This window comes from Salvia miltiorrhiza, chromosome 4 (assembly GCF_028751815.1).
Source record: "Salvia miltiorrhiza cultivar Shanhuang (shh) chromosome 4, IMPLAD_Smil_shh, whole genome shotgun sequence".
NCBI classification, from domain to species: Eukaryota; Viridiplantae; Streptophyta; class Magnoliopsida; order Lamiales; family Lamiaceae; genus Salvia; species Salvia miltiorrhiza.
In genome coordinates, this window is record NC_080390.1 from 16543977 (window position 1) to 16616065 (window position 72089).

The following is a 72089-nucleotide window of genomic DNA, read 5'->3' on the forward strand; positions in this document are numbered from 1 at the left end:
AGCCCTTTAAACTAATGGGCTGCGAAAAATAACAACACTGAAATAAATAAATGAAGTCTTCAAAATAAATCAAATCTTCAAGCTTCGGCCCACTCGCATGTAATGAGATTAATTAGACTTGGACCGACTCCACCATCTCCAATGGGTTTCTTCATCAACTCTTGAGCCCACACTTCTTGAACTAAGCTCATCAAGCTCTCCTTGAACTTCTTGGCTCGTGCTCTTGTAACCAGACCAACAGGAACATGCACCGGATCTTGCACCAACGAACCTTGGGCTGCATCAAAAGGAGCAGCGAAATAACAGCAATCTAATCAGATGCCATGTTGCAAATAAAGTAGGGATGATCTTGTTAAAGTAACCTAAGCTGCAGTGGAAGAATGATATTGGAGATACTGATGCAGCCCAAGGTTCGTTGGTGCAAGACCCGGTGCATGTTCCTGTTGGTCCGGTTACAAGAGCACGAGCCAAGAAGTTCAAGGAGAGCTTGATGAGCTTAGTTCAAGAAGTGTGGGCTCAAGAGTTGATGAAGAAACCCATTGGAGATGGTGGAGTCGGCCCAAGTCTAATTAATATCATTACATGCGAGTGGGCCGAAGCTTGAAGATGTGATTTATTTTGAAGACTTCTTTTATTTAGTTTAACTTTGTTATTTTCGCAGCCCATGAGTTATAGGGCCTTGTTATTTTCGGATTTATTTAGTAAGGGCCTTGTTTGGCTTATTAGGGCTTGTTTTTAAGTTGTTTCCTTATTAGATAAGGCTTCTATGTGTTGGACGAATTTTCAGCCTACCTATAATCAAATTGTGAGTTTTTATTCTCTATTGAGAGTTTCGAATTCTTCTTGATTTTTTCCAAGACGAATTCAATTTATCGACGTAACGGCGAGATCAACCAACCCTCGTCGGGTGTCATTCAGCGTCCCCGAGTTGCTGCGTCAACTGCACGTTGGGGTTTAGGGATCCGTTCGCCTAAATCATTCCGTGGGTTAGATTCAGAGGTTTTGAGATTTCCATCCTTTCCGTTCCAATTCAGTCTTCCGCGTGCGTTGTGTTCGATCGATCGGCAAGGATCGTATCATTTGGCACCAGAGCCGCGTTTCGTATCCAGGTTTCGTTTTCGTTTCTGTGTCAAGGGTAGAATTTTAGGGTTTCCGTTTTCTGCGTTTTTAGGGTTCTCTACGTCCGAGTTTTCTGTTCCGTTTTCTGCGTCTGATTTTCTTCTGCTGTGATTTCAATACCATAATATCTTTTGAATTCAGTTATCTGCGTGGTCTGATTTACTCATAAACATACACGCTTATACACATCCATCATCATACGACTTACACACGTCCATATAAAATCCATACGTCATAATTTTCGTTTGGTTCTTGAATTTTCTTTTTTTTTCAGAACCTAGTCTGTTAGGGTCCGAAAAAAAAAAAATTCCGAAAATTTTCTTACAGCATTTTGTTCCTATAGTTCACTGGCATCGTATAGATCCTTTTGGGGCAGTTTCTGCGTATTTTTTTCCCGGTTTTTGCTTATTTCTCGTTGTGTTTTCTGGAGTCCTTGGGTAGTATAGAGCCTTTCGGGACAGTTTCGACGTACACTTTTTTTCCAGTTTTCGATTATTTCTTGTTGTGTTTTCTGAAATCCTTGGGTAGAATAGAGCGTTTTGAGCCTGTTTCTGTGCAGTACTTTTTGGGTTGTTCAGTCTGCGTTTCTGGTAGTTTTCATTTTCGTTGGGGTTTCCCACCTTTTCGTATCCGTTTAGTGTTGTTGGTGTGGTCTCTTGTGGGACGTTTCATTTAGTGCTCTCGTTGAGACAGTTTGGCAATCTCGTTGGTGCAGTTGGTTTTTGAGTTCAGTTGGTAGATTGAGGGAATTTGATTCCTTGAGAGAGAAATTGAGTGGAAAAAGGCACGAGAGAGTGAGATTATTAGAGTGAAAAAAGCCGTTGAATTGTGTGACACACGAGTGCTGAGTGATTTCATCTTGAGTGATACACGAGTGTTTGTGAGGTGGTGAGGTCCTTTTATTTTGTTTCACTAACCGTTTCTTGTTTTCTTTGTCACTATGTCTAAGAAAGATGAACAGGGTGCGGATGTGAGCGATGGCCCTGTTATGGATCCACAGTTGAAACTCGTAGTGGAGGCACTTCGCTCAGAATTTGGCAAGATGTTACACTCAGAAATCGAGGGAGTGTACGACAAGATCGAGCTGATGGAGCAGTCTCATTCTCGAGAGACCACTTTCACACGAGGAGGTCGCCGCGGGCGAGGAGGCCGTGGTGGTGGCGGAGGTCGATTCCACCGTCAGTATGAGGAGCATGTAGATGATACAGGATTTGACGAAGAGGATGATGGCGGCAGAACGTGGCAAGATAACAATCTGGGCAACATCAAGATGAACGTTCCTCCCTTCCAAGGGAAGAATGACCCAGAATTGTATCTTGATTGGGAGAGAAAGGTGGAGCTTATGTTCGATTGCCACAACTATTCAGAGCTCAAGAAGGTGAAGTTGGCAGCCATTGAGTTCTCAGATTATGCACTTGTTTGGTGGGATCAGATGGTGACGAGTAGAAGGAGAAACAATGAGCCGCCTATTCAGACTTGGCAAGAGATGAAGGCTGTGATGAGGAAGCGTTTTGTGCCGAATCATTACTACCGCGAGCTTTTCAACAAGTTGCAGACTTTGAGGCAAGGCAGTCGGAGTGTGGATGAGTATTATAAGGAGATGGAGGTTGCCATGATTCGAGCGAATGTGGTGGAGGAGCGAGAGGCGACCATGGCGAGATTCTTGACTGGTCTGCATTGGGATATTCGTGATAAGGTGGAGTTGCAGCACTACGTTGAGTTGGAGGACATGGTTCACATGGCCATCAAGATCGAGAATCAACTCAAGAGGAGGGGCAACAACAGCAGCAACCAGCGCCAGAATCAGGGCAATTGGAGGCAATCGCAACCAGTTTCTAATGGTTCCTCGTCAAAAGGGAATCAATGGAAAAAGGAGGCACCGCCGAGAGAGGAGAAGAAGCCGTTCGTTAGGTCCCGACCCGAGGGATCCGGTGCAGCAAATCAGGGCAGTCCGGCCGTTTCTGATGGTCGAAATCGAGATAAGAAGTGCTTCAAGTGCCAAGGCTTCGGGCATATTATGAGTGACTGCCCGAACAGGAGAATTATGATCTTGAGAGATGACGGCGAAGTCGTGACGGATGGTGATGAGACCGATCCTGATATGCCGAAATTGGAGGATGGAGATGGTACCGATGATGAGGAGGAGTGTGAGGAGATTTTCGCGCCCAATGGACAGCTTTTTGTAGCTAGGAGAGCTTTGAGTGTCCAAACTCAACCCAATGAGCGAGAGCAGCGGGAGAACCTCTTTCACACGAGATGTCTTGTTCAAGACAAGGTATGTAGTGTGATCATTGATGGCGGGAGTTGCACGAATGTGGCTAGTAGAGCCATGGTTGAGAGATTGGGGCTGACCACGGAGAAGCATTCCAAGCCATATTGTTTGCAGTGGCTGAATGAGACAGGCGTCATCAAAGTGACGAAGCAAGTGAAGGCTCCGTTTCGCATTGGGAAGTATGAGGATGAGGTTGTGTGTGATGTGATCCCTATGCAAGCGAGCCACATCCTGTTGGGGCGACCGTGGCAGTTTGATCGCCGTGTTATTCATGATGGCTTCACCAACAAATACTCATTTGAATACAAGCAGAAAAAGGTGTCACTTGTTCCTCTTACTCCTAAACAAGTTTATGAGGATCAAGTGCAATTGCAAAAGGAGGCGGACAAGGTGAAGTCAAAGGACCAGCCCGTGGAGAAGAAGGAGAATGGATTGATTCATAAGTCCTTTCTTGCTAGGGCTAGTGATTTGAAGTGGTGTGTACAGGAGGAGAGGCCGAACATGCTGTTGCGATATCAGGAGAACTTGGTTATTACTAATGATCTCTCTTCTCTACCCCCTTCTATTCGTTCTGTTTTGCAGGAGTTTGATGATGTTTTTCCCGACGATACACCTGCCGGTTTACCACCAATTCGAGGGATTGAGCATCAGATTGACTTTGTGCCCGGCGCTACACTGCCGAACCGACCAGCTTACCGAACCAATCCGGAGGAGACAAAGGAGTTGGAGAGGCAAATTGGCGAGTTATTGGCCAAAGGGCATGTGAGGGAGAGTTTGAGTCCTTGTGCGGTACCCGTTCTACTTGTACCGAAGAAGGACTCGTCTTTGAGGATGTGCTGTGATTGCCGAGCCATCAATAACATCACGGTAAAGTATCGCCATCCTATCCCTCGTTTAGATGATATGCTAGATGAGTTGCATGGTTCTTGTGTCTTTTCTAAGATCGATTTGCGTAGTGGATACCATCAGATTAGGATTAAGGAAGGTGATGAATGGAAAACTGCTTTTAAGACAAAACTTGGTTTGTATGAGTGGTTAGTTATGCCTTTTCGTTTGACTAATGCGTCTAGTACGTTCATGCGTCTTATGAATCATGTTTTGCGTGCTTTCATTGGCAGATTTGTTGTTGTCTACTTTGATAATATCCTCATTTATAGCCAGAATCATGATGAGCATGTTGAACATTTGAGGTCTGTTATGGATGTGCTTCGCAAGGAAAAGTTGTTTGCTAACCTTAAGAAGTGCATTTTCGGTACGGACAAGCTTGTGTTTCTTGGTTTTGTTGTTAGTGCGCAGGGTGTACAGGTTGATGACGAGAAGATACGAGCTATCCAAGAGTGGCCAACGCCGACGAACGTTGCAGCAGTTCGAAGCTTTCATGGACTTGATAGTTTCTACAGGCGATTCGTGCCTCATTTTAGCAGTGTTGCAGCACCATTGACGGAAGTCATCAAGAAGAATGTGGAGTTTAAGTGGGGCAAGGCGCAAGAGGAGGCATTTCAACAGTTGAAATACAAATTGACCCACGCCCCGGTATTATCTCTTCCTAATTTCTCCAAATCTTTTGAGATTGAATGTGATGCTTCTGGTGTTGGTATTGGTGCAGTGTTGATGCAAGAGAGACGACCCATTGCGTATTTCAGCGAGAAGCTAAACGGGGCGACATTGAGTTATCCCACGTATGATAAGGAGCTGTACGCATTGGTGAGAGCTTTGCAAACGTGGCAGCACTACTTGTGGCCCAATGAGTTCGTCATTCACACGGATCACGAGTCGTTGAAACACTTGAAGGGGCAGCACAAGTTGAACAAGCGGCATGCAAGGTGGATGGAGTTCATTGAGACGTTTCCCTACGTCATCAAATACAAGCAAGGTAAAGAGAATGTGGTGGCTGACGCACTTTCTCGGAGGTATGCCTTGATCTCTACCTTAGATGCTAAGTTGCTTGGTTTTGAGTGTATCAAGAGTTTGTATGAGCATGATGCTGATTTTGGTGAGATTTATCTAGCATGTGCGAGAGCTGCGTGATGCAGCCCAAGGTTCGTTGGTGCAAGACCCGGTGCATGTTCCTGTTGGTCCGGTTACAAGAGCACGAGCCAAGAAGTTCAAGGAGAGCTTGATGAGCTTAGTTCAAGAAGTGTGGGCTCAAGAGTTGATGAAGAGACCCATTGGAGTTGGCGAATTGAGCCCGTGCTCAATTAATCTCATTACATGCGAGTGGGCCGAAGCTTGAAGATTTTAATTATTTTGAAGACTTCATTTATTTATTTCAGTCTTGTTATTTTCGCAGCCCATTAGTTTAAAGGGCTTTGTTATTTTTGAATTAATAAGGGCCTTGTTTGGCAGCCTTGTGAATTTCGAAATTAGGGCTTCTTTTTGCTTGTTAGTCAAGTTAGTCTCTCTTGTCCATCAATCATCTTGCCGGGATCAAAAACCATATGCGTCGGCTCAAACGCTGAATTTTCTTGAACTTGGATCATGCCGAAATTGTTGTTGAAAATACCTCCATGCCTCTTCTCTCTTCCGAACAGCCATGTAGTTAGCATCGGCGTTGCCTCACCAAAGATTTCCCTTTCATATTGATCGATGTGGAACGGACCCTTCACCAACTTCATCAGCTTGGTGTCGGGTCCGTTCCACATCGATCAATATGAAAGGGAAATCTTTGGTGAGGCAACGCCGATGCTAACTACATGGCTGTTCGGAAGAGAGAAGAGGCATGGAGGTATTTTCAACAACAATTTCGGCATGATCCAAGTTCAAGAAAATTCAGCGTTTGAGCCGACGCATATGGTTTTTGATCCCGGCAAGATGATTGATGGACAAGAGAGACCAGCTAGGGTTCATCAATTGTTTCTTGTAACTACCGAAGATCTGATTTTTGATCCCGGCATTGGCACTCAGCACGGGCTCAATTCGCCAACTCCAATGGGTCTCTTCATCAACTCTTGAGCCCACACTTCTTGAACTAAGCTCATCAAGCTCTCCTTGAACTTCTTGGCTCGTGCTCTTGTAACCGGACCAACAGGAACATGCACCGGGTCTTGCACCAACGAACCTTGGGCTGCATCACTTTAGCTGTTCTGCATGAGCATTTCTTTTGGCCTCATATGAAACGTGATGTTGAGAGAATTTGTGGTCGATGTGTTACGTGTAAACAAGCTAAGTCTAGGGTGAGTTCCCATGGATTGTATACACCATTGCCTATTCCTACAGCACCTTGGATTGATATTTCTATGGATTTTGTGTTAGGTTTGCCTAGGACTAAGCGTGGTCGAGATTCCATCTTTGTGGTTGTTGATCGATTTTCTAAGATGGCACATTTCATTCCATGTCATAAATCTGATGATGCATCTCATGTAGCTGATCTATTCTTTAGAGAGATTGTTAGATTGCATGGCATGCCTAGGACTATTGTTTCTGATAGGGATTCGAAGTTCTTGAGCAACTTTTGGAAGACTTTGTGGTGTAAGTTGGGTACTAAACTTTTGTTTTCTACTACTTGTCATCCACAAACTGATGGTCAAACAGAGGTAGTGAATCGGACTTTGTCTACTTTGCTTAGAGCTATTATCAAGAAGAACATTAAGTCTTGGGAAGATTGTTTGCCTCATGTTGAGTTTGCTTATAATCGTTCTGTTCATTCTGCTACTCAATTTTCGCCATTTGAGATTGTGTATGGATTTAATCCTTTGACTCCATTGGATTTATCTCCCTTCAGGCATGAGTATACTAACCTTGATGGCAAGAAAAAGGCTGATTTTGTGAAGCAGATTCATGAGAAGGCAAGGCTGAATATTGAGAGGCGCACGAAGCAGTATGCCGAGCAAGCCAACAAAGGACGTCGCAAAGTAGTGTTTGAGCCCGGTGATTGGGTATGGCTGCACATGCGCAAGGAAAGGTTTCCATTGCAGCGGAGATCCAAGTTACTTCCTAGAGGCGACGGGCCATTTCAAGTGTTGGAGCGCATCAATGACAATGCCTATAAGTTGGACTTACCAGGTGAGTATAATGTGAGTGCTTCTTTTAATGTGACTGATTTGAGTCCTTTTGATGTAGGTGATGCTTTGGATTTGAGGACAAATCCTCTTCAAGAGGAGGGGAATGATGCAGCCCAAGGTTCGTTGGTGCAAGACCCGGTGCATGTTCCTGTTGGTCCGGTTACAAGAGCACGAGCCAAGAAGTTCAAGGAGAGCTTGATGAGCTTAGTTCAAGAAGTGTGGGCTCAAGAGTTGATGAAGAAACCCATTGGAGATGGTGGAGTCGGCCCAAGTCTAATTAATATCATTACATGCGAGTGGGCCGAAGCTTGAAGATGTGATTTATTTTGAAGACTTCTTTTATTTAGTTTAACTTTGTTATTTTCGCAGCCCATGAGTTATAGGGCCTTGTTATTTTCGGATTTATTTAGTAAGGGCCTTGTTTGGCTTATTAGGGCTTGTTTTTAAGTTGTTTCCTTATTAGATTAGGTTTAGCCTTTGCCTATATAAGGCTTCTATGTGTTGGACGAATTTTCAGCCTACCTATAATCAAATTGTGAGTTTTTATTCTCTCTTGAGAGTTTCGAATTCTTCTTGATTTTTTCCAAGACGAATTCAATTTATCGACGTAACGGCGAGATCAACCAACCCTCGTCGGGTGTCATTCAGCGTCCCCGAGTTGCTGCGTCAACTGCACGTTGGGGTTTACGGATCCGTTCGCCTAAATCATTCCGTGGGTTAGATTCAGAGGTTTTGGGATATCCATCCTTTCCGTTCCAATTCAGTCTTCCGCGTGCGTTGTGTTCGATCGATCGGCAAGGATCGTATCAGATACCAAGCTTATGAAGTTGGTGAAGGTTCCGTTTCACATCGACAAGTATGAAAGTGAAGCCTTTCGTGATGAAGCGCCGATGCAACCTACATATAAATGGTTGGAGCAACCATGGCTGTTCGGAAAAGAAGTGATGAAGCATGTCGTTAGTTTCAACAAGAACTCCTTCATGTTCAAGGTTCAAGAGACGTCAGAGTTAGAGCTGAAGAAGAAGAATGTTGGACAAGGGAGTAAATCTATCCAACAGTCGTTTCTTGCAAGAAACGAAGATTTGATTTTGATCCCGGCATTTGAATTGACAACTTTAATTTGAGGGCAAATCCCTTTCAAGTGGAGAGGAACATTCCATGGAGGCCTAAGTTACGTTGCATATGTGGGCTGATTTAATGTAGTCTTTTATTTCTTTTTATTTTATTATTTTCGTGGATTATATTAGGGTGGCTGAAATTAAGCCTTTAGAGTCAGTTTTGTTGTTGTGGTGATCTTGTGGGACATTTCTTTTGGTGATTCGTTAGTTATTGTTGGTGTTGAGTTCAGCTGGTAGTTTGAGAGAGTTCATTTACTTGAGGGAGAACTTGAGTGGTAAATGGCAAGAGAGAGTGAGACTATTAGAGGGTGATGTGAATCTTGCCGACCAATCGAACACTACGCAAACGGAAGACTTGAAAACACGAACAGAAGATGGAATCCCAAAACCTCTGAATCTAACCCACGGAATGATTTAGGCGAACGAATCCCTAAACCCCAACGTGAAGTTGACGCAGCAACTCGGGGACGATGAATGACAAGCGACGAGGGATGGTTGACTCGCCGTTACGCCGGATAAATGAACTCTCTTGGAATATACAAGAGAAAATTCAAAACTCTCAAGGAGAAGTGATAACTCACGAAATTTGATATAAAATTGGTTGATCATTCATTCATAACAAGAGGCCTATATATAGGCAACAATAAAGAGACCTAGTCTAATAAGGAAACAACTAAACCTAATCTAAACCCTAATTTTCGTCCATCATAAAGACTACAAATAAGGTATGGGAAAACCTAACCAAACTAGGAGAATAAACATGGAAAATAACTCCTAATCTAATAAGGAAACATATCCTTAGTCAAAACAAGGTATAAAACTCAAAATTGACTCAACTAAGGCCTAATTTCAGCCACCCTAACATAACCCACGAAAATTATAAGATAAAACAAAATAAAAGACTCTATTAAATCAGCCCACATATGCAACGTAAGTTGGGCCTCCATGGCATGCATCATTCCCCTCCTCTTGAAAGGGATTTGTCCTCAAATCCAAGTCGTGAGTGCCAATGCCGGGATCAAAAATCAGATCTTCGGTTATTACAAGAAACAATTGATGAACCCTAGCTGGTCTCTCTTGTCCATCAATCATCTTGCCGGGATCAAAAACCATATGCGTCGGCTCAAACGCTGAATTTTCTTGAACTTGGATCATGCCGAAATTGTTGTTGAAAATACCTCCATGCCTCTTCTCTCTTCCGAACAGCCATGTAGTTAGCATCGGCGTTGCCTCACCAAAGATTTCCCTTTCATATTGATCGATGTGGAACGGACCCTTCACCAACTTCATCAGCTTGGTGTCGCCAATATGAGTCTGCCATTGCAGCTGATGTTGCGTGAACAAGGTCAGCTCGAACTTATTTGCATCATCACATCGCTGCTCCTGTTCAATACCCATAGCTTGCGGCAAAGCCTTTGCTTCCAAAATAGATGAAGTAGACTTCTCAAGCACTTCCTCACGTGAGTCCTCATCCTTGATAGCTACCACAACTTCCACTGCAACCTTCATCTCCTTTTTCTCCACCGGCTGCTCCGTAGACTTCACTTTATCCGCCTCCTTGTGCCGTTGCTGCAGTTGCAAGTGATCCTCATAAATTTGTTGAGGACTAAGGGAAACCAGTGCCACCTTCCTGTGCTTATACGCGAAGGAGTACTTGTTGGTGATTGCATCATGAGTAGCTCGTCTATCAACCTGCCATGGTCTACCCAACAAAATGTGGAGCGCCTGCATGGGAATAACATCGCACAAAACCTCATCTTCATACCTCCCAATGCGAAAAGGCACTTTCACTTGCTTGGTGACCTCGACAACGCCGGTCTCATTCAGCCATGGCAAATGATACGGTTCGGGGTGATTGAACTCGGGCAGCCCCAATCTCGTCACCATGAACCTACTCGCCAGATTCGTACAACTTTCTCCATCAATGATCACACTGCACAACTTGTCGTGGACAAGAACTCTCGTGTGAAAGAGAGTCTCCCACTGCTCGCTCTCATGGGGTCCGAATCCCTGACATGTACGACACTTCGTATCTCGATTGCAACCATCAAAAACTGCCGGATGGCCGTGAGTTGCTGAACTCACACTCATACTCTCTCAAGAACGTAAAGACCCAAACAGAAAAGACAAAACCCTGGATAATTTCGACCCATACGAAACCTGGAAAACTGATACAAGATGATATGATCCTTGCTGATCGATCGAACACAACGCACGCGGAAGACTGAACTGGAACGGAAAGGGTGGAAATCCCAAAACCTCTGAATCTAACCCACGGAATGATTTAGGCGAACGGATCCCTAAACCCCAACGTGCAGTTGACGCAGCAACTCGGGGACGCTGAATGACACCCGACGAGGGTTGGTTGTTCTCGCCGTTACGTCGATAAATTGAATTCGTCTTGGAAAAATTCAAGAAGAATTCGAAACTCTCAAGAGAGAATAAAAACTCACAATTTGATTAAAGGTTCGGCTACCAATTTCGTCCATATGGTGGCCTATATATAGGCAAAGGCTAAACCTAATATAATAAGGAAACAACTTAACTACCAAGCAAAGAAGCCCTAATTCGAAAATTAACTGGGCTGCCAAACAAGGCCCTTATTTTCGAAATACCAAGCTGAAAACTATGGGCTAAAAATCCGAAAATAAATAAAAACATAAGTCTTCAAAACATATAAAGTCTTCACGCTTCGGCCCACTCGCACTTGATGATATTAATTAAACTTGGGCCGACTCCACCATCTCCAATGGGTTGATCATTGCCGACCAATCGAACACTACGCAAACGGAAGACTTGAAAACACGAACAGAAGATGGAATCCCAAAACCTCTGAATCTAACCCACGGAATGATTTAGGCGAACGAATCCCTAAACCCCAACGTGAAGTTGACGCAGCAACTCGGGGACGATGAATGACAAGCGACGAGGGATGGTTGACTCGCCGTTACGCCGGATAAATGAACTCTCTTGGAATATACAAGAGAAAATTCAAAACTCTCAAGGAGAAGTGATAACTCACGAAATTTGATATAAAATTGGTTGATCATTCATTCATAACAAGAGGCCTATATATAGGCAACAATAAAGAGACCTAGTCTAATAAGGAAACAACTAAACCTAATCTAAACCCTAATTTTCGTCCATCATAAAGACTACAAATAAGGTATGGGGAAAACCTAACCAAACTAGGAGAATAAACATGGAAAATAACTCCTAATCTAATAAGGAAACATATCCTTAGTCAAAACAAGGTATAAAACTCAAAATTGACTCAACTAAGGCCTAATTTCAGCCACCCTAACATAACCCACGAAAATTATAAGATAAAACAAAATAAAAGACTCTATTAAATCAGCCCACATATGCAACGTAAGTTGGGCCTCCATGGCATGCATCAGAGGGGAAAAAAGGCATTGATTGAGGGACATACACGAGTGGTCAGTGATTCATTATTTGAGTGATACATGAGTTCTTGTGAGGCGGTGAGGTCCTTTTGTTTTACTAACCGTTTATTGTTTCTGTGTCAATATGTCAAAGAAAGATGAACAGGGTTCCAATTTTGGAGTCAGAACCTATCTTTAAATCAAACTGTGAGTTTTTATTCTCTCTTGAAAGTTTCGAATTCTTCTTGATTTTTCCAAAACGAATTCAATTTATCGACGTAACGGCGAGTTCAACCAACCCTCGTCGGGTGTCATTCAGCGTCCCCGAGTTGTTGCGTCAACGTCACGTTAGGGTTTAGGGATTCGTTCGTCTAAATCATTCTGTGGGTGAGATTCACGGTTCTAAACTACCCAACGACGGCGAAAGACATGAAAAGAACGAAAACTGAAGCTCAAAAAATGAGTTGCGCAGAAACTGCCTCAACACGCTCTAAACTACCCACGGAATCCAGAAAGCAAAACTGCACACAATAAAATTTTGGAAAAGTGCACACAGAAACTGCCCCAAAAGACTCTACACGACCCAAGGAAGCAATGAGAACGAAATTGCAAAAGATGAATTTTCAAAATTCTATACTTTTTTTCAACCCTTACTGAATGTAGATTCTGAAAAACTCAAGAACCACACGAAATTATGAACTCTGGATGTGTATATATGTATGGGCGTGTAAAAAGTATTATGATATATGGTAGAATACGGAAACCCTATGGACTGCGCTAAAACAAATTTGAAAAGCGATATGGCAGAATATGGGAACCCTAATTCGAATAATATGGAAAACACAGACGATATATAGGATATATGACAGGACGAAAACACGACCGAAATATATGGAAAACACGGAAATAGCAGATTATATATGTAGGACAGAACGAAAAAAAAACACAGAAAACCCTAGAAAACGTCTACCCTTGACACGAAGACAGAACATGAAACTTCGATACGAAATGTGGCTCTGGTGCCAAATGATACGATCCTTGATGCCAGATCGATTGAATGCGAACGGATGACTGTAACAAACGAACTATGGAATCCCAAAATCTCTGATTTTAACCCACATAATGATTTAGGCGAATTGAATTCCCTAAACCCCAACGTGACGTTGAAGCAGCAACTCGGGGACGTTGAATGATTCAGGAATTTCAGGAACAAAAACAAAGCGGGTATAGTTAAATATTCACAAGAAGTCATAATATGCAGAGTATCCCAGCAAAAGGCGAACCGATTATATGTATGAAGACACATAACCGAGAGTAAATTGCTTGATTCAAAATCAAAGTGACTCCACATCAAGACTATCAGCAAGAAGGAATACGGTAATGTAAACACATCGATTGAAATGTTTTCCCACCAGCAGCAAACCAATCTCACTCCTCGCTTATCCTGCACATTTAGAAATACATGCAGGGCGTGAGTACAGAATACTCAGGGGGCAAACGCCGGAAAAACAAGAAAAGCTGTCCTTAGAGCTATAGATTGAACTTGCCCATTTCTCAGCAACACACATGAGTTAAGTGTAAAAGAACCTGTGTATGCAGTTAAGAATCATAACATCATAATTAAACAAATGAACGAACGAACGACAGCTGTCAAAAACTCAGCAAGTATGTACCACATCTACAACTCATCATCATCTCATCAAAGGTACTGAGAAGTAGGCCTCTTTCTCAAGCACCGTGACCGGCCGACCTGAAAGACGGCTCGCGGTCACCTCTGTGTACACAAACCCAGCTTTTCACAGGATCCGAATTCATCTCATCTCATCAGTAGAGGGTAGTCATACAAGCTCAACATCATTCAAAAATTGGCAAGTCAATTAGTTTAAAACACCATTTAACTCAAATCATTTGTCAACTCATAATATCATCGAAACAGTTTAGAAAGCTTGTATGATATATGTATACTCAAAATATTGTCCACCTGAAGGTCTTTGCTCAAGCTCTGGATAGAAAGAAGACAACTTACTTCTTCACTCCGCTCGTGTCTTCAGGTATCATCATCCGAAACAAAGGTTCATGCGATAAAATAACCCTCAGTTAGTAATTCGCGTACTTAAGACTCCACTCCTATCTCAAAGGTGCATGCCAATCATCCTAAGTATACAAAGGTGCATGCCAATCATCTTCTATACACTTCACTCATCTTAATCTCCTAAGTATATACTTATATCACAAATCCTACTCTCGACTTAACATTCAAATAGGACTAGACTAATAGCAATCAAGCACATAGACATGCATAAGCACAATAAGCATACAAGTTCACACATAGACATGTCACAAATAAACATCATTCTGCATTTTCACAAATTAAAGACTTCACCAGATTCACTCCAGAACTCTGCTGGGGTCGAAACTCATACCATGTGAAACCTCTTTGAGTCTAGTTTCATTTAAAAAAAAAGTAGGATGAAGAAATTCAAGTGGTTTAAGAGATATGGCCGTTTTCCTACGGTCTACCATATTCGGCAGTTTTGAGCAATCGCACGTTTAGATTTTTGAAAAATAGTAACCGTTGTTGAAAAGGCTTGAAATTTGGTGGGTAGTTGGCTAACACACTAAGGTATTTACCACAAAAATTTGGAAATCAAAATATTAGGGAAAGCTACTGAAAAAGGTGACTCTCAGGGCTACCCTTCGAAACTTTTGGCAGAATGTGGGGTTTTACATTTTAGAAAAATAGTGAACAAGGTCCAAAAGACTTAAAATTTTATCAGTATGCTCACGACTCTCATATATACTTGTCATAAAATTTTCATGGTGTTTGGGTAACAATAACCCATCGAAAAAAGTAGGTCAGTGGCGTCTCAAAATAACTCCCAACTTTATCATAAAAGCAAAAATATCAACTCCAAACTCCTTCAATGAAAAATTCTCAAAAATTTTAAAATAAACTCTTATAACACCCAAGAACATAAATACATAATCATTTGACTCATTATAACTCAAACTCGACTTTTCTCTTTCACATCATACTAAAATCTGAAACGAAAGTTTCAAAGAACATTTCATCTCTCATGTATGACATAACTCAACACATTAGCATAGATACCTTTTTATCATGCAAACTAAACTCAAGTAAAATCTCAAATAGGTAACAATTGGTTAATTAAATCTTTCTTAGCCACTATTAGCATCCTCAATATAATTTATTCTAAGCCAATTCACATAGTTATCACATAGGCATGAAAGTCCTATTTTTTTTTAAACTAAACTTTTTGAAATTCCACAAATGCATGTGAAACATTAATCCAACCTTAGATCTATCAATTTAAGCCACTTAATCACACATATAAACCATCAATTAACAATTTAGGGCATAGATACACATATTGATGCAGCCCAAAGTTCGTTGGTGCAAGACCCGGTGCATGTTCCTGTTGGTCCAGTTACAAGAGCTCGAGCCAAGAAGTTCAAGGAGAGCTTGATGATCTTAGTTGAAGAAGTTTGGAAGCAAGAGTTGATCAAGAAGCCAATTGGAGATTGTGGAGTTGGCGAATTGAGCCCGTGTTTGATTAATCTTATTACGTGCGAGTGGGCCGAAGTGTGAAAGACTTCAATTTTTATTTACTTAGCTTTATTTCGCAGTCCATTAGTTAGGGCCTTGTTAATTTTCGGATTTTTAAAGTAAGGGCCTTGTTTGGCCTATTAGGGCTTGTTTTTAAGTTGTTTCCTTATTAGACTAGGTTTAGTTGTGCCTATATACTACTATGTGTTGGACGAATTTGGCAGCTACCTTTAATCAAATTGTGAGTTTTTATTCTCTCTTGAGAGTTTCGAATTCTTCTTGATTTTTCCAAGACGAATTCAATTTATCGACGTAACGGCGAGATCAACCAACCCTCGTCGGGTGTCATTCAGCGTCCCCGAGTTGCTGCGTCAACTGCACGTTGGGGTTTAGGGATCCGTTCGCCTAAATCATTCCGTGGGTTAGATTCAGAGGTTTTGGGATTTCCATCCTTTCCGTTCCAGTTCAGTCTTCCGCGTGCGTTGTGTTCGATCGATCGGCAAGGATCGTATCACATATACCTAATTATTCATCAAACTAACTCACATCAAAGTTATCAATTAACATCACATCCACAATCTACTTCATCAATCATCATCTTATACATCTCATAATCTCATACTCATCATCAATTTATCATTCAAACCTTAAACTCAAGATCTCCCAATTTTAGGTAAACTAAACTAAGTAAAAATTTGCATCTCATGACAAAGCTTTTCAACACACATAGCAATCATCTCAAAACACCTTAGTAAACATATTTCTCATGATATGGGTAGAAGTGGACGAAGGACCCATTGGATATAATGACCCAAGAACCCGACGTATGTGAGTAGGTAGCGGACTCCCTAGATCGAGAATCTAGTTTGATCAACCCCTAAGAGCGTAGAAACCTCGACCCATTGGCTATATAATCAGCCAAGAACCTCGGTATGGATGAACGCCACAAGACCTTGCTCAAGTGTCTTGATAAGTTCTAAAACAAGTGAAAAACTCAACAAAGAGAATTCAACTCACTAAGCATAAGCAATTTTCATTTATTTCAATGGTGTCTCTAATACAAGTGATTACATGCCTATTTATAGGCTCAAAAAGTCTCTTGAGAGCTCCACTCCCTTACCACTACTTAAAACCATTAAAAATGCACATAAAATCACAAATGTTACTCCAAAACACTTGGTATGTCTCTTGGACACCAAAAGTCACTTATTAAACATAAAAAAGTAACTTAAAATGAGCGTTTTGTGGGCTGCACCCATTTGGACGAAAATTCAACTTATTCTTTAATTTGGGCCTCCAAAATATGATAGCTTAATGAGCCCAAACTTCAAGTAGCATCAAGCCCACCAACTTGAATAATATTCACCGTTTGGCCCAATGTAGAATTGTCTTGGACTTGGGCTTTAATTTCACCAACTAAAAGCATCATGGACTCCTTTATTCTTTTGGCTCTAGCTCTTGTGATTGGCCCACTTTGAACAATCAAAGGATCCATCTTGTCCTTGGCCAGCTTGGATGCGTCTCCATCATTCCCTTCTTCTTCAAGTGGATTCGTCCTCGAATCTAATTCACCAAAATAAGGAGACAAATCAGCAACATTGAAAGTAGCACTTACATTATACTCACCTGCAAGGTCTAGTTTGTAAGTGTTATCATTTACTCTTGCAACCACTTGGAATGGTCCATCTCCTCTTGGCTGCAACTTAGATTTTCTTTTTGAAGGAAATCTCTCCTTTCTCAAATGTAGCCACGCCCAATCTCCCGGCTCAAATATGACTTGCTTTCAGCCCTTGTTGGCTTGCTTGATGTGCTCCGTTCTTTTCTCAATATTGAGTCTCACATTTTCATGCAACTTTTTCACCATTTCAGCTTTGGCTTTCCCGTCAAGACTTGCACGCTCCTCAATTGGTATTGGAATTAGATCAAGTAGACTCAATGGATTAAAACCATAAACAACTTCAAACGGAGAAAAGTTAGTAGCAGAATGAACACTTCGATTGTAAGCAAATTCAGCAAAAGATAAGCAATCTTCCCAAGTTTTCAAGTTCTTTTGAATCAAAATTCTAAGTAATTGAGACAAAGTTCTATTAACTACTTCAGTTTGACCATCAGTTTGAGGATGATGATAACACTCATATTTCCATGGTTTTTAATATTCATATGATGTTAATTTTATAGGAAATTGAGTGTTGGATGATTGTTTTGTGCTTAATTTGCTTTATCTTGTGAAACATGATTCTTACTCGAACTTTGAAGGAATTTGCAGATTTATTGAGTTCGAATTTGGAACAATGTTCTGACATAGAAGTTGTAGATCGTCTCGATACGAGTTCGTGAGCGCAAACAGATCATAAATCGGAGTTCGGACGAGAAAGTTATGGCCGAAACAAAAACGTCGTGCGCAGCAGTCAAAATTCGGCGCCCTAAACGGCGACTGCCGAAAATTGGCATTTTAAAGAAGAAATTCGCCGAAATCCCTGGATTGAAATTGGCTTTGAGGAGAAAATTCGGCGATCGCCGAATTTCAGCTGTTTTCAGGCCAAATTCGGCGACCTGTTCGGCGAACGCCGAACGGATCGCCGTTTTTGACGCGTGTTTTTATATCTTCCGCGTTTTTACGTTTTTCCAAGTTATTTTCGAGCTCAAACTCTGTATTTTACCCTGTTACTATGAATAGGTCCTCTTTTGACCTATCTAGGGTTCCCAGCTTTAGTTTTTCAGTTCCCAATATTCATATTTCAGTTTTATAGCTTTAGAATATTTTAGCTTTCCAGTTTTCAAGGCTTGGATCAAGATTGAAGATTCAAGCCGCTACAATCGTTTTAATTCGGTTTTTATACAATTTGTTTTTACAATTGCGTTCAATTTAATTATGTTTATGTTTGATTTAATTATGTCTGGCTAGTTCTTTTATTCTGAACCTAGGGTTTGTATATAGCTGATTGATTATGTGTTTTTGATTTATTGATATCAATTTGCCCTCCAACTTGTGATTCATGATTCCTGGTGCTTAATTTCTTGTGAATTATCTGATCAATGATTTACATGTTTAGCGGTTCAGTTTGAGTTTTAAATGCGATAATTGTTCAGCCGATTCAGGAATGCATGATATAGTGTTAGCCTTGAGTCTTGAATGCGATAGGTGAAGCTATAGGAAGCTATTCTTTATGTGCTATTTGGAGTTAATTTATTCCTTGGAGTCTTGAATGCGAAAAGGGATTAATTAATCTACGTTCATAGGTGGTCGTTAGAGACGCTTGTGAATAATATAGTGATCTTTCATCAGGGTTGGATTAAAATTGGTAATTGAATCAATAGGTTGAATACATGTAGTTGATTAGTGAAAGTACATCCCTAGGGTCAGAGCTTTCCTTATATTTGAGTTAATTATCATAGTTTACATGCTCTTTAGTTTTTATTTAGTTAATCTTAGTTCGTAATTCACCTTCAAATTCGTTTTACCTGCATATTGTGAGAGTCTGTTTAGGAAGTTGATAGAGTAATTTCGTTTTACAGTCTCTGTGGATACGATACTCTGCTTGCTGTTTTCGTACTACAATTACACTGTTTAGTTGCAGTTATTGTTGCTATAAAAATAGTGATCAACTTTTTGGCGCCGTTGCCGGGGACTGTTTTAGAAATTGCTTTAATGAACAGTAAACGCCTGAAGTACTACTAAGTCCTATCGAAAATATTAAAGCAATTTCTAAAACAGTCCCCGGCAACGGCGCCAAAAAGTTGATCACTAATTTCTTAGCAACAAAAACTGCAACTAAACAGTGTAATTGTAGCACAGAAATAGCAAGTCGAGTATCGTATCCACAGGGACTGAAAATTGAAATCATACAGAGCAGCGGAATCCAGAGCAGCGGGATCATCCAGAGCAGCGAGACGACAGGAATGGCAAGGGAAAAGGTGTCGAGATTGTTGAGGAGGATGATTTGGAGACGATTTTATGCGATACCCCACCTACTTCTAAGGCGTCGAGTTCCTCTGCTGTTAAGAAGCCTATTCCTACTCCTATGTTTCCCAGGCCAGAGTACAAGCTTGTAGCACCCTTCCCGAATAGCCTAGCAAAGCCAAAGATGGATCAGAAGTTAGCCAAGTTCATGGAGATGTTTTCAAAGCTTCACATCAACATTCCTTTACTTGATGCTTTGAGAGATATGCCAGGCTATGCCAAGTTCCTCAAGGATGCAGTCTCCAACAAGAAGAAGTTGGGGAAATATGAGACGATTAATCTTTCCGAGGAATGCAGTGCAGTGCTACAAAGGAAGCTACCATTGAAGCAAAAGGATCCTGGCAACTTTACCATCGCTTGTATGATGGGAGGATAGAATTTCTCTCGTGCTCTTTGTGATTTAGGGGCTAGCATCAATTTGATGCCTCTCTCTATTTTCAACCGGTTGGAGATTGGAGATATCAAGCCTACCTCTATTGCATTGCAGATGGCAGATCGTTCCATCACATATCCCAAGGGAATTGTGGAGGATGTCCTAGTGCAGGTGGAGCAGTTTATTTTTCCTGCAGATTTCGTAGTCTTGGACATGCCGGAGGACAAGAATACTCCATTGATCTTAGGACGTCCGTTCCTAGCTACCGGCCGTGCTCTTATTGATGTGCAGGATGGAGATCTCACATTTAGAGTCAATGATGAAAAATTGACTCTATCTATCTATGATGCTATGAGAAAACCAGCCGAGCCGCCGCTGGATGAGTGCAACATGATCGACTCTCTGATAGCTTTTCCTGCAGCTGTAGAGGATCCTTTGGAGGAGTGTATCACACAGAAACCTCCACCAAAGGAAGTTCCCCAGAATGAAGTGATTAATTTGGCTGACAGTTTTCTAGCAAATTTGGAGGATGAAGAGGTTGAGAAGAATGAGCCCTCCAAGTTTGAAGCCAAGAAAAAAACTCCAAAACCAAAAGAAGTTCTGACTTTTGAGAAGTGTTTGTTTTTGGAGTATGATGGGGGGTCTTTGAAAATCCATACCCCCAAGAAGAAGAAAGTGAAATTCTGGATTTTTCGGAATAAGAATGAAAAAAGGGGGCAATGCTTGTGGAGGATGTCCGAGCCAAGAGAAGTGTTTTGGTGGAGAGGGCACCCAAGAGTAGAAAAACCTTCCAATGGTTAGAATGCTATTTCCGACCTCCATGAGTTTTTGAGGTATCGTCGAGCTCTAGACGTTAAATTAAGCACTTGTTGGGAGGTAACCCAACCTTTTTCTTTGTTTTGTTTTCCTTTCGTTTAGTTTCTTTTTGTTTCTTTGTTTTCTTTGTTTAGTGCAGTGTTGAGCTTGGAAGATGCGGGAACTCGCGCCTTGTTCATACCACCACCATGGAGCATGTGTTTCTGTGAGTAGTGACACACATATCATCATCCCTCCAAGCTTATTTTCGAACTTATGTTCTGTAATAAGTTTGGGGGAGGGGGGTGAGAGTAGATATGTGTATCACTTTTATTATTTTTGTTGGCTTTATTGTTTCATCTTGCTTGGTTGGTGGTGTGTGTTTGTGATTGTTTTTTAGATGATTATTGCTCCATTAGATTTTTTGGTGAGATGCCAATGATGATTTCTGTGAAAAAAATATTGAATTTGATTTTCTTTGATGATTTGAGCATAATTGGAACTAATTTGCATAATTCTAGAGTGATTTTAACCTTGACTTTTGGACGCTGAATAAACCTGTGAGATTTTGAGCCATAACTGTTTATAATACACAGTTTATTCTTTGTTGTGAGTTTTGTCATGCATGTGGTGATCTTCTAGAACTTGCCATGGTTTCTGTGTCGAGGTTGCTGTTGTGCCCAGGATTAGGAGATGATTTTAGGACATCTTTTGTTAGCCACTTTATTACCCCAAACACTGTCTTTAACGAAAAATTATCCTTTGTTATCCACTTTGAGCCTATTTAGCTTTTATTCTTTAGCCGGATGATAGGGGGTGATGAAGTATATGGGGATCTTTGTGTGGTGAATATTCATAGTGGGTTGTGAAAAAAGAAGGGATGATTTTGTGTTACTATTTACTCTTATGAGCTCTAGAAAAGTTGTGGAAAGAAAAGAGAAATAAAAGTTGTTGAAAAAAAAGAGAAAAAAAAGAAGAAAAAAAAAGAAAAAAAAAAGAAAAAAAAAGTGTAAAGTCGAGTGTTTATTGAGAAATTTGTTAGAAAATCGACTTTGTTTGTTGGAAATAAATGGAGAGCATAAAAGAGTGTTTAGTTTTGTATGGTGATGATTAAATCCCTTGAGTAGTGTTGATTATGGTGATATAGTTGGGTGGAAGATGGAATTCCATACTTGATTAGTGAAGTCATATGGTGTTCTTGATTTATTTGAGTCACTTAGCCTATATTTCCCTACCTTAACCAATGTCCCTACATTATAACCCAAAGAAAAAGACCTTTTTGATCTTAGTCCTGTCACACTTTTAGCGATGGAGATTGTAGACGATTGGCAAGCTAATGGTAAGTGATCTATATTGCATTGAATTCGATGAGAGTATACACGTCCCGTTCCATCAAATTGAGAGTTGAGTGATACACATACCTTGTGAGATTCAATTGTTTGGAATGTGAAGGTTGATTTTGCTATAGGTTGTGTTTATTGGTGAATTTTGTGCTTAATTGTTGAGGATTTGAGAATTCTATCATTCTTTATCTTTCGGAGGCATTGATGAGCTAGATTTATTACCCATTCGTGTTATTGATTTTATTCTTCCCATTATTCGAGGACGAACAATGGCTTAAGTTTGGGGGAGTTCATAACACTCATATTTCCATGGTTTTTAATATTCATATGATGTTAATTTTATAGGAAATTGAGTGTTGGATGAGATTGTTTTGTGCTTAATTTGCTTTATCTTGTGAAACATGATTCTTACTCGAACTTTGAAGGAATTTGCAGATTTATTGAGTTCGAATTTTGATACGATCCTTGCCGATCAATCGAACACCACGCAAACGGAAGACTTGAAAACACGAACAGAAGATGGAATCCCAAAACCTCTGAATCTAACCCACGGAATGATTTAGGCGAACGGATCCCTAAACCCCAACGTGAAGTTGACGCAGCAACTCGGGGACGCTGAATGACACGTCGATAATTGAATTCGTCTTGGAATAATCAAGAGGAATTCGGAATTCTCTAGAGAGAAATAAAACTCACAAGTTTATTGATAAAAATAGGTTAATTTTCGTCCAACATGTAGCAGCCATATATATAGGCAAAACTAAACCTAGTCTAATAAGGAAACAACTTAAAAACAAGCCCTAATAGGCCAAACAAGGCCCTTACTTTAAAAATCCGAAAATAACAAGCCCTTTAAACTAATGGGCTGCGAAAAATAACAATACTGAAATAAATAAATGAAGTCTTCAAAATAAATCAAATCTTCAAGCTTCGGCCCACTCGCATGTAATGAGATTAATTAGACTTGGACCGACTCCACCACCACACTTCTTGAACTAAGCTCATCAAGCTCTCCTTGAACTTCTTGGCTCGTGTTCTTGTAACCGGACCAACAGGAACATGCACCGGGTCTTGCACCAACGAACCTTGGGCTGCATCATTCCCCTCCTCTTGAAGAGGATTTGTCCTCAAATCCAAAGCATCACCTACATCATAAGGACTCAAATCAGTCACATTAAAAGAAGCACTCACATTATACTCACCTGGTGATATGAAATTAAAAAGATCGAACAGATCTTTAGAACGATGCAGATCTGAAATAACGATAAAGGGAGGAATACCTCAAAACCCCTGGATCTAATCTACGAAATGATCTAGAGAACGGATCCCTAAACCCCAACGTACGATTGATACAGTAACTCGGAGGCGCTGAATGACACACGGCGAGGGATGATGAACTCGTCGATTCGTCGATAGGTGGAATGAGAAGATGGAAATCCCAAAACCTCTGAATCTAAACCACGAAATGATCTAGGCGAACGAATCCCTAGACCCCAACGCGCATTTGACACAGCAACTCGGAGACGCTGAATGACACACGACGAGGGATGATGAACCCGCCGATACGCCGATAGGTTGAATTCTTGTTTGATTCAAGAAGAATTCAAAACTTGAGGGAGAATAAACTCACACATTTCATATATCATCAAAGTTATTGTCCTTTTGTTCCATACAACCGCCATATATATAGGCAAAATAAAACCCTAATTTAAAGGACATAATTTAAAGGAAACTAGAGAAACTTGATCAGCAAGCTAAAATAAACCCTAGTGAGAAAACCAGCTCCGTACGCTCTGCTCTGCACGTCCGCTACTCTGCTCTGGAAAGCCGGGATTCCTCTGGCGGAAGGTTTCCTCTGGCGGGAGGTTTCCTCTGGCGGAAGGACTCCTCTGGCGGAAGGAATCCTCTGGCGGGAAGATTCCTCTGGCGGAAGGACTCCTCTGGCGGAAGGAATCCTCTGGCGGAAGGAATCCTCTGGCGGGAGGATTCCTCTGGCGCTTCGATTCCTCTGGCGCCTTGATTCCTCTGGCGCTTCGATTCCTCTGACGCCTGGATTCCTCTGGCGCCTTGATTCCTCTGGCGCCTTGGCTCTGGTCTGGCGCGGGATTCAACTCTGTTTTGGCGCGAGCTTGGCTCTGTTCGGGCTGCATCATTCCCCTCTTCTTGAAGAGGATTTGTCCTCAAATCCAATTCGTGAATGCTAATACCTGGATCAAAAACAAAATCTTCATTGGCTGCTAGAAACAATGTAAGGACCTTAGCTTCTCTCTCTTGTCCATCATTCATCTTGCCGGGATCAAAAACCATATGCGTCGGCTCAAACTCTGCCAAAATATATGGAACAGATTCCTCACGCACTTTCTCACGTGAATCCTTCAATATCAGCAACGTAAGATCGGGCTCTACTTGTTCAACAACAACAACCTCTCGATCGATGTCCACCACAACTGCCATTGCTTCGTCGGTCTCCTCCAATTGTGGAACAACCTCTCTATCAATCGCCACCTCAACCTGCATCTCCTTGTTCTCGACCGGCTGCGCCCTAAACTTCACCTCATCCGCTTCCTTGTGCAGTTGCTGCAGTATCACATGATCTTCATAAATTTGTTTATGATACGATCCTTGCTGATCGATCGAACACAACGCACGCGGAAGACTGAACTGGAACGGAAAGGGTGGAAATCCCAAAACCTCTGAATCTAACCCACGGAATGATTTAGGCGAACGGATCCCTAAACCCCAACGTGCAGTTGACGCAGCAACTCGGGGACGCTGAATGACACCCGATGAGGGTTGGTTGTTCTCGCCGTTACGTCGATAAATTGAATTCGTCTTGGAAAAATCAAGAAGAATTCGAAACTCTCAAGAGAGAATAAAAACTCACAATTTGATTAAAGGTAGGCTGCAAATTTCGTCCAACACAAAGCCTTATATATAGGCAAAGTAAAGACTAAACCTAACTTGACTAACAAGCAAAAAGAAGCCCTAATTTCGAAATTCACAAGGCTGCCAAACAAGGCCCTTATTAATTCGAAAATAACAAAGCCCTTTAAACTAATGGGCTGCGAAAATAACAAGACTGAAATAAATAAATGAAGTCTTCAAAATAATTAAAATCTTCAAGCTTCGGCCCACTCGCATGTAATGAGATTAATTAAGCACGGGCTCAATTCGCCAACTCCAATGGGTCTCTTCATCAACTCTTGAGCCCACACTTCTTGAACTAAGCTCATCAAGCTCTCCTTGAACTTCTTGGCTCGTGCTCTTGTAACCGGACCAACAGCAACATGCACCGGGTCTTGCACCAACGAACCTTGGGCTGCATCATTCCCCTCCTCTTGAAGAGGATTTGTCCTCAAATCCAAAGCATCACCTACATCAAAAGGACTCAAATCAGTCACATTAAAAGAAGCACTCACATTATACTCACCTGGTAAGTCCAACTTGTAGGCATTGTCATTGATGCGCTCCAACACTTGAAATGGCCCGTCGCCTCTAGGAAGTAACTTGGATCTCCGCTGCAATGGAAACCTTTCCTTGCGCATGTGCAGCCATACCCAATCACCGGGCTCAAACACTACTTTGCGACGTCCTTTGTTGGCTTGCTCGGCATACTGCTTCGTGCGCCTCTCAATATTCAGCCTTGCCTTCTCATGAATCTGCTTCACAAAATCAGCCTTTTTTCTTGCCATCAAGGTTAGTATACTCATGCTCAGGTAAGGGAGATAAATCCAATGGAGTCAAAGGATTAAATCCATACACAATCTCAAATGGTGAAAATTGAGTAGCAGAATGAACAGAACGATTATAAGCAAACTCAACATGAGGCAAACAATCTTCCCAAGACTTAATGTTTTTCTTGATAATAGCTCTAAGCAAAGTAGACAAAGTCCTATTCACTACCTCTGTTTGACCATCAGTTTGTGGATGACAAGTAGTAGAAAACAAAAGTTTAGTACCCAACTTACACCACAAAGTCTTCCAAAAGTATCTCAAGAACTTCGAATCCCTATCAGAAACAATAGTCCTAGGCATGCCATGCAATCTAACAATCTCTCTAAAGAATAGATCAGCTACATGAGATGCATCATCAGATTTATGACATGGAATAAAATGTGCCATCTTAGAAAATCGATCAACAACCACAAAGATGGAATCTCGACCACGCTTAGTCCTAGGCAAACCTAACACAAAATCCATAGAAATATCAATCCAAGGTGCTGTAGGAATAGGCAATGGTGTATACAATCCATGGGAACTCACCCTAGACTTAGCTTGTTTACATGTAACACATCGACCACAAATTCTCTCAACATCACGTTTCATATGAGGCCAAAAGAAATGCTCATGCAGAACAGCTAAAGTCTTAGCAATGCCAAAATGTCCCATCAAACCCCCACCATGAGACTCAAGCAATAACAACTCACGTAAAGAACATTTAGGAACTGATGCATGCCATGGAGGCCCAAGTAACGTTGCATATGTGGGCTGATTTAATAGAGTCTTTTATTTTGTTTTATCTTATAATTTTCGTGGGTTATGTTAGGGTGGCTGAATTTAGGCCTTAGTTGAGTCAATTTTGAGTTTTATACCTTGTTTTGACTAAGGATATGTTTCCTTATTAGATTAGGAGTTATTTTCCATGTTTATTCTCCTAGTTTGGTTAGGTTTTCGCATACCTTATTTGTAGTCTTTATGATGGACGAAAATTAGGGTTTCTTTTGCTTGTTAGTCAAGTTAGGTTTAGTCTTTACTTTGCCTATATATAAGGCTTTGTGTTGGACGAAATATCAACATACTTTTATCAATAAACTTGTGAGTTTTATTTCTCTCTTGAGATTTCCGAATTCCTCTTGATTATTCCAAGACGAATTCAATTTATCCGGCGTAACGGCGAGTCAACCATCCCTCGTCGCGTGTCATTCATCGTCCCCGAGTTGCTGCGTCAACTTCACGTTGGGGTTTAGGGATCCGTTCGCCTAAATCATTCCGTGGGTTAGATTCAGAGGTTTTGGGATTCCATATTTTATCTATCTTTAATTTTATTCGTTCGTTTTTCAGTCTTCCGCTTGCGTATTCGATTTGATCGGCAAGGATCATATCAGGAACACATAACTTATTCTTCCTAAAAAGATAGTCATCATGGCTAAAATACTCTCCACTCGCAGCTCTCGCACATGCTAGATAAATCTCACCAAAATCAGCATCATGCTCATACAAACTCTTGATACACTCAAAACCAAGCAACTTAGCATCTAAGGTAGAGATCAAGGCATACCTCCGAGAAAGTGCGTCAGCCATCACATTCTCTTTACCTTGCTTGTATTTGATGATGTAGGGAAACGTCTCAATGAACTCCATCCACCTTGCATGCCGCTTGTTCAACTTGTGCTGCCCCTTCAAGTGTTTCAACGACTCGTGATCCGTGTGAATGACGAACTCATTGGGCCACAAGTAGTGCTGCCACGTTTGCAAAGCTCTCACCAATGCGTACAGCTCCTTATCATACGTGGGATAACTCAATGTCACCCCGTTTAGCTTCTCGCTGAAATACGCAATGGGTCGTCTCTCTTGCATCAACACTGCACCAATACCAACACCAGAAGCATCACATTCAATCTCAAAAGATTTGGAGAAATTAGGAAGAGATAATACCGGGGCGTGGGTCAATTTGTATTTCAACTGTTGAAATGCCTCCTCTTGCGCCTTGCCCCACTTAAACTCCACATTCTTCTTGATGACTTCCGTCAATGGTGCTGCAACACTGCTAAAATGAGGCACGAATCGCCTGTAGAAACTAGCAAGTCCATGAAAGCTTCGAACTGCTGCAACGTTCGTCGGCGTTGGCCACTCTTGGATAGCTCGTATCTTCTCGTCATCAACCTGTACACCCTGCGCACTAACAACAAAACCAAGAAACACAAGCTTGTCCGTACCGAAAATGCACTTCTTAAGGTTAGCAAACAACTTTTCCTTGCGAAGCACATCCATAACAGACCTCAAATGTTCAACATGCTCATCATGATTCTGGCTATAAATGAGGATATCATCAAAGTAGACAACAACAAATCTGCCAATGAAAACACGCAAAACATGATTCATAAGACGCATGAACGTACTAGGCGCATTAGTCAAACCAAAAGGCATAACTAACCACTCATACAAACCAAGTTTTGTCTTAAAAGCAGTTTTCCATTCATCACCTTCCTTAATCCTAATCTGATGGTATCCACTACGCAAATCGATCTTAGAAAAGACACAAGAACCATGCAACTCATCTAGCATATCATCTAAACGAGGGATAGGATGGCGATACTTTACCGTGATGTTATTGATGGCTCGGCAATCACAGCACATCCTCAAAGACGAGTCCTTCTTCGGTACAAGTAGAACGAGTACCGCACAAGGACTCAAACTCTCCCTCACATGCCCTTTGGCCAATAACTCGCCAATTTGCCTCTCCAACTCCTTTGTCTCCTCCGGATTGGTTCGGTAAGCTGGTCGGTTCGGCAGTGTAGCGCCGGGCACAAAGTCAATCTGATGCTCAATCCCTCGAATTGGTGGTAAACCGGCAGGTGTATCGTCGGGAAAAACATCATCAAACTCCTGCAAAACAGAACGAATAGAAGGGGGTAGAGAAGAGAGATCATTAGTAATAACCAAGTTCTCCTGATATCGCAACAGCATGATCGGCCTCTCCTCCTGTACACACCACTTCAAATCACTAGCCCTAGCAAGAAAGGACTTATGAATCAATCCATTCTCCTTCTTCTCCACGGGCTGGTCCTTTGACTTCACCTTGTCCGCCTCCTTTTGCAATTGCACTTGATCCTCATAAACTTGTTTAGGAGTAAGAGGAACAAGTGACACCTTTTTCTGCTTGTATTCAAATGAGTATTTGTTGGTGAAGCCATCATGAATAACACGGCGATCAAACTGCCACGGTCGCCCCAACAGGATGTGGCTCGCTTGCATAGGGATCACATCACACACAACCTCATCCTCATACTTCCCAATGCGAAAGGGAACCTTCACTTGCTTCGTCACTTTGATGACGCCTGTCTCATTCAGCCACTGCAAACGATATGGCTTGGAATGCTTCTCCGTGGTCAGCCCCAATCTCTCAACCATGGCTCTTCTAGCCACATTCGTGCAACTCCCGCCATCAATGATCACACTACATACCTTGTCTTGAACAAGACATCTCGTGTGAAAGAGGTTCTCCCGCTGCTCTCGCTCATTGGGTTGAGTTTGGACACTCAAAGCTCTCCTAGCTACAAAAAGCTGTCCATTGGGCGCGAAAATCTCCTCACACTCCTCCTCATCATCGGTACCATCTCTATCCTCCAATTTCGGCATATCAGGATCGGTCTCATCACCATCCGTCACGACTTCGCCGTCATCTCTCAAGATCATAATTCTCCTGTTCGGGCAGTCACTCATAATATGCCCGAAGCCTTGGCACTTGAAGCACTTCTTATCTCGATTTCGACCATCAGAAACGGCCGGACTGCCCTGATTTGCTGCACCGGATCCCTCGGGTCGGGACCTAACGAACGGCTTCTTCTCCTCTCTCGGCGGTGCCTCCTTTTTCCATTGATTCCCTTTTGACGAGGAACCATTAGAAACTGGTTGCGATTGCCTCCAATTGCCCTGATTCTGGCGCTGGTTGCTGCTGTTGTTGCCCCTCCTCTTGAGTTGATTCTCGATCTTGATGGCCATGTGAACCATGTCCTCCAACTCAACGTAGTGCTGCAACTCCACCTTATCACGAATATCCCAATGCAGACCAGTCAAGAATCTCGCCATGGTCGCCTCTCGCTCCTCCACCACATTGGCTCGAATCATGGCAACCTCCATCTCCTTATAATACTCATCCACACTCCGACTGCCTTGCCTCAAAGTCTGCAACTTGTTGAAAAGCTCGCGGTAGTAATGATTCGGCACAAAACGCTTCCTCATCACAGCCTTCATCTCTTGCCAAGTCTGAATAGGCGGCTCATTGTTTCTCCTTCTACTCGTCACCATCTGATCCCACCAAACAAGTGCATAATCTGAGAACTCAATGGCTGCCAACTTCACCTTCTTGAGCTCTGAATAGTTGTGGCAATCGAACATAAGCTCCACCTTTCTCTCCCAATCAAGATACAATTCTGGGTCATTCTTCCCTTGGAAGGGAGGAACGTTCATCTTGATGTTGCCCAGATTGTTATCTTGCCACGTTCTGCCGCCATCATCCTCTTCGTCAAATCCTGTATCATCTACATGCTCCTCATACTGACGGTGGAATCGACCTCCGCCACCACCACGGCCTCCTCGCCCGCGGCAACCTCCTCGTGTGAAAGTGGTCTCTCGAGAATGAGACTGCTCCATCAGCTCGATCTTGTCGTACACTCCCTCGATTTCTGAGTGTAACATCTTGCCAAATTCTGAGCGAAGTGCCTCCACTACTGATATGATCCTTGCCGATCAAATCGAACACCACGCAAACGGAAGACTTGAACAACGAACAGTAGATGGAATCCCAAAACCTCTGAATCTAACCCACGGAATGATTTAGGCGAACGAATCCCTAAACCCCAACGTGCAGTTGACGCAGCAACTCCGGGACGCTGAATGACACCCGACGAGGGATGGTTGACTCGCCGTTACGTCGATAAATGAATTCGTCTTGGAACAATCAAGAGGAATTCGGAATTCTCAAGAGAGAAATAAAACTCACAAGTTTATTGATAAAAGTATGCTAATTTTCGTCCAACATAAGAAGGCCTATATATAGGCAAAGACTAACCCTAATCTAAGAAGGAAACAACTTAACTACCAAGCAAAGAAGCCCTAATTTTCGTCCATCATAAGGACTACAAATAAGGTATGCGAAAACCTAACCAAACTAGGAGAATAAACATGGAAAATAACTCCTAATCTAATAAGGAAACATATCCTTAGTCAAAACAAGGTATAAAACTCAAAATTGACTCAACTAAGGCCTAATTTCAGCCACCCTAACATAACCCACGAAAATTATAAGATAAAACAAAATAAAAGACTCTATTAAATCATCCCACATATGCAACGTAAGTTGGGCCTCCATGGCATGCATCATTCCCCTCCTCTTGAAAGGGATTTGTCCTCAAATCCAAGTTGTCAATCCAAATGCCGGGATCAAAAACCAAATGCTTTGGCTCTAACTTTGAGTTTGCTTGAAACGTGAACATGACAAATTTATTGTTGAAAATACTGCCATGCTTCACTTTTCTTCCGAACAGCCATGTAGCATGCATCGGCGCTTCAGCACAAAAGAATTCACTTGCATACGTGATCAGCAAAACCTTTGCTTCCAAAGAAATTGGAACATATTCCTCAAGTACTTTCTCACGTGAATCCTGCAATGGCAGCAACGTAAGATTGGGCTCCTCTTCTTCAACAGCAACAACCTCTTGATCGATGTCCACCACAACTGCCATTGCTTTGTCGGTCTCCTCCAATTGTGGCCTATCGGGATCGGTCGCCTCATCTTGGAGAGCAACAACCTCTCTATCAATCTCCACTTCAACCTTCATCTCTGTTTGCTCGACCGGCTGCTCCGTAGACTGCACCTTATCCACCTCCTTGTGTCGTTGCTGCAGTTGCACGTGATCCTCATAAATTTGTTGAGGACTAAGGGAAACAATTGCCAACTTCTTTTGCTTATATGCGAAGGAGTACTTATTGGTGACTTCATCATGAATAGCTCGTCTATCGACCTGCCACGGTCTACCCAACAAAATGTGGGTCGCCTGCATGGGAATAACATCGCACAAAACCTCATCTTCATACCTGCCAAGGCGAATAGGCACTTTCACTTGCGTGGTAACCTCGACGATGCCGGTCTCATTCAGCCATTGCAAACGATACGGCTTGGGGTGTTGCACCTCGGTCAGCCCCGATTTCTCCACCATGTATCTACTCGCCACATTCGTGCAACTTTCTCCATCAATGATCACACTGCACAACTTGTCGTGGACAAGAACTCTCGTGTGAAAGAAATTTGCCCACTGCTCACTCTCATGGGATCTGAACCCTTGACACGAACGACACGTCTTATCTCGATTGCATCCATCAAAAATTGTCGGATGGCCGTGATTTGCTTAACTGACTCTCATACTCTCTCAAGAACGTAAAGACCCAAACAGAAAGACAAAACACTGGATAATTTCGACCCTTACGAAACCTGGATACTGATACCAGATGATATGATCCTTGCCGATCAAATCGAACACCACGCAAACGGAAGACTTGAACAACGAACAGTAGATGGAATCCCAAAACCTCTGAATCTAACCCACGGAATGATTTAGGCGAACGAATCCCTAAACCCCAACGTGCAGTTGACGCAGCAACTCCGGGACGCTGAATGACACCCGACGAGGGATGGTTGACTCGCCGTTACGTCGATAAATGAATTCGTCTTGGAACAATCAAGAGGAATTCGGAATTCTCAAGAGAGAAATAAAACTCACAAGTTTATTGATAAAAGTATGCTAATTTTCGTCCAACATAAGAAGGCCTATATATAGGCAAAGACTAACCCTAATCTAAGAAGGAAACAACTTAACTACCAAGCAAAGAAGCCCTAATTTTCGTCCATCATAAGGACTACAAATAAGGTATGCGAAAACCTAACCAAACTAGGAGAATAAACATGGAAAATAACTCCTAATCTAATAAGGAAACATATCCTTAGTCAAAACAAGGTATAAAACTCAAAATTGACTCAACTAAGGCCTAATTTCAGCCACCCTAACATAACCCACGAAAATTATAAGATAAAACAAAATAAAAGACTCTATTAAATCATCCCACATATGCAACGTAAGTTGGGCCTCCATGGCATGCATCAACTACGAGTTTCAACTGTGGATCCATAACAGGGCCATCGCTCACATCCGCACCCTGTTCATCTTTCTTAGACATAGTGACAAAGAAAACAAGAAACGGTTAGTGAAACAAAATAAAAGGACCTCACCACCTCACAAACACTCGTGTATCACTCAAGATGAAATCACTCAGCGCTCGTGTATCACACAATTCAACGGCTTTTTTCACTCTAATAATCTCACTCTCTCGTGCCTTTTTCCACTCAATTTCTCTCTCAAGGAATCAAATTCCCTCAATCTACCAACGGAACTCAAAGACCAACTGTACCAACGAGATCGCCCAAACTGTCTCAGCGAGAGCACTCAATGAAACGTCCCACAAGAGACCACACCAACAACACTAAACGGATACGAAAAGATGGGAAAACCCCCAAACAGAAAGAAGACAATCAGAAACGCAGACTGAACAACCCAAAAAGTACTGCGCAGAAATAGGCTCAAAACGCTCTATACTACCCAAGGACTCCAGAAAACACAATGAGAAGTAAACGAAAACCGGAAAAAAGTGTACGCAGAAACTGTCCCAAAAGGCTCTATACTACCCAAGGACTCCAGAAAACACAACGAGAAATAATCAAAAATCGGAAAAAATGTACGCAGAAACTGCCCCAAAAGGCTCTATACGATCCTTGCTGATCGATCGAACACAACGCACGCGGAAGACTGAACTGGAACGGAAAGGGTGGAAATCCCAAAACCTCTGAATCTAACTCACGGAATGATTTAGGCGAACGGATCCCTAAACCCCAACGTGCAGTTGACGCAGCAACTCGGGGACGCTGAATGACACCCGACGAGGGTTGGTTGTTCTCGCCGTTACGTCGATAAATTGAATTCGTCTTGGAAAAATCAAGAAGAATTCGAAACTCTCAAGAGAGAATAAAAACTCACAATTTGATTAAAGGTAGGCTGCAAATTTCGTCCAACACAAAGCCTTATATAGGCAAAGTAAAGACTAAACCTAACTTGACTAACAAGCAAAAAGAAGCCCTAATTTCGAAATTCACAAGGCTGCCAAACAAGGCCCTTATTAATTCGAAAATAACAAAGCCCTTTAAACTAATGGGCTGCGAAAATAACAAGACTGAAATAAATAAATGAAGTCTTCAAAATAATTAAAATCTTCAAGCTTCGGCCCACTCGCATGTAATGAGATTAATTAAGCACGGGCTCAATTCGCCAACTCCAATGGGTCTCTTCATCAACTCTTGAGCCCACACTTCTTGAACTAAGCTCATCAAGCTCTCCTTGAACTTCTTGGCTCGTGCTCTTGTAACCGGACCAACAGGAACATGCACCGGGTCTTGCACCAACGAACCTTGGGCTGCATCAGTTTAGGACAAAGGGAAACCAGTGCCACCTTCCTGCGCTGATACGTGAAGGAGTACTTGTTGGTGACTGCATCATGGGTAGCTCGTCGATCAACCTGCCACGGTCTACCCAACAAAATATGGGTCGCCTGCATAGGAATAACATCGCACAAAGCCTCGTCTTCATACTTCCCAATGCGAAAAGGCACTTTCACTTGCGTGGTAACCTCGACGACGCCGGTTTCATTCAACCATTGCAAACGATATGGTTTGGGGTGATTCAACTCGGTCAGCCCCGATTTCTCCACCATGTACCTACTCGCCACATTCGTGCAACTTTCTCTATCAATGATCACACTGCACAACTTGTCGTGGACAAGACATCGCGTGTGAAAGAAATTTGCCCACCGCTCACTCTCATGGGATCGGAACCCTTGACACGAACGACACGGTTTATCTTGATTGCAACCATCAAAACTGACCAGATGGCTGTGATTTGCTGAACTCATACTCATACTCTGTTCAGAACATAAAGACCCAAACAGAAAAGACCAAACCCTGGACAATTTCTTCCCGTACGAAATCTGGAAACGCGAGCACAAAACCCAACAGAACACCCTAAAAAATTTTGAACAGAAACCAACAGAACACCCTAGAAAACGTCTACCCAAACTGAAATTCGGAATAGGACCCAACAAAAACCAAATGATAAAACCCTAGAAATTTCGCCCTTTCGAAACCTGGAAACTGATACCAGATGATATGAAATTAAAAAGATCGAACAGATCTTTAGAACGATGCAGATCTGAAATAACGATAAAGGGTGGAATACCTCAAAACCCCTGGATCTAATCTACGAAATGATCTAGAGAACGGATCCCTAAACCCCAACGTACGATTGATACAGTAACTCGGAGGCGCTGAATGACACACGGCGAGGGATGATGAACTCGTCGATTCGTCGATAGGTGGAATGAGAAGATGGAAATCCCAAAACCTCTGAATCTAAACCACGAAATGATCTAGGCGAACGAATCCCTAGACTCCAACGCGCATTTGACACAGCAACTCGGAGACGCTGAATGACACACGACGAGGGATGATGAACCCGCCGATACGCCGGTAGGTTGAATTCTTGTTTGATTCAAGAAGAATTCGAAACTTGAGGGAGAATAAACTCACACATTTCATATATCATCAAAGTTATTGTCCTTTTGTTCCATACAGCCGCCATATATATAGGCAAAATAAAACCCTAATTTAAAGGACATAATCGTAAAAACAAGGAAACTAGAGAAACTTGATCAGCAAGCTAAAATAAACCCTAGTGAGAAAACCAGCTCCGTACGCCACACGTCCGCTACTCTGCTCTGGAAAGCCGGGTGTTGCAGCCCAAGGTTCGTTGGTGCAAGACCCGGTGCATGTTCCTGTTGGTCCAGTTACAAGAGCTGGAGCCAAGAAGTTCAAGGAGAGCTTGATGGTCTTAGTTGAAGAAGTTTGGAAGCAAGAGTTGATCAAGAAGCCAATTGGAGATTGTGGAGTTGGCGAATTGAGCCCGTGTTTGATTAATCTTATTACGTGCGAGTGGGCCGAAGTGTGAAAGACTTCAAATTTATTTATTTAGCTTTATTTCGCAGCCCATTAGTTAAGGGCCTTTTAATTTTCGAATTTTTAAAAGTAAGGGCCTTGTTTGGCCTATTAGGGCTTGTTTTTAAGTTGTTTCCTTATTAGACTAGGTTTAGTTTTGCCTATATATATGGCTGCTACATGTTGGACGAATTTTTAGCCTACTTTTATCAATAAACTTGTGAGTTTTATTTCTCTCTTGAGAATTCCGAATTCCTCTTGATTATTCCAAGACGAATTCAATTATCGACGTAACGGCGAGTCAACCAACCCTCGTCGGGTGTCATTCAGCGTCCCCGAGTTGCTGCGTCAACTTCACGTTGGGGTATAGGGCATTCAGTCGCCTATATCATTCCGTGGTTAGATTCAGAGGTTTTGGGATTTCCATCCTTTTCGTTCAAGTTCAGTCTTCCGCGTGCGTAGTGTTCGATCGATCGGCAAGGATCGTATCATTTGGCACCAGAGCCGCGTTTCGTATCCAGGTTTCGTTTTCATTTCTGTGTCAAGGGTAGAATTTTAGGGTTTCCGTTTTCTGCGTTTTTAGGGTTCTCTACGTCCGAGTTTTCTGTTCCGTTTTCTGCGTCTGATTTTCTTCTGCTGTGATTTCAATACCATAATATCTTTTGAATTCAGTTATCTGCGTGGTCTGATTTACTCATAAACATACACGATTATACACATCCATCATCATACACGACTTACACACGTCCATATAAATCCATACGTCATAATTTTCGTTTGGTTCTTGAATTTTCTTTTTTTTTCAGAACCTAGTCTGTTAGGGTCCGGAAAAAAAAAATTCCGAAAATTTTCTTACAGCATTTTGTTCCTATAGTTCACTGGCATCGTATAGATCCTTTTGGGGCAGTTTCTGCGTATTTTTTTTCCCAGTTTTTGCTTATTTCTCGTTGTGTTTTCTGGAGTCCTTGGGTAGTATAGAGCCTTTCGGGACAGTTTCGACGTACACTTTTTTTCCAGTTTTTGATTATTTCTTGTTGTGTTTTCTGAAATCCTTGGGTAGAATAGAGCGTTTTGAGCCTGTTTCTGCGCAGTACTTTTTGGGTTGTTCAGTCTGCGTTTCTGGTAGTTTTCGTTTTCGTTGGGGGTTTCCCACCTTTTCGTATCCGTTTAGTGTTGTTGGTGTGGTCTCTTGTGGGACGTTTCCTTGAGTGCTCTCGTTGAGACAGTTTGGCAATCTCGTTGGTGCAGTTGGTTTTTGAGTTCAGTTGGTAGATTGAGGGAATTTGATTCCTTGAGAGAGAAATTGAGTGGAAAAAGGCACGAGAGAGTGAGATTATTAGAGTGAAAAAAGCCGTTGAATTGTGTGATACACGAGTGCTGAGTGATTTCATCTTGAGTGATACACGAGTGTTTGTGAGGTGGTGAGGTCCTTTTATTTTGTTTCACTAACCGTTTCTTGTTTTCTTTGTCACTATGTCTAAGAAAGATGAACAGGGTGCGGATGTGAGCGATGGCCCTGTTATGGATCCACAGTTGAAACTCGTAGTGGAGGCACTTCGCTCAGAATTTGGCAAGATGTTACACTCAGAAATCGAGGGAGTGTACTACAAGATCGAGCTGATGGAGCAGTCTCATTCTCGAGAAACCACTTTCACACGAGGAGGTCGCCGCGGGCGAGGAGGCCGTGGTGGTGGCGGAGGTCGATTCCACCGTCAGTATGAGGAGCATGTAGATGATACAGGATTTGACGAAGAGGATGATGGCGGCAGAACGTGGCAAGATAACAATCTGGGCAACATCAAGATGAACGTTCCTCCCTTCCAAGGGAAGAATGACCCAGAATTGTATCTTGATTGGGAGAGAAAGGTGGAGCTTATGTTCGATTGCCACAACTATTCAGAGCTCAAGAAGGTGAAGTTGGCAGCAATTGAGTTCTCCGATTATGCACTTGTTTGGTGGGATCAGATGGTGACGAGTAGGAGGAGAAACAGTGAGCCACCTATTCAGACTTGGCAGGAGATGAAGGCTGTGATGAGGAAGCGTTTTGTGCCGAATCATTACTACCGCGAGCTTTTCAACAAGTTGCAGACTTTGAGGCAAGGCAGTCGGAGTGTGGATGAGTATTATAAGGAGATGGAGGTTGCCATGATTCGAGCGAATGTGGTGGAGGAGCGAGAGGCGACCATGGCTAGATTCTTGACTGGTTTGCATTGGGATATTCGTGATAAGGTGGAGTTGCAGCACTACGTTGAGTTGGAGGACATGGTTCACATGGCCATCAAGATCGAGAATCAACTCAAGAGGAGGGGCAACAACAGCAGCAGCCAGCGCCAGAATCAGGGCAATTGGAGGCAATCGCAACCAGCTTCTAATGGTTCCTCGTCAAAAGGGAATCAAAGGAAAAAGGAGGCACCGCCGAGAGAGGAGAAGAAGCCGTTCGTTAGGTCCCGACCCGAGGGATCCGGTGCAGCAAATCAGGGCAGTCCGACCGTTTCTGATGGTTGAAATCGAGATAAGAAGTGCTTCAAGTGCCAAGGCTTCGGGCATATTATGAGTGACTGCCCGAACAGGAGAATTATGATCATGAGAGATGACGGCGAAGTCGTGACAGATGGTGATGAGACCGATCCTGATATGCCGAAATTGGAGGATGGAGATGGTACCGATGATGAGGAGGAGTGTGAGGAGATTTTCGCGCCCAATGGACAGCTTTTTGTAGCTAGGAGAGCCTTGAGTGTCCAAACTCAACCCAATGAGCGAGAGCAGCGGGAGAACCTCTTTCACACGAGATGTCTTGTTCAAGACAAGGTATGTAGTGTGATCATTGATGGAGGGAGTTGCACGAATGTGGCTAGTAGAGCCATGGTTGAGAGATTGGGGCTGACCACGGAGAAGCATTCCAAGCCATATCGTTTGCAGTGGCTGAATGAGACAGGCGTCATCAAAGTGACGAAGCAAGTGAAGGTTCCATTTCGCATTGGGAAGTATGAGGATGAGGTTGTGTGTGATGTGATCCCTATGCAAGCGAGCCACATCCTGTTGGGGCGACCGTGGTAGTTTGATCGCCGTGTTATTCATGATGGCTTCACCAACAAATATTCATTTGAATACAAGCAGAAAAAGGTGTCACTTGTTCCTCTTACTCCTAAACAAGTTTATGAGGATCAAGTGCAATTGCAAAAGGAGGCGGCAAAGGTGAAGTCAAAGGAGCAGCCCGTGGAGAAGAAGGAGAATGGGTTGATTCATAAGTCCTTTCTTGCTAGGGCTAGTGATTTGAAGTGGTGTGTACAGGAGGAGAGGCCGATCATGCTGTTGCGATATCAGGAGAACTTGGTTATTACTAACGATCTCTCTTCTCTACCCCCTTCTATTCGTTCTCTTTTGCTGGAGTTTGATGATGTTTTTCCCGAAGATACACCTGCCGGTTTACCACCAATTCGAGGGATTGAGCATCAGATTGACTTTGTGCCCGGCGCTACACTGCCGAACCGACCAGCTTACCGAACCAATCTGGAGGAGACAAAGGAGTTGGAGAGGCAAATTGGCGAGTTATTGGCCAAAGGGCATGTGAGGGAGAGTTTGAGTCCTTGTGCGGTACCCGTTCTACTTGTACCAAAGAAGGACTCGTCTTTGAGGATGTGCTGTGATTGCCGAGCCATCAATAACATCACGGTAAAGTATCGCCATCCTATCCCTCGTTTAGATGATATGCTAGATGAGTTGCATGGTTCTTGTGTCTTTTCTAAGATCGATTTGCGTAGTGGATACCATCAGATTAGGATTAAGGAAGGTGATGAATGGAAAACTGCTTTTAATACAAAACTTGGTTTGTATGAGTGGTTAGTTATGCCTTTTGGTTTGACTAATGCGCCTAGTACGTTCATGCGTCTTATGAATCATGTTTTGCGTGCTTTCATTGGCAGATTTGTTGTTGTCTACTTTGATGATATCCTCATTTATAGCCAGAATCATGTTGAGCATGTTGAACATTTGAGGTCTGTTATGGATGTGCTTCGAAAGGAAAAGTTGTTTGCTAACCTTAAGAAGTGCATTTTCGGTACGGACAAGCTTGTGTTTCTTGGTTTTGTTGTTAGTGCACAGGGTGTACAGGTTGATGAGGAGAAGATACGAGCTATCCAAGAGTGGCCAACACCGACGAACGTTGCAGCAGTTCGAAGCTTTCATGGACTTGCTAGTTTCTACAGGCGATTCGTGCCTCATTTTAGCAGCGTTGCAGCACCCTTGACGGAAGTCATCAAGAAGAATGTGGAGTTTAAGTGGGGCAAGGCGCAAGAGGATGCGTTTCAGCAGTTGAAATACAAATTGACCCACGCCCCGGTATTATCTCTTCCTAATTTCTCCAAATCTTTTGAGATTGAATGTGATGCTTCTGGTGTTGGTATTGGTGCAGTGTTGATGCAAGATAGACGACCCATAGCGTATTTCAGCGAGAAGCTCAACGGGGTGACGTTGAGTTATCCCACGTATGATAAGGAGCTGTACGCATTGGTGAGAGCTTTGCAAACGTGGCAGCACTACTTGTGGCCCAATGAGTTCGTCATTCACACGGATCACGAGTCATTGAAACACTTGAAGGGGCAGCACAAGTTGAACAAGCGGCATGCGAGGTGGATGGAGTTCATTGAGACGTTTCCCTACGTCATCAAATACAAGCAAGGTAAAGAGAATGTGGTGGCTGACGCACTTTCTCGGAGGTATGCCTTGATCTCTACCTTAGATGCTAAGTTGCTTGGTTTTGAGTGTATCAAGAGTTTGTATGAGCATGATGATGATTTTGGTGAGATTTATCTAGCATGTGCGAGAGCTGCTCGTGGAGAGTATTTTAGGCATGATGACTATCTTTTTAGGAAGAATAAGTTATGTGTTCCTAAATGTTCTTTACGTGAGTTGTTATTGCTTGAGTCTCATGGTGGGGGCTTGATGGGACATTTTGGCATTGCTAAGACTTTAGCCGTTCTGCATGAGCATTTCTTTTGGCCTCATATGAAACGTGATGTTGAGAGAATTTGTGGTCGATGTGTTACATGTAAACAAGCTAAGTCTAGGGTGAGTTCCCATGGATTGTATACACCATTGCCTATTCCTACAGCACCTTGGATTGATATTTCTATGGATTTTGTGTTAGGTTTGCCTAGGACTAAGCGTGGTCGAGATTCCATCTTTGTGGTTGTTGATCGATTTTCTAAGATGGCACATTTTATTCCATGTCATAAATCTGATGATGCATCTCATGTAGCTGATCTATTCTTTCGAGAGATTGTTAGATTGCATGGCATGCCTAGGACTATTGTTTCTGATAGGGATTCGAAGTTCTTGAGCTATTTTTGGAAGACCTTGTGGTGTAAGTTGGGTACTAAACTTTTGTTTTCTACTGCTTGTCATCCACAAACTGATGGTCAAACAGAGGTAGTAAATAGGACTTTGTCTACTTTGCTTAGAGCTATTATCAAGAAGAACATTAAGTCTTGGGAAGATTGTTTGCCTCATGTTGAGTTTGCTTATAATCGTTCTGTTCATTCTGCTACTCAATTTTCGCCATTTGAGATTGTGTATGGATTTAATCCTTTGACTCCATTGGATTTATCTCCCTTACCTGAGCATGAGTATACTAACCTTGATGGCAAGAAAAAGGCTGATTTTGTGAAGCAGATTCATGAGAAGGCAAGGATGAATATTGAGAGGCGCACGAAGCAGTATGCCGAGCGAGCCAACCAAAGACGTCGCAAAGTAGTGTTTGAGCCCGGTGATTGGGTATGGCTGCACATGCGCAAGGAAAGGTTTCCATTGCAGCGTCGATCCAAGTTACTTCCTAGGGGGGATGGACCATTCCAAGTGTTGGAGCGCATCAATGATAATGCCTACAAGTTGGACTTACCAGGTGAGTATAATGTGAGTGCTTCTTTTAATGTGACTGATTTGAGTCCTTTTGATGTAGGTGATGCTTTGGATTTGAGGACAAATCCTCTTCAAGAGGAGGGGAATGATGCAGCCCAAGGTTCGTTGGTGCAAGACCCGGTGCATGTTCCTGTTGGTCCAGTTACAAGAGCTCGAGCCAAGAAGTTCAAGGAGTGCTTGATGGTCTTAGTTGAAGAAGTTTGGAAGCAAGAGTTGATCAAGAAGCCAATTGGAGATTGTGGAGTTGGCGAATTGAGCCCGTGTTTGATTAATCTTATTACGTGCGAGTGGGCCGAAGTGTGAAAGACTTCAAATTTATTTATTTAGCTTTATTTCGCAGCCCATTAGTTAAGGGCCTTTTAATTTTCGAATTTTTAAAGTAAGGGCCTTGTTTGGCCTATTAGGGCTTGTTTTTAAGTTGTTTCCTTATTAGACTAGGTTTAGTTTTGCCTATATATGGCTGCTACATGTTGGACGAATTTTTAGCCTACTTTTATCAATAAACTTGTGAGTTTTATTTCTCTCTTGAGAATTCCGAATTCCTCTTGATTATTCCAAGACGAATTCAATTATCGACGTAACGGCGAGTCAACCAACCCTCGTCGGGTGTCATTCAGCGTCCCCGAGTTGCTGCGTCAACTTCACGTTGGGGTATAGGGCATTCAGTCGCCTATATCATTCCGTGGTTAGATTCAGAGGTTTTGGGATTTCCATCCTTTCCGTTCAAGTTCAGTCTTCCGCGTGCGTAGTGTTCGATCGATCGGCAAGGATCGTATCACCGGGATTCCTCTGGCGGAAGGTTTCCTCTGGCGGGAGGTTTCCTCTGGCGGAAGGACTCCTCTGGCGGAAGGAATCCTCTGGCGGGAAGATTCCTCTGGCGGAAGGACTCCTCTGGCGGAAGGAATCCTCTGGCGGAAGGAATCCTCTGGCGGGACGATTCCTCTGGCGCTTCGATTCCTCTGGCGCCTTGATTCCTCTGGCGCTTCGATTCCTCTGACGCCTGGATTCCTCTGGCGCCTTGGCTCTGGTCTGGCGCGGGATTCAACTCTGTTTTGGCGCGAGCTTGGCTCTGTTCGGGCTGCATCACCTGGTAAGTCCAACTTGTAGGCATTGTCATTGATGCGCTCCAACACTTGAAATGGCCCGTCACATCTAGGAAGTAACTTGGATCGCCGCTGCAGTGGAAACCTTTCCTTGCGCATGTGCAGCCATACCCAATCACCGGGCTCAAACACTACTTTGCGACGTCCTTGGTTGGCTCGCTCGGCATACTGCTTCGTGCACCTCTCAATATTCATCCTTGCCTTCTCATGAATCTGCTTCACAAAATCAGCCTTTTTCTTGCCATCAAGGTTACTATACTCATGCTCAGGTAAGGGAGATAAATCCAATGGAGTCAAAGGATTAAATCCATACACAATCTCAAATGGCGAAAATTGAGTAGCAGAGTGAACAGAACGATTATAAGCAAACTCAACATGAGGCAAACAATCTTCCCAAGACTTAATGTTCTTCTTGAGAAATAGCTCTAAGCAAAGTAGACCTTTGTTTGACCATCAGTTTGTGGATGACAAGTAGTAGAAAACAAAAGTTTAGTACCTAACTTACACCACAAAGTCTTCCAAAAGTAGCTCAAGAACTTCGAATCCGTATCAGAAACAATAGTCCTAGGCATGCCATGCAATCTAACAATCTCTCTAAAGAATAGATCAGCTACATGAGAAGCATCATCAGATTTATGACATGGAATAAAATGTGCCATCTTTGAAAATCGATCAACAACCACAAAGATGGAATCTCGACCACGCTTAGTCCTAGGCAAACCTAACACAAAATCCATAGAAATATCAATCCAAGGTGCTGTAGGAATAGGCAATGGTGTATACAATCCATGGGAACTCACCCTAGACTTAGCTTGTTTACATGTAACACATCGACCACAAATTCTCTCGACATCACGTTTCATATGAGGCCAAAAGAAATGCTCATGCAGAACAGCTAAAGTCTTAGCAATGCCAAAATGTCCCATCAAACCCCCACCATGAGACTCAAGCAATAACAACTCACGTAAAGAACATTTAGGAACACATAACTTATTTTTCCTAAAAAGATAGTCATCATGCCTAAAATACTCTCCATTAGCAACTCTCGCACATGCTTGATAAATCTCACCAAAATCACCATCATGCTCATACAAACTCTTGATACACTCAAAACCAAGCAACTTAGCATCTAAAGTAGAGATCAAGGCATACCTCCGAGAAAGTGCGTCAGCCACCACATTCTCTTTACCTTGCTTGTATTTGATGACGTAGGGAAACGTCTCAATGAACTCCATCCACCTCGCATGCCGCTTGTTCAACTTGTGCTGCCCTTTCAAGTGTTTCAACGACTCGTGATCCGTGTGAATGACGAACTCATTGGGCCACAAGTAGTGCTGCCACGTTTGCAAAGCTCTCACCAATGCGTACAGCTCCTTATCATACGTGGGATAACTCAACGTCGCCCCGTTTAGCTTCTCGCTGAAGTACGCAATGGGTCGTCTCTCTTGCATCAACACTGCACCAATGCCAACACCAGAAGCATCACATTCAATCTCAAAAGGTTTGGAGAAATTAGGAAGAGATAATACCGGGGCGTGGGTCAATTTGTATTTCAACTGCTGAAATGCATCCTCTTGCGCCTTGCCCCACTTAATGATATGGATGGAAGTGGACGAAGGACCCGTTGGATATAATGACCCAAGAACCCGACGTATATGAGTAGGCAGCGGACTCCCTAGATCGAGAATCTAGTTTGATCAACCCCTAAGAGCGTAGAAACCTCGACCCGTTGGCTATATAATCAGCCAAGAACCTCGGTATGGATGAACGCCACAAGACCTTGCTCAAGTGTCTTGATAAGTTCTAAAACAAGTGAAAAACTCAACAAAGAGAATTCAACTCACTAAGCAAGAATGCTAATTTTCGTTTATATCAATGGTGTCCCTAATACAAGTGATTACATGCCTATTTATAGGCTCAAAAAGGTCTCTTGAGAGCCCCACTCCCTTACCACTACTTAAAACCATTAAAAAGGCACATAAAATCACAAATGTAACTCCAAAACACTTGGTATGTCTCTTGGACACCAAAAGTCACTTATTAAACATAAAAAAAGTAACTTAAAATTAGCTTTTTGTGGGCTGCACCCATTTGGACGAAAATGTGGACTTTATTCTTTAATTTGGGCCTCCAAAATATGATAGCTTAATGAGCCCAAACTTCAAGTAGCATCAAGCCCACCAACTTGAATAATATTCACCATTTGGCCCAATGTAGAATTGTCTTGGACTTGGGCTTTAATTTCACCAACTAAAAGCATCATGGACTCCTTTATTCTTTTGGCTCTAGCTCTTGTGATTGGCCCACTTTGAATAATCAAAGGATCCATCTTGTCCTTGGCCAGCTTGGACACGTCTCCATCATTCCCTTCTTCTTCAAGTGGATTCGTCCTCGAATCTAATTCACCAAAATAAGGAGACAAATCAGCAACATTGAAAGTAGCACTTACATTATACTCACCTGGAAGGTCTAGTTTGTAAGCGTTATCATTCACTCTTGCAACCACTTGGAATGGTCCATCTCCTCTTGGCTGCAACTTAGATTTTCTTTTTGAAGGAAATCTCTGCTTTCTCAAATGTAGCCACCACACCCAATCTCCCGGCTCAAATATGACTTGCTTTCGGCCCTTGTTAGCTTGCTTGATGTATTGCTCCGTTCTTTTCTCAATATTGAGTCTCACCTTTTCATGCAACTTTTTCACCATTTCAGCTTTGGCTTTCCCGTCAAGACTTGCACGCTCCTCAATTGGTATTGGAATTAGATCAAGTGGACTCAATGGATTAAAACCGTAAACAACTTCAAACGGAGAAAAGTTAGTAGCAGAATGAACACTTCGATTGTAAGCAAATTCAGCAAAAGATAAGCAATCTTCCCAAGTTTTCAAGTTCTTTTGAATCAAAATTCTAAGTAATTGAGACAAAGTTCTATTAACTACTTCAGTTTGACCATCAGTTTGAGGATGACATGTAGTTGAAAATAGAAGCTTAGTTCCCAATTTATTCCAAAGCACACGCCAAAAATGACTCACAAACTTAGCATCACGATCACTCACAATTGTTCTTGGAACTCCATGCAAACGAACAATTTCTTTGAAAAACAAATCAGCAATGTGAGTTGCATCATCACTCTTATGACATGGAATGAAGTGTGCCATTTTTGAAAATCTATCAACAACCACAAAAATTGAATCCTTACCCCTTCGTGTTCTAGGCAAACCCAAAACAAAGTCCATGGAAATATCCTCCCAAGGTGCACTAGGAATAGGTAATGGTTTATACAAACCATGTGGATGTGATTTTGATTTAGCTTGCATGCAAGTTATGCATCTTCCACAAATTTTCTCAACATCAACACGCATTTTAGGCCAAAAGAAATGTTCATGCAAAACTTCCAAAGTCTTATGAACACCAAAATGTCCCATTAACCCACCCCCATGAGCTTCACGAACAAGCAATTCACGCATGGAACACTTAGGAATGCACAATTTATTTTCTCTAAATAAATAGCCCTCATGCTTATAGAACTTATCAAATGCAGCATGCTCACAAGCTAAATATATAGAACCAAAATCAGAATCATGGGCATACAATTCCTTAATTGACTCAAAACCAAGAAGCTTAGAACTCAAAGTAGTGATCAAAGCATACCTTCGAGACAACGCATCAGCCACAATGTTTTCCTTCCCTTTTTTGTACTTGATCACATATGGAAAAGATTCAATGAATTCCACCCACTTAACATGTCTCTTGCTAAGCTTACCTTGACCCTTGAGGTATTTGAGAGATTCATGATCCGTGTGAATTACAAACTCTCTTGGCCACAAGTAATGCTGCCAGGTTTCCAAAGCTCTTGCCAAAGCATATAACTCTTTGTCGTAGGTTGGATAGTTCAATTGAGCTCCTTTCAACTTTTCGCTAAAATAAGCAATTGGCTTTCCATCCTGCAACAAAACAGCACCGACTCCTACTCCAGAAGCATCACATTCAAGCTCAAACATTCTATCAAAGTTAGGTAATGCAAGAATAGGAGCAGAAGTTAGTTTTTCTTTAAGGAGATTAAAAGCATGTTCTTGTTTTTCCCCCCAATGAAAACCAACATCTTTTTTCACTATCTCATTCAAAGGTGCAGCAATCGTGCTAAAATCCTTAACAAATCTTCTATAGAAACTAGCGAGACCATGAAAACTTCTAACTTGTGCCACATTTTGAGGAATTGGCCATTCTAAGATAGCTTTCACTTTCTCTTTTTCCATTTCAATTCCATTAGCACTCACAACAAAACCAAGAAAAACAACTTTATCCATGCAAAAAGAACACTTTTTAAGATTAGCATACAATGATTCTTTTCTTAAAGTGTCTAAAACAGCACGCAAATGATCAAGATGTTCTTCAACATTTTTGCTATAGATCAAGATGTCATCAAAGTAAACAACCACAAATTTTCCAATGAAATTTCTCAAAACATGATGCATCAATCTCATGAAAGTACTAGGTGCATTAGTTAATCCAAAAGGCATGACTAACCACTCATACAAACCATACTTTGTTTTGAAAGCAGTTTTCCATTCATCTCCTTCTCGAATTCGAATTTGGTGATAACCACTTTTCAAATCAATTTTACTAAACACAATTGCCCCATATAACTCATCAAGCATATCATCTAGCCTAGGAATAGGATAGCGATACTTTACCGTGATCTTATTAATTGCTCGACAATCCGTGCACATTCTCCACGATCCATCTTTCTTGGACACAACAATCACCGGTACAGCACATGGACTCATGCTCTCACGAATCTTTCCTTTCTCCAACAACTCTTGGACTTGCCTTTGGATCTCTTTAGTCTCTTCCGGATTGGCTCGATAAGCTGGTCGGTTTGGCAGAACAACCCCGGGAGCAAAGTCAATTTGATGCTCAATACCTCTTAAAGGAGGTAATCCACTTGGTTCTTCCTCGGGAAAGACGTCCTCAAACTCCTGCAAAAGAGACACAAAAGTACTAGGCAAAGATGGGGTTAGTTCGTTAGTGCTAAAGAATGACTCTTTGTACACCAAAATGAACACACTCTTTTCTTCGACTATTGCACTCTTTATTTCTTTTGTTCTCACATAAAAATTATGTTTTTCTTTTCCCTCACTCTTGCTTTTCTCTCGACTCTTTTTTTCACTCGACTCTTTTTTTTACTACCTCACTTTTATTGCCCTCAACCTCACGAGCTCTCCTTGCTTGAGACAATTTCTGCTGGTCCTCTTGAACTTGTTGAGGTGTCAAAGAAACAAGCATGATGGATTTGTTGTTGTGCTTGAAGGTGTAGTGATTGCGGAATCCATCATAGGTCACCCTTCGATCAAACTGCCATGGCCTCCCCAAAAGAATGTGACTAGCATGCATTGGCACCACATCACAAAGAACTTCATCTTTATAATTGCCAATAGAAAATGAAATTAGAACTTGTTTGGTCACACGAATTTCACCACATTCATTAAGCCATTGTAGCTTATATGGATGAGGATGCCGTTCAGTTTTTAAGTTCAGTTTCTCCACCATCTCGCCACTTGCAACATTGGTACAACTACCACCATCAATAATTAACATGCAAACTTTACCTTGGACTAAACATCTTGTGTGGAAGATGTTCTCCCTTTGTTCTTCCTCCTGTTTGATTTGCACGTTTAGAGCCCTTCGAACCACCAAAAGCTCACCATGTTCCGGTACAATCTCCTCCAATTGTTCATCATCTTCATCATCATCATCATCATGTTCACTTTCAGATTCGATTTCTCCATTCGGCTTCAAGACCATCACCCTTTTGTTTGGACATTGAGATGCAATATGTCCAACACCTTGACATCGAAAACATTTGATATCTCTATTTCTAGTAGAAGATGTAGAATTAGAGATACCTTTGCCCTTTTCGCCTTCGTTGGACTTGAATTTGGACACATCATTTTGAGGTTTAGAGGCTGCCCCAAAAGTTGACTTAGATGAAGTCCACTCCTTCGACTTTGAAGATTGAGAACTTGTTGGAAAACTCCTTTGAAAGGTTCCCTTCTTCTTCAATTGCCTCTCCACTTTCATGGCCATGTGAACCATATCCTCCAGCTCCACATAGTGTTGTAGGTCCACGATGTTTGCAATCTCCTTATTTAGCCCGCATAGGAATCGAGCCATGGTTGCCTCTCTATCCTCATCAACATTTGCCCTAATCATGGCAATCTCCATCTCTTTGTAGTACTCATCAACAGATTTAGTACCTTGATTCATAGATTGTAATTTTTGATACAATTCACGAAAATAATGAGAAGGTACAAATCTCTTACGCATTATGCTTTTCATTTCCTCCCACGTGGAAATTGGTCTCTCTCGATAGCGCCTTCTATTTGTTGTCAATTGATCCCACCAAACTATTGCATAATCAGTGAATTCAATTGCAGCAAGTCTAACCTTCTTTTCCTCAGAGTAGTTGTGACACTCAAAGATGAGCTCCACCTTTCTCTCCCACTCCAAATAGGCTTCAGGATCACTCCTTCCTTGGAATGTTGGGATCTTCAATTTGATGCTTCCTAAGTCACCATCAACTTCATTTTGATGTCTTCTTCTTCTACCACCTCCTCGCCTTTCATTTCGATGTGTTGATGCACTATCATCTTCTCCTTCGCTCTCTCCTTCCTCCTCATTCCTCGGTGGTGCTTGAAATTCCAGCCTCTCCAATCGTTCTGTTACATTTTCCATAACAGCTCCAAGCCTTGCAAATTGTTGTTGCATGGCTTGCAATGTAAATTCAATAGGATTTGTGTTTTCCATGACCTCACAATTCACTCGTGTATCACACAAATATATATCCTCACACAAACACTCGTGTATCACTCGTAGGCTTTTACCACCCCTCAAATAAACTCACCACTCAATGCCTTTTACCACTCAATTCTCGTTTGTAAGAATTTCAAATGAACTAAAACAAATCAAGAAAGAACAAGACAAGTAAAATTCACCAAACTTCGGCCCTTGGATGCAAGAATTGATATTTTGGAACAAGTGTATGAAAAACTCCTAAGGAAAATTGAAGTGAAATAGAAATTTTGGATTTTTTTTTTGGATATATATATATTTTTTTTTTCGTTTTTTTTTTGTTTATATGAAGTAACAACAATGGAAAACAAAAGGATATTGGAACTTTGCAGATTTTTTTTTTTTTTGCAACTATTTTTGTAGGACAATGAGGATGAATATAAGAGATGAAAGGATGAAGAAAATGAAAGATAGAGTTTGGATCAATACCAGATTGCTCTGATAACCAAATGATATGGATGGAAGTGGACGAAGGACCCGTTGGATATAATGACCCAAGAACCCGACGTATATGAGTAGGCAGCGGACTCCCTAGATCGAGAATCTAGTTTGATCAACCCCTAAGAGCGTAGAAACCTCGACCCGTTGGCTATATAATCAGCCAAGAACCTCGGTATGGATGAACGCCACAAGACCTTGCTCAAGTGTCTTGATAAGTTCTAAAACAAGTGAAAAACTCAACAAAGAGAATTCAACTCACTAAGCAAGAATGCTAATTTTCGTTTATATCAATGGTGTCCCTAATACAAGTGATTACATGCCTATTTATAGGCTCAAAAAGGTCTCTTGAGAGCCCCACTCCCTTACCACTACTTAAAACCATTAAAAAGGCACATAAAATCACAAATGTAACTCCAAAACACTTGGTATGTCTCTTGGACACCAAAAGTCACTTATTAAACATAAAAAAAGTAACTTAAAATTAGCTTTTTGTGGGCTGCACCCATTTGGACGAAAATGTGGACTTTATTCTTTAATTTGGGCCTCCAAAATATGATAGCTTAATGAGCCCAAACTTCAAGTAGCATCAAGCCCACCAACTTGAATAATATTCACCATTTGGCCCAATGTAGAATTGTCTTGGACTTGGGCTTTAATTTCACCAACTAAAAGCATCATGGACTCCTTTATTCTTTTGGCTCTAGCTCTTGTGATTGGCCCACTTTGAATAATCAAAGGATCCATCTTGTCCTTGGCCAGCTTGGACACGTCTCCATCACTTAAACTCCACATTCTTCTTGACGACTTCCGTCAAAGGTGCTGCAACACTGCTAAAATGAGGCACGAACCGCCTGTAGAAGCTAGCAAGTCCATGAAAGCTTCGAACTGCTGCAACGTTTGTCGGCGTTGGCCACTCTTGGATAGCTCGTATCTTCTCCTCATCAACCTGTACACCCTGTGCACTAACAACAAAACTAAGAAACACAAGCTTGTCCGTACCGAAAGTGCACTTCTTAAGGTTAGCAAACAACTTTTCCTTTCGAAGCACATCCATAACAGACCTCAAATGTTCAACATGCTCATCATGATTCTGGCTATAAATGAGGATATCATCAAAGTAGACAACAACAAATCTGCCAATGAAAGCACGCAAAACATAATTCATAAGACGCATGAACGTACTAGGCGCATTAGTCAAACCAAAAGGCATAGCTAACCACTCATACAAACCAAGTTTTGTCTTAAAAGCAGTTTTCCATTCATCACCTTCCTTAATCCTAATCTGAAGGTATCCACTACGTAAATCGATCTTAGAAAAGACACAAGAACCATGCAACTCATCTAGCATATCATCTAAACGAGGGATAGGATGGCGATAGTTTACCGTGATGTTATTGATGGCTCGGCAATCACAGCACATCCTCAAAGACAAGTCCTTCTTCGGTACAAGTAGAACGGGTACCGCACAAGGACTCAAACTCTCCCTCACATGCCCTTTGGCCAATAACTCGCCAATTTGCCTCTCCAACTCCTTTGTCTCCTCCGGATTGGTTCGGTAAGCTGGTCGGTTCGGCAGTGTAGCGCCAGGCACAAAGTCAATCTGATGCTCAATCCCTCGAATTGGTGGTAAACTGGCAGGTGTATCGTCGGGAAAAACATCATCAAACTCCTGCAAAACAGAACGAATAGAAGGGGGTAGAGAAGAGAGATCGTTAGTAATAACCAAGTTCTCCTGATATCGCAACAGCATGATCGGCCTCTCCTCCTGTACACACTACTTCAAATCACTAGCCCTAGCAAGAAAGGACTTATGAATCAACCCATTCTCCTTCTTCTCCACGGGCTGCTCCTTTGACTTCACCTTGTCCGCCTCCTTTTGCAATTGCACTTGATCCTCATAAACTTGTTTAGGAGTAAGAGGAACAAGCGACACCTTTTTCTGCTTGTATTCAAATGAGTATTTGTTGGTGAAGCCATCATGAATAACACGGCGATCAAACTGCCACGGTCGCCCCAACAGGATGTGGCTCGCTTGCATAGGGATCACATCACACACAACCTCATCCTCATACTTCCCAATGCGAAACGGAACCTTCACTTGCTTCGTCACTTTGATGACGCCTGTCTCATTCAGCCACTGCAAACGATACGGCTTGGAATGCTTCTCCGTGGTCAGCCCCAATCTCTCAACCATGGCTCGACTAGCCACATTCGTGCAACTCCCGCCATCAATGATCACACTACATACCTTGTCTTGAACAAGACATCTCGTGTGAAAGAGGTTCTCCCGTTGCTCTCGCTCATTGGGTTGAGTTTGGACACTCAAGGCTCTCCTAGCTACAAAAAGCTGTCCATTGGGCGCGAAAATCTCCTCACACTCCTCCTCATCATCGGTACCATCTCCATCCTCCAATTTCGGCATATCAGGATCGGTCTCATCACCATCCGTCACGACTTCGCCGTCATCTCTCAAGATCATGATTCTCCTGTTCGGGCAGTCACTCATAATATGCCCGAAGCCTTGGCACTTGAAGCACTTCTTATCTCGATTTCGACCATTAGAAACGGCCGAAATGCCCTGATTTGCTGCACCGGATCCCTCGGGTCGGGACCTAATGAACGGCTTCTTCTCCTCTCTCGGCGGTGCCTCCTTTTTCCATTGATTCCCTTTTGATGAGGAACCACTAGAAACTGGTTGCGATTGCCTCCAATTGCCCTGATTCTGGCGCTGGCTGCTGTTGTTGTTGCCCCTCCTCTTGAGTTGATTCTCGATCTTGATGGCCATATGAACCATGTCCTCCAACTCAACGTAGTGCTGCAACTCCACCTTATCACGAATATCCCAATGCAAACCAGTCAAGAATCTCGCCATGGTCGCCTCTCGCTCCTCCACCACATTCGCTCGAATCATGGCAACCTCCATCTCCTTATAGTACTCATCCACACTCCGACTGCCTTGCCTCAAAGTCTGCAACTTGTTGAAAAACTCGCGGTAGTAATGATTCGGCACAAAACGCTTCCTCATCACAGCCTTCATCTCCTGCCAAGTCTGAATGGGTGGCTCACTGTTTCTCCTCCTACTCGTCACCATCTGATCCCACCAAACAAGTGCATAATCGGAGAACTCAATTGCTGCCAACTTCACCTTCTTGAGCTCTGAATAGTTGTGGCAATCGAACATAAGCTCCACCTTTCTCTCCCAATCAAGATACAATTCTGGGTCATTCTTCCCTTGGAAGGGAGGAACGTTCATCTTGATGTTGCCCAGATTGTTATCTTGCCACGTTCTGCCGCCATCCTCCTCATCCTCAAATCCTGTATCATCTACATGCTCCTCATACGGACGGTGGAATCGACCTCCGCCACCACCACGGCCTCCTCGCCCGCGGCGACCTCCTCGTGTGAAAGTGGTCTCTCGAGAATGAGACTGCTCCATCAGCTCGATCTTGTCGTACACTCCCTCGATTTCTGAGTGTAGCATCTTGCCAAATTCTGAGCGAAGTGCCTCCACCACGAGTTTTAACTGTGGATCCATGACAGGGCTATTGCTCAAATCCGCACCCTGTTCATCTTTCTTAGACATAGTGACACAGACAGAAAACAAGAAACGATTAGTGAAACAAAATAAAAGGACCTCATGATGCAGCCCAAGGTTCATTGGTGCAAGACCCGGTGCATGTTCCTGTTGGTCCAGTTACAAGAGCTCGAGCCAAGAAGTTCAAGGAGAGCTTGATGATCTTAGTTGAAGAAGTTTGGAAGCAAGAGTTGATCAAGAAGCCAATTGGAGATTGTGGAGTTGGCGAATTGAGCCCGTGTTTGATTAATCTTATTACGTGCGAGTGGGCCGAAGTGTGAAAGACTTCAATTTTTATTTACTTAGCTTTATTTCGCAGCCCATTAATTTAAAGGGCCTTGTTATTTTCGGATTTTAGTAGTAAGGGCCTTGTTTGGCTTATTAGGGCTTGTTTTTAAGTTGTTTCCTTATTAGATTAGGTTTAGCCTTTGCCTATATAAGGCTCCCTTGTGTTGGACGAAAATTAGCTACCTTTAATCAAATTGTGAGTTTTTATTCTCTCTTGAGAGTTTCGAATTCTTCTTGATTTTTCCAAGACGAATTCAATTTATCGACGTAACGGCGAGAACAACCATCCCTCGTCGGGTGTCATTCAGCGTCCCCGAGTTGCTGCGTCAACTGCACGTTGGGGTTTAGGGATCCGTTCGCCTAAATCATTCCGTGGGTTAGATTCAGAGGTTTTGGGATTTCCACCCTTTCCGTTCCAGTTCAGTCTTCCGCGTGCGTTGTGTTCGATCGATCAGCAAGGATCGTATCATTTGGCACCAGAGCCGCGTTTCGTATCCAGGTTTCGTTTTCGTTTTCTGTCTACGTATCCAGGGTAGAAGTTTTAGGTTTCATCTGTTCAATTTTCGTTCCATCTACTGATTTCAGTTTCTCCGTTTTAGGGTTTCCGTTTTCTGTCCTAGTTTTCTGTTCCGCTGTCTGTTTATAATTCCTAGGGCTTCGATTTTTCTGCTGCTGTGCTCAATACCATAATATCTGGGGTGGTCTGAATTACTCATAAACATACACGCTTATACACATCCATCATCATACGACTTACACACATCCATATAAATCCATACGTCATAATTTCGTTTGGTTCTTGAATTTTCTTTTTTTTTTTTTTTTTTTCAGAACCTATAGTCTGTTAAGGTCCGGAAAAAAAAAATATATAGAATTTCCGAAAATTTTCTTGCAACATCTTGTTCCTACAGTTTCACTGGCATCGTATAGAGCCTTTTGGGGCAGTTTCTGCGTACATTTTTTCCGATTTTTGATTATTTCTCGTTGTGTTTTCTGGAGTCCTTGGGTAGTATAGAGCCTTTTGGGACAGTTTCTGCGTACACTTTTTTCCGGTTTTCGTTTACTTCTCATTGTGTTTTCTGGAGTCCTTGGGTAGTATAGAGCGTTTTGAGCCTATTTCTGCGCAGTACTTTTTGGGTTGTTCAGTCTGCGTTTCTGATTGTCTTCTTTCTGTTTGGGGGTTTTCCCATCTTTTCGTATCCGTTTAGTGTTGTTGGTGTGGTCTCTTGTGGGACGTTTCATTGAGTGCTCTCGCTGAGACAGTTTGGGCGATCTCGTTGGTACAGTTGGTCTTTGAGTTCCGTTGGTAGATTGAGGGAATTTGATTCCTTGAGAGAGAAATTGAGTGGAAAAAGGCACGAGAGAGTGAGATTATTAGAGTGAAAAAAGCCGTTGAATTGTGTGATACACGAGCGCTGAGTGATTTCATCTTGAGTGATACACGAGTGTTTGTGAGGTGGTGAGGTCCTTTTATTTTGTTTCACTAACCGTTTCTTGTTTTCTTTGTCACTATGTCTAAGAAAGATGAACAGGGTGCGGATGTGAGCGATGGCCCTGTTATGGATCCACAGTTGAAACTCGTAGTGGAGGCACTTCACTCAGAATTTGGCAAGATGTTACACTCAGAAATCGAGGGAGTGTACGACAAGATCGAGCTTATGGAGCAGTCTCATTCTCGAGAGACCACTTTCACACGAGGAGGTCGCCGCGGGCGAGGAGGCCGTGGTGGTGGCGGAGGTCGATTCCACCGTCAGTATGAGGAGCATGTAGATGATACAGGATTTGACGAAGAGGATGATGGCGGCAGAACGTGGCAAGATAACAATCTGGGCAACATCAAGATGAACGTTCCTCCCTTCCAAGGGAAGAATGAGCCAGAATTGTATCTTGATTGGGAGAGAAAGGTGGAGCTTATGTTCGATTGCCACAACTATTCAGAGCTCAAGAAGGTGAAGTTGGCAGCCATTGAGTTCTCAGATTATGCACTTGTTTGGTGGGATCAGATGGTGACGAGTAGAAGGAGAAACAATGACCCGCCTATTCAGACTTGGCAAGAGATGAAGGCTGTGATGAGGAAGCGTTTTGTGCCGAATCATTACTACCGCGAGCTTTTCAACAAGTTGCAGACTTTGAGGCAAGGCAGTCGGAGTGTGGATGAGTATTATAAGGAGATGGAGGTTGCCATGATTCGAGCCAATGTGGTGGAGGAGCGAGAGGCGACCATGGCGAGATTCTTGACTGGTCTGCATTGGGATATTCGTGATAAGGTGGAGTTGCAGCACTACGTTGAGTTGGAGGACATGGTTCACATGGCCATCAAGATCGAGAATCAACTCAAGAGGAGGGGCAACAACAGCAGCAACCAGCGCCAGAATCAGGGCAATTGGAGGCAATCGCAACCAGTTTCTAATGGTTCCTCGTCAAAAGGGAATCAATGGAAAAAGGAGGCACCGCCGAGAGAAGAGAAGAAGCCGTTCGTTAGGTCCCGACCCGAGGGATCCGGTGCAGCAAATCAGGGCAGTCCGGCCGTTTCTGATGGTCGAAATCGAGATAAGAAGTGCTTCAATTGCCAAGGCTTCGGGCATATTATGAGTGACTGCCCGAACAGGAGAATTATGATCTTGAGAGATGACGGCGAAGTCGTGACGGATGGTGATGAGACCGATCCTGATATGCCGAAATTGGAGGATGGAGATGGTACCGATGATGAGGAGGAGTGTGAGGAGATTTTCGCGCCCAATGGACAGCTTTTTGTAGCTAGGAGAGCTTTGAGTGTCCAAACTCAACCCAATGAGCGAGAGCAGCGGGAGAACCTCTTTCACACGAGATGTCTTGTTCAAGACAAGGTATGTAGTGTGATCATTGATGGCGGGAGTTGCACGAATGTGGCTAGTAGAGCCATGGTTGAGAGATTGGGGCTGACCACGGAGAAGCATTCCAAGCCATATCGTTTGCAGTGGCTGAATGAGACAGGCGTCATCAAAGTGACGAAGCAAGTGAAGGTTCCGTTTCGCATTGGGAAGTATGAGGATGAGGTTGTGTGTGATGTGATCCCTATGCAAGCGAGCCACATCCTGTTGGGGCGACCGTGGCAGTTTGATCGCCGTGTTATTCATGATGGCTTCACCAACAAATACTCATTTGAATACAAGCAGAAAAAGGTGTCACTTGTTCCTCTTACTCCTAAACAAGTTTATGAGGATCAAGTGCAATTGCAAAAGGAGGCGGACAAGGTGAAGTCAAAGGACCAGCCCGTGGAGAAGAAGGAGAATGGATTGATTCATAAGTCCTTTCTTGCTAGGGCTAGTGATTTGAAGTGGTGTGTACAGGAGGAGAGGCCGATCATGCTGTTGCGATATCAGGAGAACTTGGTTATTACTAATGATCTCTCTTCTCTACCCCCTTCTATTCGTTCTGTTTTGCAGGAGTTTGATGATGTTTTTCCCGACGATACACCTGCCGGTTTACCACCAATTCGAGGGATTGAGCATCAGATTGACTTTGTGCCCGGCGCTACACTGCCGAACCGACCAGCTTACCGAACCAATCCGGAGGAGACAAAGGAGTTGGAGAGGCAAATTGGCGAGTTATTGGCCAAAGGGCATGTGAGGGAGAGTTTGAGTCCTTGTGCGGTACCCGTTCTACTTGTACCGAAGAAGGACTCGTCTTTGAGGATGTGCTGTGATTGCCGAGCCATCAATAACATCACGGTAAAGTATCGCCATCCTATCCCTCGTTTAGATGATATGCTAGATGAGTTGCATGGTTCTTGTGTCTTTTCTAAGATCGATTTGCGTAGTGGATACCATCAGATTAGGATTAAGGAAGGTGATGAATGGAAAACTGCTTTTAAAGACAAAACTTGGTTTGTATGAGTGGTTAGTTATGCCTTTTGGTTTGACTAATGCGCCTAGTACGTTCATGCGTCTTATGAATCATGTTTTGCGTGCTTTCATTGGCAGATTTGTTGTTGTCTACTTTGATGATATCCTCATTTATAGCCAGAATCATGATGAGCATGTTTAACATTTGAGGTCTGTTATGGATGTGCTTCGCAAGGAAAAGTTGTTTGCTAACCTTAAGAAGTGCATTTTCGGTACGGACAAGCTTGTGTTTCTTGGTTTTGTTGTTAGTGCGCAGGGTGTACAGGTTGATGACGAGAAGATACGAGCTATCCAAGAGTGGCCAACGCCGACGAACGTTGCAACAGTTCGAAGCTTTCATGGACTTGCTAGTTTCTACAGGCGATTCGTGCCTCATTTTAGCAGTGTTGCAGCACCATTGACGGAAGTCATCAAGAAGAATGTGGAGTTTAAGTGGGGCAAGGCGCAAGAGGAGGCATTTCAACAGTTGAAATACAAATTGACCCACGCCCCGGTATTATCTCTTCCTAATTTCTCCAAATCTTTTGAGATTGAATGTGATGCTTCTGGTGTTGGTATTGGTGCAGTGTTGATGCAAGAGAGACGACCCATTGCGTATTTCAGCGAGAAGCTAAACGGGGCGACATTGAGTTATCCCACGTATGATAAGGAGCTGTACGCATTGGTGAGAGCTTTGCAAACGTGGCAGCACTACTTGTGGCCCAATGAGTTCGTCATTCACACGGATCACGAGTCGTTGAAACACTTGAAGGGGCAGCACAAGTTGAACAAGCGGCATGCAAGGTGGATGGAGTTCATTGAGACGTTTCCCTACGTCATCAAATACAAGCAAGGTAAAGAGAATGTGGTGGCTGACGCACTTTCTCGGAGGTATGCCTTGATCTCTACCTTAGATGCTAAGTTGCTTGGTTTTGAGTGTATCAAGAGTTTGTATGAGCATGATGCTGATTTTGGTGAGATTTATCTGGCATGTGCGAGAGCTGCGAGTGGAGAGTATTTTAGGCATGATGACTATCTTTTTAGGAAGAATAAGTTATGTGTTCCTAAATGTTCTTTACGTGAGTTGTTATTGCTTGAGTCTCATGGTGGGGGTTTGATGGGACATTTTGGCATTGCTAAGACTTTAGCTGTTCTGCATGAGCATTTCTTTTGGCCTCATATGAAACGTGATGTTGAGAGAATTTGTGGTCGATGTGTTACATGTAAACAAGCTAAGTCTAGGGTGAGTTCCCATGGATTGTATACACCATTGCCTATTCCTACAGCACCTTGGATTGATATTTCTATGGATTTTGTGTTAGGTTTGCCTAGGACTAAGCGTGGTCGAGATTCCATCTTTGTGGTTGTTGATCGATTTTCTAAGATGGCACATTTTATTCCATGTCATAAATCTGATGATGCATCTCATGTAGCTGATCTATTCTTTAGAGAGATTGTTAGATTGCATGGCATGCCTAGGACTATTGTTTCTGATAGGGATTCGAAGTTCTTGAGCTACTTTTGGAAGACTTTGTGGTGTAAGTTGGGTACTAAACTTTTGTTTTCTACTACTTGTCATCCACAAACTGATGGTCAAACAGAGGTAGTGAATAGGACTTTGTCTACTTTGCTTAGAGCTATTATCAAGAAAAACATTAAGTCTTGGGAAGATTGTTTGCCTCATGTTGAGTTTGCTTATAATCGTTCTGTTCATTCTGCTACTCAATTTTCACCATTTGAGATTGTGTATGGATTTAATCCTTTGACTCCATTGGATTTATCTCCCTTACCTGAGCATGAGTATACTAACCTTGATGGCAAGAAAAAGGCTGATTTTGTGAAGCAGATTCATGAGAAAGCAAGGCTGAATATTGAGAGGCGCACGAAGCAGTATGCCGAGCAAGCCAACAAAGGACGTCGCAAAGTAGTGTTTGAGCCCGGTGATTGGGTATGGCTGCACATGCGCAAGGAAAGGTTTCCATTGCAGCGGAGATCCAAGTTACTTCCTAGAGGCGACGGGCTATTTCAAGTGTTGGAGCGCATCAATGACAATGCCTACAAGTTGGACTTACCAGGTGAGTATAATGTGAGTGCTTCTTTTAATGTGACTGATTTGAGTCCTTTTGATGTAGGTGATGCTTTGGATTTGGGGACAAATCCTCGTCAAGAGGAGGGGAATGATGCAGCCCAAGGTTCGTTGGTGCAAGACCCGGTGCATGTTCCTGTTGGTCCAGTTACAAGAGCTCGAGCCAAGAAGTTCAAGGAGAGCTTGATGATCTTAGTTGAAGAAGTTTGGAAGCAAGAGTTGATCAAGAAGCCAATTGGAGATTGTGGAGTTGGCGAATTGAGCCCGTGTTTGATTAATCTTATTACGTGCGAGTGGGCCGAAGTGTGAAAGACTTCAATTTTTATTTACTTAGCTTTATTTCGCAGCCCATTAATTTAAAGGGCCTTGTTATTTTCGGATTTTAGTAGTAAGGGCCTTGTTTGGCTTATTAGGGCTTGTTTTTAAGTTGTTTCCTTATTAGATTAGGTTTAGCCTTTGCCTATATAAGGCTCCCTTGTGTTGGACGAAAATTAGCTACCTTTAATCAAATTGTGAGTTTTTATTCTCTCTTGAGAGTTTCGAATTCTTCTTGATTTTTCCAAGACGAATTCAATTTATCGACGTAACGGCGAGAACAACCATCCCTCGTCGGGTGTCATTCAGCGTCCCCGAGTTGCTGCGTCAACTGCACGTTGGGGTTTAGGGATCCGTTCGCCTAAATCATTCCGTGGGTTAGATTCAGAGGTTTTGGGATTTCCACCCTTTCCGTTCCAGTTCAGTCTTCCGCGTGCGTTGTGTTCGATCGATCAGCAAGGATCGTATCATTTGGCACCAGAGCCGCGTTTCGTATCCAGGTTTCGTTTTCGTTTTCTGTCTACGTATCCAGGGTAGAAGTTTTAGGTTTCATCTGTTCAATTTTCGTTCCATCTACTGATTTCAGTTTCTCCGTTTTAGGGTTTCCGTTTTCTGTCCTAGTTTTCTGTTCCGCTGTCTGTTTATAATTCCTAGGGCTTCGATTTTTCTGCTGCTGTGCTCAATACCATAATATCTGGGGTGGTCTGAATTACTCATAAACATACACGCTTATACACATCCATCATCATACGACTTACACACATCCATATAAATCCATACGTCATAATTTCGTTTGGTTCTTGAATTTTCTTTTTTTTTTTTTTTTTTTTCAGAACCTATAGTCTGTTAAGGTCCGGAAAAAAAAAATATATAGAATTTCCGAAAATTTTCTTGCAACATCTTGTTCCTACAGTTTCACTGGCATCGTATAGAGCCTTTTGGGGCAGTTTCTGCGTACATTTTTTCCGATTTTTGATTATTTCTCGTTGTGTTTTCTGGAGTCCTTGGGTAGTATAGAGCCTTTTGGGACAGTTTCTGCGTACACTTTTTTCCGGTTTTCGTTTACTTCTCATTGTGTTTTCTGGAGTCCTTGGGTAGTATAGAGCGTTTTGAGCCTATTTCTGCGCAGTACTTTTTGGGTTGTTCAGTCTGCGTTTCTGATTGTCTTCTTTCTGTTTGGGGGTTTTCCCATCTTTTCGTATCCGTTTAGTGTTGTTGGTGTGGTCTCTTGTGGGACGTTTCATTGAGTGCTCTCGCTGAGACAGTTTGGGCGATCTCGTTGGTACAGTTGGTCTTTGAGTTCCGTTGGTAGATTGAGGGAATTTGATTCCTTGAGAGAGAAATTGAGTGGAAAAAGGCACGAGAGAGTGAGATTATTAGAGTGAAAAAAGCCGTTGAATTGTGTGATACACGAGCGCTGAGTGATTTCATCTTGAGTGATACACGAGTGTTTGTGAGGTGGTGAGGTCCTTTTATTTTGTTTCACTAACCGTTTCTTGTTTTCTTTGTCACTATGTCTAAGAAAGATGAACAGGGTGCGGATGTGAGCGATGGCCTTTTTCCGCTCAATTTCTCTCTCAAGGAATCAAATTCCCTCAATCTACCAACGGAACTCAAAAACCAACTGTACCAACGAGATTGCCCAAACTGTCTCAACGAGAGCACTCAATGAAACGTCCCACAAGAGACCACACCAACAACACTAAACGGACACGAAAAGGGTGGGAAACCTCCAAACGAAAACGAGAACCAAAAACGCAGACTGAAAAACCCAAAAAGTACTGCGCAGAAATAAGCTCAAAACGCTCTATACTACCCAAGGATTCCAGAAAAACACAACGAGAAGTAAACGAAAACCGGAAACAGTGTACGCAGAAACTATCCCGAAAGGCTCTATACTACCCAAGGACTCCAGAAAACACAACGAGAATTAAACAAAAATCGGAAAAAAAAGCACACAGAAACTGCCCCAAAATCTCTATACGATGCCAGTGAAACTGTAGGAACAAGATGCTGCAAGAAAATTTTCGGACCCTAACAGACTATAGGTTCTGAAAAAAAAAAGAAAATCAAGAACCAAACGAAAATATGACGTATGGATTTATATGGATGTGTGTAAGTCGTATGATGATAGATGTGTATAAGCGTGTATGTTTATGAGTAATTCAGACCACGCAGATATTATGGTATTGAAATCACAGCAGAACAAAATCAGACGCAGAAAGCGGAACAGGAAACTCGGACGTAGAGAAACCCTAAAACGCAGAAGACGGAAACCCTAAAATTCTACCCTTGACACAGAAACGAAAACGAAACCTAGATACGAAACGCGGCTCTGGTGCCAAATGATACGATCCTTGCCGATCAATCGAACACCACGCAAACGGAAAACTTGAAAACACGAACAGAAGATGGAATCCCAAAACCTCTGAATCTAACCCACGGAATGATTTAGGCGAACGAATCCCTAAACCCCAACGTGAAGTTGACGCAGCAACTCGGGGACGCTGAATGACACCCGACGAGGGTTGGTTGTCTCGCCGTTACTTCGATAATTGAATTCGTCTTGGAATAATCAAGAGGAATTCGGAATTCTCTAGAGAGAAATAAAACTCACAAGTTTATTGATAAAAATAGGTTAATTTTCGTCCAACATGCAGCAGCCATATATATAGGCAAAACTAAACCTAGTCTAATAAGGAAACAACTTAAAAACAAGCCATAATAGGCCAAACAAGGCCCTTACTTTAAAAATCCGAAAATAACAAGCCCTTTAAACTAATGGGCTGCAAAAAATAACAATACTGAAATAAATAAATGAAGTCTTCAAAATAAATCAAATCTTCAAGCTTCGGCCCACTCGCATGTAATGAGATTAATTAGACTTGGACCGACTCCACCATCTCCAATGGGTTTCTTCATCAACTCTTGAGCCCACACTTCTTGAACTAAGCTCATCAAGCTCTCCTTGAACTTCTTGGCTCGTGCTCTTGTAACCGGACCAACAGGAACATGCACCGGGTCTTGCACCAACGAACCTTGGGCTGCATCAAATTTGGAACAATGTTCTGAAATAGAAGTTGTAGATCGTCTCGATACGAGTTCGTGAGCGCAAACGGATCATAAATCGGAGTTCGGACGAGAAAGTTATGGCCGAAACAAAAACGTCGCGCGCAGCAGTCAAAATTCGGCGACCTAAACGGCGACCACCGAAAATTGGCATTTTAAAGAAGAAATTCGGCGACCTAAACGGCGACCGCCGAGTAGGTCACCGAAATCCCTGGATTAAAATTGGCTTTGAGGAGAAAATTCGGCGATCGCCGAATTTCAGCTATTTTCAGGCCAAATTCGGCGACCTGTTCGGCGAACGCCGAACGGGTCGCCGTTTTTGACGCGTGTTTTTATATCTTCCGCGTTTTTACGTTTTTCCAAGTTATTTTCGAGCTCAAACTCTGTATTTTACCCTGTTACAATAAATAGGTCCTCTTTTGACCTATCTAGGGTTCCCAGCTTTAGTTTTTTAGTTCCCAATATTCATATTTCAGTTTTATAGCTTTAGAATATTTTAGCTTTCCAGTTTTCAAGGCTTTGGATCAAGATTGAAGATTCAAGCCGCTACAATCGTTTTAATTCGGTTTTTATACAATTTGTTTTTACAATTGCGTTCAATTTAATTATGTTTATGTTTGATTTAATTATGTCTGGCTAGTTCTTTTATTCTGAACCTAGGGTTTGTATATAGCTGATTGATTATGTGTTTTTGATTTATTGATATCAATTTGCCCTCCAACTTGTGATTCATGATTCCTGGTGCTTAATTTCTTGTGAATTATCTGATCAATGAAATACATGTTTAGCTGTTCAGTTTGAGTCTTGAATGCGATAATTGTTCAGCCGATTCAGGAATGCATGATATAGTGTTAGCCTTGAGTCTTGAATGCGATAGGTGAAGCTACAAATTCGTTTTACCTGCATACTGTGAGAGTCTGTTTAGGAAGTAGATAGAGTAATTTCGTTTTACAGTCTCTGTGGATACGATACTCTGCTTGCTGTTTTCGTACTACAATTACACTGTTTAGTTGCAGTTATTGTTGCTATAAAAATAGTGATCAGATGACATGTAGTTGAAAACAGAAGCTTAGTTCCCAATTTATTCCAAAGCACACGCCAAAAATGACTCACAAACTTAGCATCACGATCACTCACAATTGTTCTTGGAACTCCATGCAAACGAACAATTTCTCTGAAAAACAAATCAGCAATGTGAGTTGCATCATCACTCTTATGACATGGAATGAAGTGTGCCATTTTTGTAAATCTATCAACAACCACAAAAATTGAATCCTTACCCCTTCGTGTTCTAGGCAAACCCAAAACAAAGTCTATGGAAATATCCTCCCAAGGTGCACTAGGAATAGGTAATGGTTTATACAAACCATGTGGATGTGATTTTGATTTAGCTTGCATGCAAGTTATGTATCTTCCACAAATTTTCTCAACATCAACACGCATTTTAGGCCAAAAGAAATGTTTATGCAAAACTTCCAAAGTCTTATGAACACCAAAATGTCCCATTAACCCACCCCCATGAGCTTCACGAACAAGCAATTCACGCATGGAACACTTAGGAATGCACAATTTATTTTCTCTAAATAAATAGCCCTCATGCTTATAGAACTTATCAAATGCAGCATGCTCACAAGCTAAATATATAGAACCAAAATCAGAATCATTGGCATACAATTCCTTAATTGACTCAAAACCTGCTTAGAACTTAAAGTAGTGATCAAAACATACCTTTGAGACAACGCATCAGCCACAATGTTTTTCTTCCCTTTTTTGTACTTGATCACATATGGAAACGATTCAATGAATTCCACCCACTTAACATGTCTCTTGCTAAGCTTACCTTGACCCTTGAGGTATTTGAGAGATTCATGATCCGTGTGAATTACAAACTCTCTTGGCCCCAAGTAATGCTGCCATCTTTCCAAAGCTCTCACCAAAGCATATAACTTTTTGTTGTAGGTTGGATAGTTTCAATTGAGCTCCTTTCAACTTTTCGCTAAAATAAGCAATTGGCTTTCCATCCTACAACAAAACAGCACCTACTCCTACTCCAGAAGCATCACATTCAAGCTCAAACATTCTATCAAAGTTAGGTAATGGAAGAATAGGAGCAGAAGTTAGTTTTTCTTTAAGGAGATTAAAAACATGTTCTTGTTTTTCCCCCCAATGAAAACCAACATCTTTTTCACTATCCCATTCAAAGGTGCAGCAATCGTGCTAAAATCCTTAACAAACCTTCTATAGAAACTAGCGAGACCATGAAAACTTCTAACTTGTGTCACATTTTGAGGAATTTGCCATTCTAAGATAGCTTCCACTTTCTCTTTTTCCATTTCAATTCCATTAGCACTCACAACAAAACCAAGAAAAATAACTTTATACATGCAAAAAGAACACTTTTAAGATTAGCATACAATGATTCTTTTCTTAAAGTGTCTAAAACAGCACGCAAATGATCAAGATGTTCTTCAACATTTTTGCTATAGATCAAGATGTCATCAAAGTAAACAACCACAAATTTTCCAATGAAATTTCTCAAAACATGATGCATCAATCTCATGACCACTCATACAAACCATACTTTGTTTTGAAAGCAGTTTTCCATTCATCTCTTTCTCGAATTCGAATTTGGTGATAACCACTTTTCAAATCAATTTTACTAAACACAATTGCCCCATATAACTCATCAAGCATATCATATAGCCTAGGAATAGGATAGCGATACTTTACCGTGATCTTGTTAATTGCTCGACAATCCGTGCACATTCTCCACGATCCATCTTTCTTGGACACAACAATCACCGGTACAACACATGGACTCATGCTCTCACGAATCTTTCCTTTCTCCAACAACTCTTGGACTTGCCTTTGGATCTCTTTAGTCTCTTCCGGATTGGCTCGATAAGCTGGTTGGTTTGGTAGAACAGCCCCGGGAACAAAGTCAATTTGATGCTCAATACCTCTTAAAGGAGGTAATCCACTTGGTTCTTCCTCGGAAAAGACGTCCTCAAACTCCTGCAAAAGAGACACAAAAGTACAAGGCAAAGATGGGGTTAGTTCGTTAGTGCTAAAGAATGACTCTTTGTACACCAAAATGAACACACTCTTTTCTTCGACTATTGCACTCTTTATTTCTTTTGTTCTCACATAAAAATTCTGTTTTTCTTTTCCCTCACTCTTGTTTTTCTCTCGACTTTTTTTTCACTCGACTGTTTTTTTACTACCTCACTTTTATTGCCCTCAACCCCACGAGCTCTCCTTGCTTGAGACAATTTCTGCTGGTCCTCTTGAACTTGTTGAGGTGTCAAAGAAACAAGCATGATGGATTTTTTGTTGTACTTGAAGGTGTAGTGATTGCGGAATCCATCATAGGTCCCCCTTCGATCAAACTGCATGGCCTCCCCAAAAGAATGTGACTAGCATGCATTGGCACCACATCACAAAGAACTTCATCTTTATAATTGCCAATAGAAATGAAATTAGAACTTGTTTGGTCACACGAATTTCACCACATTCATTAAGCCATTGTAGCTTATATGGATGAGGATGCCGTTCAATTTTTAAGTTCAGTTTCTCCACCATCTCGCCACTTGTAACATTGGTAAAACTACCACCATCAATAATTAACATGCAAACTTTACCTTGGACTAAACATCTTGTGTGGAATATGTTCTCCCTTTGTTCTTCCTCCTGTTTGATTTGCACGTTTAGAGCCCTTCGAACCACCAAAAGCTCACCATGTTCCGGTACAATCTCCTCCAATTGTTCATCATCATCATGTTCACTTTCAGATTCGATTTCTCCATTCGGCTTCAACACCATCACCCTTTTGTTTGGGCATTGAGATGCAATATGTCCAACACCTTGACATCGAAAATGTTTGATATCTCTATTTCTAGTAGAAGATGTAGAACTAGAGATACCTTTGCCCTTTTCGCCTATGTATCATTTTGAGGTTTAGAGGCTGCCCCAAAATTTGACTTAGACGAAGTCCACTCCTTTGACTTTGAAGATTGAGAACTTGTTGGAAAATTCCTTTGAAAGGTTTCCTTCTTCTTCAATTGCCTCTCCACTTTCATGGCCATGTGAACCATATCCTCCAGCTCCACATAGTGTTGTAGGTCCACGATGTTTGCAATCTCCTTATTCAGCCCGCACAGGAATCGAGCCATGGTTGCCTCTCTATCCTCATCAACATTTGCCCTAATCATGGCGATCTCCATCACTTTGTAGTACTCATCAACAGATTTAGTACCTTGATTCATAGATTGTAACTTTTGATATAATTCACGAAAATAATGAAAAGGTGCAAATCTCTTACGCATTATGCTTTTCATTTCCTCCCATGTGGAAATTGGTCTCTCTCGATAGCGCCTTCTATTTGTTGTCAATTGATCCCACCAAACTATTGCATAATCAGTGAATTCAATTGTAGCAAGTCTAACCTTCTTTTTCCTCGAAGTAGTTGTGACACTCAAAGATGAGCTCCACCTTTCTCTCCCACTCCAAATAGGCTTCAGGATCACTCCTTCCTTGGAATGTTGGGATCTTCAATTTGATGCTTCCTAAGTCACCATCAACTTCATTTTCATGTCTTCTTCTTCTACCTCCTCCTCGCCTTTCATTTCGATGTGTTGATGCACGATCATCTTCTCCTTCGCTCTCTCTTTCTGATACGATCCTTGCCGATCGATCGAACACAACACACGCGGAAGACTGAACTGGAACGGAAAGGATGGAAATCCCAAAACCTCTGAATCTAACCCACGGAATGATTTAGGCGAACGGATCCCTAAACCCCAACGTGCAGTTGACGCAGCAACTCGGGGACGCTGAATGACACCCGACGAGGGTTGGTTGATCTCGCCGTTACGTCGATAAATTGAATTCGTCTTGGAAAAATCAAGAAGAATTCGAAACTCTCAAGAGAGAATAAAAACTCACAATTTGATTAAAGGTAGCTGAAAATTTCGTCCAACACAAAGCCTTATATATAGGCAAAGTAAAGACTAAACCTAACTTGACTAACAAGCAAAAAGAAGCCCTAATTTCGAAATTCACAAGGCTGCCAAACAAGGCCCTTATTAATTCGAAAATAACAAAGCCCTTTAAACTAATGGGCTGCGAAAATAACAAGACTGAAATAAATAAATGAAGTCTTCAAAATAATTAAAATCTTCAAGCTTCGGCCCACTCGCATGTAATGAGATTAATTAAGCACGGGCTCAATTCGCCAACTCCAATGGGTCTCTTCATCAACTCTTGAGCCCACACTTCTTGAACTAAGCTCATCAAGCTCTCCTTGAACTTCTTGGCTCGTGCTCTTGTAACCGGACCAACAGGAACATGCACCGGGTCTTGCACCAACGAACCTTGGGCTGCATCATTCCCCTCCTCTTGAAGAGGATTTGTCCTCAAATCCAAAGCATCACCTACATCAAAAGGACTCAAATCAGTCACATTAAAAGAAGCACTCACATTATACTCACCTGGTAAGTCCAACTTGTAGGCATTGTCATTGATGCGCTCCAACACTTGAAATGGCCCGTCGCCTCTAGGAAGTAACTTGGATCTCCGCTGCAATGGAAACCTTTCCTTGCGCATGTGCAGCCATACCCAATCACCGGGCTCAAACACTACTTTGCGACGTCCTTTGTTGGCTTGCTCGGCATACTGCTTCGTGCGCCTCTCAATATTCAGCCTTGCCTTCTCATGAATCTGCTTCACAAAATCAGCCTTTTTCTTGCCATCAAGGTTAGTATACTCATGCTCAGGTAAGGGAGATAAATCCAATGGAGTCAAAGGATTAAATCCATACACAATCTCAAATGGTGAAAATTGAGTAGCAGAATGAACAGAACGATTATAAGCAAACTCAACATGAGGCAAACAATCTTCCCAAGACTTAATGTTTTTCTTGATAATAGCTCTAAGCAAAGTAGACAAAGTCCTATTCACTACCTCTGTTTGACCATCAGTTTGTGGATGACAAGTAGTAGAAAACAAAAGTTTAGTACCCAACTTACACCACAAAGTCTTCCAAAAGTAGCTCAAGAACTTCGAATCCCTATCAGAAACAATAGTCCTAGGCATGCCATGCAATCTAACAATCTCTCTAAAGAATAGATCAGCTACATGAGATGCATCATCAGATTTATGACATGGAATAAAATGTGCCATCTTAGAAAATCGATCAACAACCACAAAGATGGAATCTCGACCACGCTTAGTCCTAGGCAAACCTAACACAAAATCCATAGAAATATCAATCCAAGGTGCTGTAGGAATAGGCAATGGTGTATACAATCCATGGGAACTCACCCTAGACTTAGCTTGTTTACATGTAACACATCGACCACAAATTCTCTCAACATCACGTTTCATATGAGGCCAAAAGAAATGCTCATGCAGAACAGCTAAAGTCTTAGCAATGCCAAAATGTCCCATCAAACCCCCACCATGAGACTCAAGCAATAACAACTCACGTAAAGAACTTTTAGGAACACATAACTTATTCTTCCTAAAAAGATAGTCATCATGCCTAAAATACTCTCCACTCGCAGCTCTCGCACATGCTAGATAAATCTCACCAAAATCAGCATCATGCTCATACAAACTCTTGATACACTCAAAACCAAGCAACTTAGCATCTAAGGTAGAGATCAAGGCATACCTCCGAGAAAGTGCGTCAGCCACCACATTCTCTTTACCTTGCTTGTATTTGATGACGTAGGGAAACGTCTCAATGAACTCCATCCACCTCGCATGCCGCTTGTTCAACTTGTGCTGCCCCTTCAAGTGTTTCAATGACTCGTGATCCGTGTGAATGACGAACTCATTGGGCCACAAGTAGTGCTGCCACGTTTGCAAAGCTCTCACCAATGCGTACAGCTCCTTATCATACGTGGGATAACTCAACGTCGCCCCGTTGAGCTTCTCGCTGAAATACGCTATGGGTCGTCTCTCTTGCATCAATACTGCACCAATACCAACACCAGAAGCATCACATTCAATCTCAAAAGATTTGGAGAAATTAGGAAGAGATAATACCGGGGCGTGGGTCAATTTGTATTTCAACTGCTGAAAAGCATCCTCTTGCGCCTTGCCCCACTTAAACTCCACATTCTTCTTGATGACTTCCGTCAAGGGTGCTGCAACGCTGCTAAAATGAGGCACGAATCGCCTGTAGAAACTAGCAAGTCCATGAAAGCTTCGAACTGCTGCAACGTTCGTCGGCGTTGGCCACTCTTGGATAGCTCGTATCTTCTCCTCATCAACCTGTACACCCTGTGCACTAACAACAAAACCAAGAAACACAAGCTTGTCCGTACCGAAAATGCACTTCTTAAGGTTAGCAAACAACTTTTCCTTTCGAAGCACATCCATAACAGACCTCAAATGTTCAACATGCTCAACATGATTCTGGCTATAAATGAGGATATCATCAAAGTAGACAACAACAAATTTGCCAATGAAAGCACGCAAAACATGATTCATAAGACGCATGAACGTACTAGGCGCATTAGTCAAACCAAAAGGCATAACTAACCACTCATACAAACCAAGTTTTGTCTTAAAAGCAGTTTTCCATTCATCACCTTCCTTAATCCTAATCTGATGGTATCCACTACGCAAATCGATCTTAGAAAAGACACAAGAACCATGCAACTCATCTAGCATATCATCTAAACGAGGGATAGGATGGCGATACTTTACCGTGATGTTATTGATGGCTCGGCAATCACAGCACATCCTCAAAGACGAGTCCTTCTTCGGTACAAGTAGAACGGGTACCGCACAAGGACTCAAACTCTCCCTCACATGCCCTTTGGCCAATAACTCGCCAATTTGCCTCTCCAACTCCTTTGTCTCCTCCGGATTGGTTCGGTAAGCTGGTCGGTTCGGCAGTGTAGCGCCGGGCACAAAGTCAATCTGATGCTCAATCCCTCGAATTGGTGGTAAACCGGCAGGTGTATCGTCGGGAAAAACATCATCAAACTCCTGCAAAACAGAACGAATAGAAGGGGGTAGAGAGGAGAGATCATTAGTAATAACCAAGTTCTCCTGATATCGCAACAGCATGATCGGCCTCTCCTCCTGTACACACCACTTCAAATCACTAGCCCTAGCAAGAAAGGACTTATGAATCAATCCATTCTCCTTCTTCTCCACGGGCTGGTCCTTTGACTTCACCTTGTCCGCCTCCTTTTGCAATTGCACTTGATCCTCATAAACTTGTTTAGGAGTAAGAGGAACAAGTGACACCTTTTTCTGCTTGTATTCAAATGAGTATTTGTTGGTGAAGCCATCATGAATAACACGGCGATCAAACTGCCACGGTCGCCCCAACAGGATGTGGCTCGCTTGCATAGGGATCACATCACACACAACCTCATCCTCATACTTCCCAATGCGAAACGGAACCTTCACTTGCTTCGTCACTTTGATGACGCCTGTCTCATTCAGCCACTGCAAACGATATGGCTTGGAATGCTTCTCCGTGGTCAGCCCCAATCTCTCAACCATGGCTCTACTAGCCACATTCGTGCAACTCCCGCCATCAATGATCACACTACATACCTTGTCTTGAACAAGACATCTCGTGTGAAAGAGGTTCTCCCGCTGCTCTCGCTCATTGGGTTGAGTTTGGACACTCAAAGCTCTCCTAGCTACAAAAAGCTGTCCATTGGGCGCGAAAATCTCCTCACACTCCTCCTCATCATCGGTACCATCTCCATCCTCCAATTTCGGCATATCAGGATCGGTCTCATCACCATCCGTCACGACTTCGCCGTCATCTCTCAAGATCATAATTCTCCTGTTCGGGCAGTCACTCA

At 42.3% G+C, this 72089-nt stretch overlaps 1 protein-coding gene across 1 annotated transcript; it reads right to left on the reverse strand.

The window, feature by feature from the left end:
- Positions 1 to 16378: 16378 nt before the first annotated feature.
- Positions 16379 to 31874, reverse strand: LOC131023074 (uncharacterized). Its single transcript, XM_057952617.1, has 12 exons — positions 31107 to 31874; positions 29613 to 30030; positions 29316 to 29564; positions 28861 to 29273; positions 28294 to 28542; positions 27215 to 27846; positions 27036 to 27082; positions 25652 to 26372; positions 25377 to 25497; positions 24144 to 24513; positions 16878 to 17027; positions 16379 to 16440 (listed from the first exon to the last, which is right to left on the reverse strand). The coding sequence occupies exons 1-12, from the start codon at positions 31872 to 31874 to the stop codon at positions 16379 to 16381; spliced, it is 4200 nt and encodes a 1399-aa protein (XP_057808600.1).
- Positions 31875 to 72089: the final 40215 nt, after the last annotated feature.

Excerpts from the sequence above, each read along its gene's own strand:
- LOC131023074 (XM_057952617.1), bottom strand. The coding sequence starts at position 31,874 with ATGGTGGAGAAATCGGGGCTGACCGAGGTGCAACACCCCAAGCCGTAT. Across the intron at positions 30,031-31,106 it reads AGTTAGAGCCAAAGCATTTG|GAGCTCAAGAAGGTGAAGTT; the intron begins GTTTTTGATCCC and ends CACAACTATTCA. Across the intron at positions 16,441-16,877 it reads GTCCATGATGCTTTTAGTTG|AACTTATCAAGACACTTGAG; the intron begins GTGAAATTAAAG and ends CACTTGTTTTAG.